General features: G+C 52.0%; 2 protein-coding genes across 3 annotated transcripts; both read right to left on the bottom strand.

The window, feature by feature from the left end:
- Positions 1-15,986: 15,986 nt before the first annotated feature.
- BCAM (basal cell adhesion molecule (Lutheran blood group)) lies at positions 15,987-29,645 on the bottom strand. The gene is made up of 15 exons (XM_024237899.3): positions 29,508-29,645; positions 27,152-27,273; positions 25,744-25,972; positions 25,587-25,657; positions 24,772-24,868; positions 24,498-24,680; positions 23,830-23,966; positions 23,358-23,514; positions 18,890-19,005; positions 18,645-18,786; positions 18,330-18,466; positions 18,035-18,179; positions 17,799-17,943; positions 16,584-16,701; positions 15,987-16,490 (listed from the first exon to the last, which is right to left on the bottom strand). The coding sequence occupies exons 1-15, from the start codon at positions 29,587-29,589 to the stop codon at positions 16,485-16,487; spliced, it is 1,887 nt and encodes a 628-aa protein (XP_024093667.3). The 5' UTR covers positions 29,590-29,645; the 3' UTR covers positions 15,987-16,484.
- A 6,233-nt stretch (positions 29,646-35,878) lies between these two features.
- CBLC (Cbl proto-oncogene C) lies at positions 35,879-67,520 on the bottom strand. Of its 2 annotated transcripts, XM_054540672.2 has the most exons (13): positions 67,489-67,520; positions 67,302-67,385; positions 64,605-64,726; positions 60,140-60,573; positions 57,466-57,612; positions 57,144-57,300; positions 56,529-56,650; positions 48,895-48,982; positions 46,404-46,535; positions 45,306-45,452; positions 44,371-44,448; positions 38,151-38,220; positions 35,879-38,060 (listed from the first exon to the last, which is right to left on the bottom strand). In XM_054540672.2, the coding sequence occupies exons 4-12, from the start codon at positions 60,490-60,492 to the stop codon at positions 38,158-38,160; spliced, it is 1,287 nt and encodes a 428-aa protein (XP_054396647.2). In that variant the 5' UTR covers positions 60,493-60,573; positions 64,605-64,726; positions 67,302-67,385; positions 67,489-67,520; the 3' UTR covers positions 35,879-38,060; positions 38,151-38,157. The 2 variants fall into 2 exon arrangements, with proteins under 2 accessions (XP_054396647.2, XP_024093666.3); XM_024237898.3 differs by lacking the exons at positions 64,605-64,726; positions 67,302-67,385; positions 67,489-67,520 and adding an exon at positions 54,591-54,728 and having other exon boundaries at positions 60,140-60,540.
- Between the last annotated feature and the right edge of the window lie 1,629 nt (positions 67,521-69,149).

The following is a 69,149-nucleotide window of genomic DNA, read 5'->3' as shown; positions in this document are numbered from 1 at the left end:
CCAGGCTGGAGTGCAGTGACTCAATCTCAGCTCACTGCAACCTCCGCCTCCCAGGTTCAAGTGATTCTCCTGCCTCAGCCTCCCGAGTAGCTGGGACTACAGGCATGCACCAGGATGCCGGGCTAATTTTTGTATTTTTAGTAGAGACGGGGTTTCGCCATGTTAGCTAGGCTGGTCTCGAACTCTTGACCTCAGGTGATCAGCCAGCCTTGGCTTCCCAAACTGATGGGATTACAGGCATGAGCCACCACGCCTGGCCGAACTTTTCTTGAAGGTATGATTGAGTGAATGGAGGAATGAATCCTCAGGTGTGTTTTGCCAGGGGCTGGCCAGGCATAGCTTTCCCAGTAGGTGCTCTACTGCATTGGAAAGGTGGAACAGGCTTGACTTCCATGTTTGTGAATATAAACTGACCTCTTAGGTCTTTCTTTCCTCCAGTCTTTCCTCCTTAGGCGTAGATGGTAAACAAAATGGCACCAACCTCACTAGCAAAGTGGTCTTTCCCTGGGGCCAGAACATGATGTACACAGACACAAATTTAGCATATTTGATATCATGATATCATGCCCACCTGGTGGGGTGAGCTGGGTGGGCTGCCCACCTGGGCCCCAAACCTCTCTCACACTCTTTCTGGGAATCTATCCTTTTGCTGAGACTGCAGGCTATGCCTTTTGGAGGTGGTAAACAGGACTTCAGGGGGCAGAGACAGGTACACGAGGCACCACACAGACCCACTGACCCAGTCTGGCTCCAGGGTTAAACAGATCTTGAGACAATGAAAATAAACTTAGCAATAATCAAAACTTTAAAGTAAAAGCTTCTATATATGTGTGTGTGTGTGCGTGTGTGCACGGGTGTGTATATACACATATATGTATATATATATTTATAAATATATAAATATATATGTGTGTATATATGTATATATAAATATATACAATTAAAGAGATGTGGGAGGCCGGGTGCGGTGGCTCACGCCTGTAATCCCAGCACTTTGGGAGGCCGAGGCAGGTGGATCACAAGGTGAGGAGATTGAGACCATCCTGGCTGACATGGTGAAACCCCGTCTCTACTAAAAATACAAAAAATTAACCAGGCATGGTGACGGGTGCCTGTAGTCCCAGCTACTTGGGAGGCTGAGGCAGGAGAATAGCGTGAACCCGGGAGGCGGAGCTTGCAGTGAGCCGAGATCGCCCCACTGCACTCCAGCCTGGGCGACAGAGAGAGACTCCGTCTCAAAAAAAAAAAAAAAAAAAAAAAAAAAGAGAGATGTGGGAGGCCGTGCATGGTGTCTCATGCCTGTAATCCTAACACTTTGGGAGGCCAAGGCAGAAGGATGGCTTGAGCTCAGGAGTTCAAGACCAGCCTGGGAAACATAGTGAGATCCCATCTCTACAAAAATAAAAAATTAGCCTGGTGTGGTGGCACATGCCTGTGGTCCCAGCTACTCGGGAGGCTGAGACAGAAGGACTGCTTAGCCCTGGGAGGTTAAGGTTGCAGTGAGCAGTGATTGCACCACTGCACTACAGCCTGGATGACAGAGCGAGACCTTGTCTCTAAATAAATAAATAAGGCTGGGCGAGGTGGCTCACGCCTGTAATCCCAGCACTTTGGGAGGCCGAGGCGGGCAGATCACTTGAGGTCAGGAGTTTGACACCAGCCTGGCCAACATGGTGAAACCTTGTCTCTACTAAAAATACAAAAATTAGCCAAGCGTGGTGGTGCACAACTGTAATCCCAGCTACTCAGGAGGCTGAGACAGGAGAATCCAGGAGGTGGAGGTTGCAGTGAGCTGAGATCGTGCCATTGCACTCCAGCCTGGGCAACAGAGCAAGACTCCAACTCAAAAAATAAATAAATGAATAAATGAATAAATGAATAAATAAATAAATAAAGATGCTGGTTGTCACTGCATTGTTTCTAGATTTTCCTCTGTCTCTCTGTCTCTGTCACTATCTTTGGGTCTCTTTGTGTTCCTAAATTTCTGTATGTCTGGGTCTTTCGTTCCTTATGCTTCAGTATCCCTCTGTGTTTCTGGTGTCTGTCACTGTTCCCTTTTCTTTTCCTTCCCTTCCTTCCCTCTGTGTCTCAGGCTGGAGAGCACTGGCCAGATCACGGCTCACTGCAGTCTCGACCTTCCTGGGACTAGGTGATCCTCCCATCTCACCCTCCGGAGTAGCTGGGACTACAGGCTCATACCACCACACCTGGCTAATTCTTTTGTATTTTTTGTAGAGATGGGGTTTTGCCACACTGCCCTGGCTGGTCTTGAACTCCTGGGCTCAGGCGATCTGCCCACCTCTGTCTCCCAAAGTGCTGGGATTACAGGCATGAGCCACTGCAGCCTCCAGTTATAATAAGTGTTTCTCAAATACTGGTTCCTATTTATTTGATGTCATTAGTAGGTTAGAAAGTATAATGTAGGCTGGGCGCTGTGGCTCACACCTCTAATTCCCTTCCTTCCCTTCCTTCCCTTCCTTCTTTCTTTCCTCCTCCCTCCCTCCCTTCCTCCTTTTTTTCCTCCTTCCTCCCTCCCTTCCTCCCTCCCTTCCTCCTTTCCTTCCCCCCTCCCTCCCTCCTTCCTTTTCTTCCTTTTCTTTCTTTTCTTTCTTCTTTTTGAGACAGAGTCTGGCTCTATCCCCCAGGCTGGAGTGCAATGGCGCGATCTTGGCTCACCGCAACCTCCGCCTCCTGGGTTCAAGTGATTCTACTGCCTCAGCCTCTCTAGTAGCTGGGATTACAGGTGTGTGCCACCACACCTGGCTAATTTTTGTATTTTTAGTAGAGATGGGGTTTCACCATGTTGGCCAGGCTGGTCTCGAACTCCCGACCTCAGGTGATCCTCCTGCCTTAGCCTCCCAAAGTGCTTGGATTACAGGTGTGAGCCATCACGCCCGACCCAATTCTTTTTGATATAAACCCAGAAGGGGAGTTGCTACATCATATGTTAAGAAATTTTTAAATAAATAGATGTTATGAAGCAGCCTATTAAAAAAATAAACAATGTAGTCAAATAGAGTTTCTCCAAGGAACATGGCAATTTTAAATATTTAATAATTTAGGCCAGGTGTGGTGGCTCATGCCTGTAATCCCAGCACTTTGGGAGGAGGCCGAGGCAGTCGCATTGCCTGAGCCCAGGAGTTCGAGACCAGCTTGGGCAACATGATGAAACCCTATCTCTACAAAAAATACAAAAATTAGCCAGGTGTGGTGGCGTGCTCCTGTAATCCCAGCTACTCAGGAGGCTGAGATGGGAGGATCACCTGAGCCCTGGGATGTTGAGGCTACAGTGAACCGTGATTGTGTCACTATACTCCAGCCTAGGTGACAGAGTGAAACCTATTTTCTTTTTTCTTTCATTTTAAGAAACCGTGTCTCAGGTGTAGTGGTTCACGCCTGTAATCTCAGCACTTTGGCAGATTGAGACAGGAGGATAACTGGAGGTCAGGAGTTCAAGATCAGCCTGGCGAACATGGTGAAACCCCATCTCTACTAAAAATGCAAAAGTTAGCTGGGCGTGGTGGTGGGCGCCTGTAGTCCTAGCTGCTTGGGAGGCTGAGGCAGGGGAATCGCTCGAACCCAAGAGGCGGAGGTTGCAGTGAGCTGAGATCATACCTCTGTACTCCAGCCTGGGTGACAGATCGAGACTCCATCCCCCCACCCCCCCAAAAAAAAACCCGAAAAAAGAAACCTTGTTGCAAAGAAAAAATTAACATTTTCTACCCACTTAATAAAGTGACACTGTATGAAAAATTTTAAAAATTCACATAACAGATTAAAAACCTGTTAAATATATTTATATATACACATGTAAACGCATATGTGACATATGTACTTTAATTTTATTTATTTATTTATTTATTTATTTATTTATTTATTTATTTATTGAGACAGAATTTTGCTCTTGTTGCCCAGGCTGGAGTGCAATGGTGCGGTCTCAGCTCACTGCAACCTCTGCCTCCCGTGTTCAAGTGATTCTCCCGCACCGTGTTCAAGTGATTCTCCCGCCTCAGCCTCCTGAGTAGCTGGGACTACAGGCGCCCGACACCATGCCCAGCTAACTTTTGTATATTTAGTAGAGATGGGGTTTCACCATGTTGGCCAGGCTTGTCTCGAACTCCTAACCTCAGGTGATTCACCTGCCTCGGCCTCCCAAAGTGCTGGGATTACAGGCATCAGCCAACATGCCTGGCCATGGACTTTATTTTAAAAGGGGATCATATTCTAGATCTGCATTACCCTGTAGAAATTTCTGTACTGGGGGCCGGGTGCGGTGGCTCATGCCTGTAATCCCAGCACTTTGGGAGGCTGAGGCGGGAGGATCACAAGGTCAGGAGATCGAGACCATCCTGGCTAAGACGGTGAAATCCCGTCTCCACTAAAAATACAAAAAATTAGCCAGGTGTGGTGGTGGGTGCCTGTAGTCCTAGCTACTTGGGAGGCTGAGGCAGGAGAATGGCGTGAACCTGGGAGGGAAGCTTGCAATGAGCCGAGATCGCCCCACTGTTCTCCAGCCTGGGCGACAGAGCAAGACTCCATGTCAAAAAAAAAAAAAAAAAAAGAAATTTCTGTACTGATGGAAATGTTTTATATCTGTGCTGGAAATGTTTTATATCTGTGCTGTCCAATATAGTAACCACAAGCCACAATTGACTGTTGAGCAGTAGAACTGTGGCTATTTTCACTGAAGAATGAGGTTCTACATTTTATTTAGTTTTAAGTAGTTTACGTTTCTATAGCCACATATGACTAAGGATACCGTATTAAATATCAAGAATCTAGAAAGTATTTTCTGAACCATTTCACTCACTCAACATTACATTGGTAGCTTCACTCCGATTTTATTTTATGTATTTGTCTATTTTTTTGAGACAGGTTCTTGCTGTCATCTGGGTTGGAGTACAGGGGTGCGATCACAGCTCTCTGCAGGCTTCATCTTCCTGCCACAGCCTCCCGAGTAACTGGGGTTACAGGCACCCACCACCACGCCTGGCTAATTTTTTGTATTTTTAGTAGAGATGGGGTTTCACCATGTTGGCCAGGCTGATCTTGAACTGCTGATCTCAGGGGATCCACCTGCCTTGGCCTCCCAAAGTGCTGGGATTACAGGCGTGAGCCACCTTGCCTGGCCGAAGTTATCTATGCTTTTTTTTGAGACAAGTTCTTGCTGTCACCTAGGTTGGAGTACAGTGGTGTGATCATAGCTCACTGCAGCCTCCCTCTTCCTGCCACAGCCTCCTGAGTAGCTAGCACTACAGGCTTACGCCACTATACTCAGCTAATTAAAAAAACTTTTTGCTGGGCGCAGTGGTTCACTCCTGTAATCCTAGCACTTTGGGAGGCCAAGGCGGGCAGATCACGAGGTCAGGAGTTTGAGACCAGCCTGACCAATATGGTGAAACTCTGTCTCTTCCAAAAAAAATACAAAAATTAGCCGGGTGTGGTGGTGTGTGCTTGTAATCCCAGCTACTCAGGAGGCTAAGGCAGGAGAATCGCTTGAACCTGGGAGGCAGAGGTTGCAGTGAGCTGAGATCGCGCCATTGCACTCCAGCCTGGGCGACAGAGCGAGACGCTGTTTCAAAAAAATAGATAAAACAAACAAACTTTTTAGAGACCGGGTCTCACTATGTTCTCCAGGCTCGTCTTGAACTCCTGGTTTCAAGTGATCCTTCTGCTTTAACCTGCCAAAGTGCTAGGATTACAGGCATGAGCCATCACGTCCGACCCTCATTCCTATTTTATTTTATTTTTGAGACAGGGTCTCACTCTGTGGTTCAGGCTGGAGTTCACTGGTGAGATCACGGCTCACTACAGCCTCGACCTCCCTGGGACTAGGTGATCCTCCCATCTCACCTTCCCGAGTACCTGGGACTACATGTTCATACCACCACACCTGGCTAATTCTTTTGTATTTTGTGTAGAGATGGGGTTTTGCCACATTGCCCAGGCTGGTCCTTAACTCCTGGGCTCAGGTGATCTGCACACCTCTGCCTCCCAAAGTGCTGGGATTACAGGCATTAGCCACTGCAGCCGGCCTCCAATTATAATATGTGCTTCTGAAATACTGGTACTTATTTATTTGCTGTCATTAGTAGGTTAGAAAGTATAGGCCAGGTGCAGTGGCTCACGCCTGTAATTCCAGTACTTTGGGAGGCTGAGGTGTGAGGATCACAAGGTCAAGAGATCGAGACCATCCTGGCCAACATGATGAAAACCTGTCTCTACTAAAAATACAAAAATTAGCTGGGTGTGATGGCATGTGCCTGTAATCCCAGCTACTCTGGAGGCTGAGGCAAGAGAATTGCTTGAACCTGGGAGGCGGAGGTTGCAGTGAGCCGAGATCTCGCCACTGTACTCCAGCCTGGCAACATAGCGAGACTCTGTCTCAAAAAAAAGAAAACATAATGTAGTCTGGGCTCAGTGGCTCACACCTATAATCCCAGCACTTTGGGAGGCTGAGGCGGGCAGATCACCTGAGGTCAGGAGTTTGAGACCAGCCTGGCCAACATGGTGAAACCCCATCTCTACCAAAAATACAAAAATTAGCTGGGCATGGTGGCAGGTGCCTGTAATCGCAGCTACTCTGGAGGCTGAGGAAGGAGAACCGCTTGAACCCGGTAGACGGAGGTTGCAGTGAGCCAAGATCACACCACTGCACTCCAGCCTGGGTGACAGAGTAAGACTCCATCTCAAAAAAAAAAAAAATGTATAATGTAAATCATATGCCAGTCACAACAGAACCAAAGTTATATGTTAGCATTAAAATTTTTTTTAGAGATGACTTCTTGCTATGTTGCCCAGGCTGATCTCAAACTCCCGGCCTCAAGTGATCCTCCTGCCTCAGCCTCCTGAGTAGCTGGGACTAGGCACGAACTACTGTGCCCAGCATTTTTTTGTTTGTTTGTTTGTTTTTGAGATGGAGTCTCACGACACAATCTTGGCTCACTACCACTTCTGCCTCCTGGGTTCAAGGGATGGGCTGGGTGCCCAGCTATTTTAGGATAAATTTTCAAAGAATGTGCATGGCTCAAATGAAGAAACCTAAAATATCTTTCTAAGGTATTTAAAAGAAAATATGACTATTAGTAAAAATGGTCTATGCATAGAACCCAGAAACTAGAAAAGAACAAAATCAAGCAAAAGTATTAATACTTAGGATGATGGAAGCAACTTGAGTGGGTTTGGGGCGAGGGCTCCTTAAAATAGGAGAGTCTGAAAGACATTTCTGGCTAGGTGCTATTTTGAGCCAAAATCTGCAGTATGAGAATGAATGAATTACGTGAGGATCCGTAGTGAAAGATTTCAGGACAAATGAAGAGTAAGTTTGAGAGTCCTGGTCAGGTGTGATGGGTCATGCCTGTAATCCCAGAGCTTTGGGAGGCTGAGGCAGGAGGATTGCTTGAAGCCAGGAGTTCAAGACCAGACTAGTCAACACAGAGAAACCCCACCTGTAAAAGTTTTTTTTTTTTTTTTTAATTAGCCACGTGTAGTGGTGCATGCCTGTAGTTGCAGCTACTGAGGAGGCCGAGGTGGGAGGACCTGCCTGAGCCCCAGGGTTTGAGGCTGCAGTGAGCTACGATCACACCACTGCACTCCAGCCTGGGTGACAGAGCGAGACCCTGTCTCAAAAAAAGAAAAAGAGAGGTAGGAAAGAAACAAAATATTCAAGGGCTGGATAGACAGACTGTCTGACAGGGTGCAGGTGAGGAAAGTGAAGCTAGGTATGGCAGAGAGAGAGGCACTATGCATGCAGCCTTTTGTAGGAGTTTGAATTTTATTCTAAGAGAAATGAGAAAACCTGAGTCACAGACGGGCTTCTAATCTGCTATTTATTTATTTATTTTTGAGACAGAATTTCACTCTTGTTGCCCAAGCCGGAGTACAATGGCGTGATCTCTGCTCACTGCAACCTCTGCCTGCTGGGTTCAAGCGATTCTCCTGCCTCAGCCTCCTGAGTAGCTGGGATTATAGGTGTGCACCACCACACTGGCTAATTTTTTGTATTTTTAGTAAAAACGGGGTTTCACCATGTTAGCCAGGCTGGTCTCAAACTCCTGACCTCAGATGATCCACCTGCTTTGGCCTCCCAAAGTGCTGGGATTACAGGCATGAGCAACCGTGCCAGGCCTGCTTTATGTTTTAAAAGAGCATTAATTTAGAGAATACTCAGTACAAGTATGCATTAGGAGGCTCCTGGAAAAGTATAAAATTATGTTTAAAAGCAATTATAGGCAGGGTGTGGTAGCTCATGTCTGTAATCCCAGCACTTTGGGAGGCTGAGGCGGGCAGATCACCTGAGGTCAGGAGTTTGAGACCAGCCTTGCCAACTTAGTGAAACCCCATCTCTACCAAAAATACAAAAATTAGCTGGGCCTGGTGGCAACGCACCTGTAGTCCCAGTTACTGGGGAATCCGAGGTGGGAGGATCACTTGAGCACAAGGTTGAGGCTGCAGTGAGTCATGATTGCACCACTGTACTCTAGCCTCGGTGACACAGCCAGGCCCTGTCTCAAAAACAAACAAACAAACAAATATACAAACAAACATACATGAGAGCAATGGGTCAGCCTGGGCAACAGAGCAAGACTACATCTTAAAAAAAAAAAAAAATTGGCCCGGCATGGTGGCTCACACCTGTAATCCCAGCACTTTGAGAGGCTGAGGTGGGCAGATCATGAGGTCAGGAGATCGAGATCATCCTGGCTAACACGGTGAAACTCTGTCTCTACTAAAAGTGCAAAAAATTAACCGGGCATGGTGGCATGCACCGGTAATCTAGCTACTCTGGAGGCTGAGGCAGGAGAATCTCTTGAACCCGGGAGGTGGAGGTTGCAGTGAGCCAAGATTGCACCACTGCACTCCAGCCTGGGCGACAGAGCGAGACTCCACCTCAAAAAAAAAAAAAAAAAAAAAAAAAAATTGGCCGGGCGCAGTGGCTCACACCTGTAATCTCAGCACTTCGGGTGGCCAAGGTGGGCCAATCACCTGAGCTCGGGAGTTTGAGACCATCCTGGCCAACATGGTGGAAGCCCGTCCCTACTAAAAATAAAAAAATTAGCTGGGTGTGATGGTATGTGCCTGTAGTCCCAGTTACTCGGGAGGCTGAGGCAGGAGAATCGCTTGAACCCGGGAGGTGGAGGTTGCAGTGAGCCGAGATCTTGCCACTGCACTCCAGCCTGGCGACAGAGCGACTCCGTCTCAAAAAAAAAAAAAAGAGAGAGAATTGACAAGTGAAAGTATTGCCCATAAGATAATTTTTTTTTTTTTTTTTTTTTTTTTTTTTTGGTGAGATGGAGTCTCGCTCTGTCGCCCAGGCTGGAGTGCAGTGGCCCGATCTCGGCTCACTGCAGGCTCTGCCTCCTGGGGCCATTCTCCTGCCTCAGCCTCCCGAGTAGCTGGGACTACAGGCACCCGCCACCACGCCTTTTGTATTTTTAGTAGAGATGGAGTTTCACCGTGTTAGCCAGGATGGTCTTGATCTCCTGATCTCGTAATCTGCCTGCCTCAGCCTCCCAAAGTGCTGGGATTACAGGCGTGAGCCACCGCGCCTGGCCCCGCCTATAAGATACATTTTAAAGTTATTCTGTATTTTATGGAGCCATATGAGCTTGGTGTTTTATTTTTTTTTTAATTTTTACCATTTTAGATTTAGGAATTCCACTTTAAAAGGATGGGAAGGGTGACTGAAAGGTAACGTTTAAATTTTTAATTGTTATGAGTATTAGAGCCATCAAAGATTGCTGTTGAGCATTTGCTTTTATAAGTGCATTGATCCAGGTGAAAGAAGATGTATGTTTTGACTGATGGCTGTGAAACCATTTGTAGAAAGAGCTAGCTGCAGCTCTATGCTGTGTGGCAGGGTATAGAGTTAAAAGGTTTATTGAATATGGGAAGCCGGGGGATAAGTGGTCAGGAAAGATAGCTGTATGCGAGGGGACCCATGGGATGTGCCTTTGGGTTATGTGAGTGGGAGGTAGAGGAAATGGAGGAATCCAGGATAAATTCTAAGTTTCGGGCTTACCCAGCTGGAGGGCAGGGATACCATTTATGCAAGAGGAAAGACTGGTGGTCGATTTGGGACATAATAGGTTTGAGGTATCTATGTGGATTATCTATCTATCTATCTATCTATCTATCTGTCTATCTATCTATCTATCTATCATCTATATCTATCTAAAGACAGGGTCTCACTCTGTCACACAGACTGGAGTACAGTGGTGCAATCAAGACTCACTGCAGCCTCGAACTCCTGGGCTCAATCAACCCTGCTGCCTCAGCCTCCTGAGTAGCTGGGATCACAGGCATGAGCCACCATGCCCGGCTAATTTTTTATATTTTTAGTAGAGATAGGGCTTCACTATGTTGGTCAGGCTGGTCTCGAACTCCTGGGCTCAAGCGATCTGTCTGCTTTGGTGTCTCAAAATGCTGGGGATTACAGGCATGCCTGGCTACATCCTGCCTGGCTATTTTTTTGTATTTTTAGTAGAGACAGGGTTTCACTATGTTGGCTAGGCTGGTCTTGAACTCCTGGACTCAAGTGATTCACCCACCTCGTCCTCCCAAAGTGGTAGGATTACAGGCGTGAGCCACCGCACCCAGCCTGAGATAAAAGCTTTATAAGATTAGAGGTTAATATTCCTGGTGTGTAGAGAGATCCTACAAATTAATAAGAAAAGGTAAAAAAAAAACAAAGAGAAAAGTTGGCGAGAGTATACCACAGTTCATAAACAAGAAAAGCAAATGGCCAATGAACATACGGAGAAACACTGTTTTCACACTAGAGGTCACAGAAATTCTAATGAAAACAAAATTAATATGCCATTGTGGTGAATTCGTATAATCGTATATTGTCTTAGCATCCATTCTGAATATAAGTTTAACTTTCTCATGCCAAAATCTGGGCTTAGTTACCCTTGACACAGTTTCCAGCTCTATACCTCCTCCCAGTCCTTCCTCCCTCCCTCCCTGCCTCTCTTCCTTCTCTCTCTCTGTTTCTTTTTTAGAGACGGGGTCTCATTATGTTGTCCAGGCTGGTCTCAAAATCCTGGCCTCAAGCAATCCTCTTGCCTTAGCCTCTCAAAGCACTGGGTTTACAGGTGTGAGCCATCATGCCCGGCTCTCCTTCCAGTTTCTTACTGGAGTTGGCCAAGGTATCAGCTTTATCTAACCTCCTCCTGTATGGAACCATCTCTATATGGGACAGCTAGATAGATACAAACTACCTGACCCACCCTACTTATCCCCACACCTCCAATGAATGGACTGTGCAGATATGACAACCTCCGTCATAGCGTGTCTCTATGGAACTCTTGCGCCTGCTTGTTCTAAACCCATCAGTTAGAACTCTCCTGGGGAAATCTGTCTCTGCCATGCCCTGGACCCCAATAAAGGCTTTGGGGGGTTTCTCTCCACCTGCTGGTTTAGCCTGCATGTCTCAGGCAGCTGCCCCCTTCCCACTGGCCCAGGGAAGTGTGCTGCTCTCTTCTCTCTGGGATCCATAAGTAATAAACTGCTTCTGTTATATCTTTCCTTCTTCTTTTTTTTATTTTTAAATAGAGACAGGGTCTCGCTATGTTGCACAGGCTGGTCTTGAACTCCTGAGTTCAACTGATCCTTCTGCCTTGGCCTCCCAGAGTGCTAGGATTACAGGTGTGAGCCACCGTGTCTGGCCTCTGCTTCTGTTATTTCTTCTTCCTTTATTTTTTTTGAGACAGAATCTTCCTCTGTCGCCCAGGCTGGAGTGCAGTGGCATGATCTTGGCTCACTGCAACCTCCACTTCCTGGGTTCAAGTGGTTCTCCTGCCTCAGCGTCCTGAGTAGCTGGGACTACAGGGGCACACCACCACGCCTGGCTAATTTTTTTATTTTTAGTAGACACAGGGTTTCGCCATGTTGGCCAGGCTGGCCTCAAACTCCTGGCATCAAGTGATCCTCCTGTCTTGGCCTCCTGAAGAGCTAGGATTATAGGTGTGATCCACTGCACCCTGCCTCTTTCTGATATTTCATGTGTTTTGTTGAGTTCCTCCTTTGTGTCTCACTTGACTGACACACCTGAACCTAATCTCTTTCCTGGTTAGGAATAAACTGGACACAGGTCAGATAAGAGCCACAAGGGTCTTGGCCAGTATAAATACATTTCCTGTGAGAGGGACACCTGTGTACAAGTCAGACATTTAGGCACTGGGCTGCCTGCCAGGATAAAGGAAAATCTGCTGAAAAGCACATTGTAAACACTTATGATCTAATCCCCTGGAGCCCAGGCAGGGTAAAGCCAGAGTCTACGGCCATGCTCATGAAAGGGACCTCAAGACCAAATTATCGGCCAGGCGCGGTGTCTCACACCTGTAATCCCAGCACTTTTGGAGGCTGAGGCGAGTGGATTACTTGAGGTCGGGAGTTTTAAGACCAGACTGACCAATATGGTGAAACCTCGTCTCTACTAAAAATACAAAAATTAGGCGGGGCACAGTGGCTCACGCCTGTAATCCCAGCACTTTGAGAGGCCGAGGTGGGTGAATCACGAAGTCAGGAGTTCAAGACCAGCCTGGCCAACATGGTGAAACCCTGTCTCAACTAAAAATACAAAAAATTAGCTGGGCATAGTGGCGGGTGCCTGTAATCCCAGCTACTCAGGAGACTGAGGCAGGAGAATTGCTTGCACCAAGGAGGCAGAGGTTGCAGTGAGCCGAAATCGCGCCACTGCACTCCAGCCCGGGCAACAGAGTGAGAGACTTCGTATAAACAAAAACAAAAACAAAAATTAGTCGGGCATGGTGGTACATGCCTGTAATCTCAGCTACTCAGGAGGCTGAGGCAGGAGAATTCCTTGAACCCAGGAGGCGGAGGTTGCGGTGAGCCAAGATTGTGCCATTGCACACTCCAGCCTGGGCAACAGGAGTGAAACTCCGTCTATAAAAAAATAAAAATAAATAAAAATAAATAAATTAATTAAGAAACAAATATGAGACCCATTTTGTTACCCATCAAGTAGGCAAAAATTTAGAGGATAATTGCAAGTGCTGGCCAAAGTATGGAGTAATGGGTACCTCACACACATTGACAGGAGTGTGAACTGCAGGTTTTTTGGAGTAAGTAAGTTGTTAATACAAAGTCTTTTAGAGGCCGGGCTCGGTGGCTCAGGCCTGTAATCCCAGCACTTTAGGACGCCAAGGCAAGCAGATCATTTTGAGCTCAAGAGTTCAAGACCAGCCTGGGCAACATGGCGAAACCCCGTCTCAACAAAAAATACAAAAATTAGCCAGGAGTTGGTGGCTTATGCCTGTAGACCCAGCTACTCAGGAGGCTGAGGCTGGAGAATCGCTTGAGCCTGGGAAGTGGAGGTTGCAGTGAGCCGAGATCTTGCCACTGAACTCCAGCCTGGGTGACAGAGTGAGACCCTGTCTCAAAAAAATTTAAAAAAAATTTTTTTTAGGCTGGGTATGGTGGCTTATATCTGTAATCCTAACACTTTGTGCAGGAGGATTGCTTGAGGCCAGGAGTTTGATACCTCGTCTCTACAAAAAATAAAAATAAAAATTTAGCTGGGTGTGATGGCATGTACCTGTGGTTCTAGCTGCAGAGCAAGCTAAGGCAGGAGGATCACTTGAGCCTAGGAGTTTGAGGTAGTGAGCTATGATTTTGCCACTGCACTCCATCAAAAAAAAAAAAAAAAAAAAAGAATGACAAAGAAAAGCCCAATTTTTGGTGAATCAGTGAGAGAAAGCTGTCATAGTAGTGGTGTGTGAAATCAAGGAGTAAATTATTGCTATGGGAAAACCCTCAGGAGCACTTCCTACCACCACACAGTTGAAAAACAAACAATAACCTTGTGTTTGTTTTAAACGAATTCAATAAACTATGGGATCTGAGCGCCTTAACGTGGCCCATGAGCTCTTCTGCTTGGGCAGGCTGCTTGGTTTACCTACCAGGAAGGAGGCTTCTGTGGCATCTGAACAATTTCCTATGGTGACAGATCCCACTCTGTCCACTTTGTGGCTGAGCCGACTGAGAGCAGAGAGTGGAGTTGCATGCCTGAGATTTGAGGAGGCAATGCTAGGAGGCCCTGGGTGGTGTGTGAGTGCAGTGCCCCCATCACCCTGCATGGCTCTAAGATCACACTGACACCTCACAGCAGCCTGAAGTGGCCAAAGCGCAATTGATCCTCCCCATTCGATGCACAAGAAAGGCTCAGAGAGGTGAGGTCGCCAGCCAGTCACCCATGCTGACCTCCTGCTACCCTCCTCCGTCCTTCTAGGCTGCTGCTTGCATTTCCTCTCTCCCCTTCTGACTGCAATGATCTCTCTGAACTCCAGTTCTTCTTTCTCTGTATTTCTCTTTACAAAAATTATGTAGAGATGTGGTCTTGCTATGTTGCCCAGGCTGGTCTTGAACTGCTGGCCTCAAGTGAACCACCTGCCTTGGTCACCCAAAGTGTAGGGACCACAGGTGTTTGCCACCATGCCCGGCTAATTTTTTATTTTTTTGTAGAGATGGGGGTCTCACTATGTTGCCCAGGCTGGTCTTGAACTGCTGGCCTCAAGTGATCCTCTTGCCCGTGCTGAGGACTGCAGTCGTGTGCCACCATACCCGGCTAATTTTTTATTTTTTGTAGAGATGGGGTCTTGGTATGTTGATCAGGCTGGTCTCAAACCCCTGGCCTCAAGAGATCCTCCTGCCTCAGCCTCCCAAAGTGCTGGGATTATAGGCATGAGCCACCAGACCTGGCCCACTACTCTTTTTGTCTCTCTGTCTCCCCAGATCTATTTTTTGTCTCTTACTCCAGGGCTCTCTCGGAGCTTCCCAACCCATCCCTCCTGCCTCCCCCTAAATCTTTCCATCCCTTTCTCACGTCCCTCTGTCTTGGCCTTGTAATGTCTCTGTGTCCTCTCTGCCCCAGGCCCCCTTTTCTCTGGATTCCTCCCAGCTCCTCCCCCATTTCCCCAGGGACTCCTCCCCAGAGGAGGTGGCTCCATCCCTAATTCTATCGACTCTACAGCTAAGAGGGAGCTTTTCCTTGCCCAGCTTCAATTCCCTCTGGGGCTCTGGCAAGACAGACTGGGAATTTTTACTTAAGGGGACAGCACCCCACCTCCAGGCAGGCGCTGGTTCTCGGGCGCCAAGCCCAGCACCCTCGGGACCCGGCGTCTTTCCGTCCACCCTTGGCCAGCTAAGTCGCCCTCTGCGCGCTCACTTGCTTTCATGCTGTCATTTCTTTTTCTTTTCTTTTCACGGAGTGTCTCCCTCTGTCACCCAGGCTGGAGTGCAGTGGCGCAATATCGGCTCACTGCAACCTCTGCCTCCTGGGTTCAAGATTTTCTCCTCCTCAGTTTCCCGTGTAGCTGGGATTACAGGCTCGCGCCACCATGCCCGGCTAATTTTTTGCATTTTTAGTAGAGACGGGGTTTCACTATGTTGGCCAGGCTGGTCTCAAACTCCTGACCTAAAGTGATCCGCCTGCCTTGGTCTCCCAAAGTGCTGGGGTTACAGGTTTGAGCCACTGAGCTTGGCCTCTTTTTCTTTTCTTCTTTTTTTTTTAGAGATGAAGTCTCACTTTGTCGCCCAGGCTGGAGTGCAATGGCATAATCATAGCTCACTGTAACCTCGTATTCCTGGGCTCAAAGAGTCCTCCCACCTTAGCCTCCTGAATAGCTGGGACTATAGGCACACCTGGCTAATTTCTGCATTATTAGTATTATTATTTGTAGCGATGGGGTCTCGATATGTTGCCCAGGCTGGTCTTGAACTCCCGGCCTGAAGCCACCCTCCAGTGTCAGCCTCTTAAAGTGCTGGGATTACAGGTGTGAGTCACCACCACTGGGATTACAGGAATGAACCACGGCGCCTAGCCCTGTCTCATTTCTTTCTCCATGACATCAGGCATCTTCCGAGGTCTTGCAAGGGGGTGGACGGGGGGGCAGCTGAGAGGGGGGAATCACCTGCATCGCCCTTCCCCTCCCTACTCCCAGAGGAAGCTCTGGCCACAGGATAGTGTCGATGTGACAAACAGCATTTATTCCAGACTCCAGTGTCCACAGATGATGGGGTGGGGCAGAGGTAGGGCGGGGGCAGGAGCGGGACCAGGGGCGGGGTGGGGGCGGGAATCCAGTGTCAGACTCTGCAGCAAGATGTCAGGTGGGGGGACCAGCAAGGGAGGCGGGAGGTAAAAATAGCTCCGGCCAGGCGACCCTCGGAGCCTTGTCCCAGGCTGGGCCCTGGGCTTAGGTCCAGGAGCTATTCTGGGGCCTGGGAGAGTCACATTCCCTGGAGGAAGGCCCCCTCCTACCCACCCACCCTCCCTCTCCTTCCCTCCCAGAGGCAGGCAGCCACTATGGGTCCCTGCCTTGCCGGCAGAGGAAGGAAGGGAGGGCTGGGCAGGGAGAGGGAAGAGGGAAGAGGGAAGGCGGGGGCGAGCATGGCGTGAGCAGGGCTGGTTCTCTGATGCCTGCAGCTCCAGGTCCAGGAACAGCCTCTAGGAGGTTCTTGGCTCAGCACTGGGGAGCGGATGGAGAGGTCAGCCTGTGCCCACGGGCGTGCTCCACTGCCCAGCAGGTCCCTCTCACCAGGGGGCCCAGGCCCTCACCCACCTCGTCTCTGAAGCCCCCGATGCCACCCCTGGCTCCTCCTGAGGCACCTCCCATGAGAAGGCCGGTCTGCTCTGGCTGCTCCGACCCTGAGTGGCTCAGCTCTGGCTCCCCTGGCGGCCTGTGGGGAGGAGGCAGCGGGCGGAGGCGTCGTGTTGGAGGTGCACACGGCAGGGGGAGGAACTGAGGATGGGGGTGGGTGGGACTAGGATGCGTCTGGGGATGGAGGTGAGGATGGGGTTGTGCTGGGCGGGGATGGCATAGAGATGGGGTAGGGGCTGGTAATGGCACTGGGGTTAGGGTTGGGCATGGGGACGCAGATGCTATTGGGGTTGGAGATGGGAATGTAGCTGGAGTTGGCTTTGGGATCAGTCTGGGATGGTTATGGATTGGAGGTGAGGACAGCCGTGTGGTTAGGGCTGGAGACAAAGTTAGATGAGGAGGGGCTTGGGGAGGCTTAGAGGTTGGATTTGGAGTCAGGAATGGGGACAAGATTGGGGATGGGGACATGGGTGAAGTTGGCTTCGGGATGGTGGAGGACTAGGGTTGGGAAATGGCTAGGTGAGGGCTGGATGGTGAGAGATGGGATTGGAGGATAAATTGGAGTTAAGGGTGAGCTCAGGGGGATGATGGGTGTTGGGGCTGGAGGTTGGGGATGTGGCCAGGGCTGGAGAGGAGCTTAGATGAGGATGGTTTGAAGGGGGTTATGGATTGGAGTTGACGGGAGATTGGGGGCAGGGATGGGATTGGAGACAGGCATGGAGTTGGGGATGAGGCTGAGCTAGGGGCAGGAGAGGAGATTAGGGAAGGGGATGGTGTTGAGTTTGGCTTGGGGATGGGTTTGGGAATGGCCCTGGGTTGGGTTTGGGGCTGTAATTGGGGATGAGGATGAGTTGGGGATGGCTGTGGATTAGTCCGGGTTGGGTTTGGGGCTGTAGTTGGGGATAAGGATGAGCTGGGGATGGCTGTGGATTAGTCTGAGGTTGGGTTTGGGGCTGTAGTTGGGGATGAGGATGGGCTGGGGATGGCTGTGGATTAGTCTGGGGTTGGGTTTGGGGCTGCAGTTGGGGATGAGGATGGGTTGGGGATGGAGGTGGATGTGGTGGGATGCGGGGTGGAGGATAAGATGTGGTTTAGGTTGGTTATGGGTTGAGCTTGGGGTTGAGGGTGGGGATGGGGTTAAGCTATAGTGGTCATTGCAGATAGCAGGCCACTCACAGAGCCCCCTTCTCCCGCCGCCGGCGGCAGCAGGGGCCCCCTTTGCGTCTCATGCAGTAGAAAACAGCAACGACAAGGAGCAGGAGGCCCACACTGACGGCCACGGCCATGACGGCCACTCCAGCCTGGGAGGTCTGGGGGCTCACTGCAGGGACAGGATGGAGAGAGGCGCGGGTCAGGCAGTGGGCTCTGTCTGCCCCACACCCGGCTCCTCTGCCACCACCTCAGTCACTCACCAGTGCCGAAGTGGAAGACATGGCGCTTGTTCCCGTGGGGGTTGGAGGCTTCACAGGAGATGCCATCGCGGCTCAGGGCACTGGTTACTTTCAGGGTCAGAGAGCTGCTCACCCAACCCTGCCGTCCGGGGATTGGCTCTGCGGGCTGTGGAGGCTCTGATCAGGCCCCGGCTGGTGGGGTCAAGGGGTGGGGGCAAGGGCAGAGGTGAAAGACGTCCAGTCTCCCAGGAAGTGGGAAGGAGGTGATACTTGGATGAGTGAGAGGGGGCTCAGGGTGGAGAGGAAGGTCCCTTACGCTGCCCCCCAGTTGGCTCCAGCTGAGTTTGGGGTCTGGATGGCCGCGGGCGGAGCAGATGAGTGTGACTTCGTCTCCTTCCCTCCAGCTGCCATCTGCTTTGGGCTCTATTTCCGCTGTCCTTAGCTCTGGCGAGCCTGTGGGTGGTGGGGATGGGAAGAAAGTGAAGGGAGAGGAGGGAGAGAGAGAAGAGAGGAATCGAGCAGAAGACGGAGTCCCCAGCCAGGGACTCAGGGACTCATCCTGTTTATCCAGGTCCCACACCCCACGCTATCCCATCCCCATCCAAGCCCACCCCCTCCCTGCCCCCTGAACCTTGGACCAGCAGCGTGAAGTTCTGGGTGCGGCTGAGGACCGGGACTGTGGGCAGGGAGGCCTCACATATGTAGGTGCCATTGGAATCGAAGGTGATAGAACTGAGCGACAGCATGGGGCCATCGCCCAGGGGAGTGGAGTCCTGGGAAGGGCAGAGGAGGAGGAGGACGCTGTGAGAGGGCGAGGATAGAGGGGAGAGAGGAGGGTGCGAGTGCAGGGCCCGAGGGGGCTCCTTTCCCTCTCACCTTGGTCCAGCGTTGGGCAGGGGTGGGCAGGCCGTGCACGGAGCAGTTCACGACTGCACTGCTGTTTAGAGGTAAGGAAAGCACCTTCCCCTCGCTGAGCTCCAGGGGGTCCAGATCTGCAGTGGGGGACAGTCTGTCACTCTTCCCAGACCGCCACTCACTCAATTAGGGGCTCTCCAGGGACGGTCGGGGGTGCAAACATGAATGGACAGTTGGAAGCTGAGAACAGCAAGTAATCCTCCTGGTTTACCCCATCTCCATGAAATCTCCATTCTCCCATCCAGGCTCTCCAACCAAAAATCTAGCAGTCTAACCCCAAAATTGACATGCCCAAGTCAATTACTTTTCTTCAGAGCTGACATCTGAGCCCAAGGTTAATGAATAACCTTAGGTGTGGGAGGTGTCCCTTCTGTGACTTTAGCACCTGAACCTTTTGCTCAAACCCCAACCTGTGGGGTAACCTCCCTGTTACCCCCAAACATCTTTTCTGCAAAGTTTTGTTTTTGAATAGAGACAAGGTGTTGCTATGTTGGCCAGGCTGGGTCTCAAACTCCTGGCCTCAAGTGATCCTCCTGTCTTGACCTCCCAAAGCGCTAGGATCACAGGCGTGAGCCCCTGCTCCTGGCCTCAGCAAGTCTTTATCTGGTCTGCTCCCAGGACAAATCCTCTGGCTTCCTTCCATCTCTGGCCCCAGGTTTGACTGTCCCGGCCACCTCTTCACTAGCCTGCTCCTCCCTCTTGTCCATCCTCCACTGAGCAGCCAGAGAGACCTCTTTAAAACATCCACCGGTCAGGCCGGGTGTGGTGGCTCATGCCTATGACCCCAGCACTTTGGGAGGCCGAGGCGGGTGCATCACCTGATGTCAGGAGTTTGAGACCAGCCTGGTCACATGGTGAAACCCCATCTCTACTAAAAATCCAAAAGTTAGCTGGGCATAGTGGTGCATGCCTATAGTCCCAGCTACTTGGGAGGCTGAGGCAGGAGAATCGCTTGAACCCGGGAGGTGGAGGTTGCAGTGAGCCGAGATCGTGCCACTGCGCTCCAGCCTGGGTGACAGAGGGAGACTCTAACTCAAAAAAAAAACAAAAAAACAAAAAACCACCCACTGGTCATCCCTCCCCTCTGCATAAAACCCTGAAGTGGCTCCCCAGTACCCTTGGCATCCAGGCCAAACTTCTTGAGGGTGCCTAAAAGATGCTGCCAGGTCTGGCCCTCACCCATCTCTTGAACCATCTCCCACTCTTCCCCATTCCTCCTGTGCTCCCAGCTACCCCGTTCTCTTGCTATTTTTCTTGAGTAGACCAAGTTGGGGCCTGCCTCAGGGCCTTTGCACTTGCTCACTCTAATTGCAGTGCTCTTTTTGTAGCATTCTGCATTTCTTGTTTTTTTTTTTTTTTTTTTTTGAGAGTTTGGCTCTGTCTCCCAGGCTAGAAATGCAGTGGCAGGATCTCAGCTCACTGCAAGCTCTGCCTCCTGGGTTCATGCATTCTCCTGCCTCAGCCTCCCGAGTACCTGGGACTACAGGTGCCCGCCACCACATCCGGCTAATTTTTTGTATTTTTAGTAGAGACAGGGTTTCACCGTGTTAGCCAGGATGGTCTCAAACTCCTGACCTCATGATCTGCCTGCCTCGGCCTCCCAAAGTGCTGGGATTACAGGCGTGAGCCACTGCACCCGGCCAATTTCTTTTTTCTTTGAGACAGAATCTTGCTCTGTCACCCAGGCTGGAGTTCAGTGGCACGATCTCAGCTCACTGCAACCTCCGCCTCCCAGGATCAAGCGATTCTCCTGCCTCAGTCTCCTGGGTAGCTGGGATTACAGGCTCCAGCCATCATGCCTGGCTAATTTTTATATTTTTACTAGAGACACGGTTTCACCATGTTGGCCAGGCTGGTCTCGAACTCCTGACCTCAGGTGACCCACCTGTCTTGGCCTCCCAGAGTGCTGGGATTACAGGCGTGAGCCACCCTGCCTGGCTGCTCTCTGCTTTTCTGAGTCTCACTTAAATGTCTCTTCTCAGAGGCTTCCCTGACCTCCCCTGTTGTGGACACCCAGATCTTTCCTATAGCACAGAAGGACTTATTCCACCAGCTGCTGAGAAGGATGACAGCTGTCAGCCCGCAGCTGTCACCCCTCTCTGGGAACTGCCTCAGCTGCTGAGAGCCCCTTGCCTAGGGCCAGCACACCTCTGAGGACTGGTTGATGTAGGGGTTATTAAGGCCCAGCCCCCTCGCCCCAACTGGGGACAACTGTGAAGGGCCATCCTGGATTCCAAGTGCCCCGTGGGGCTGACCGAGGCCCTCTTTCTTTCTTTTATTTGTTTTTGAGATGGAGTCTCACTCTGTCGCCCAGGCTAGAGTGCAATGGCACGATCTCGGTTCACTGCAACCTCCGCTTCCTGGGTTCAAGCGATTCTCCTGCCTCAGGCTCCTGAGTGGCTGGGATTACAGGTGGGTGCCACCACACCAGGCTAACTTTTAGTAGAGAGGGTGTTTCACTATGTTGGCCAGGCTGGTCTCTAACTCCTGACCTCAGGTGATCCACCCACCTTGGCCTCCCAAAGTGTTGGGATTACAGGCATGAGCCCTGGGGCCCAGCCTACTTTTTTATTTTTATTTTTCCTGAGACGGGGTCTTTCTCTGTCGCTCAGGCTGGAGTGCAGTGGTACAATCTTGGCTCACTGCAGTTTCAACCTTCCAGACTCAAGTGATCCTCCCACCTGGGCCTCCGAGTAGCTGGGACTACAGGTGTGTGCCACTATGCCTGGCTAATTTTTAATTTTTTTTTTTTTGTGCAAATGGGGTCTCCCTCTGTTGCCCAGGCTGGCCTCGAACTCCTGGGCTCAAACAATCCTCCTGCCTCGGCCTCTCAAAGTGCTGGGATTATAGGCATGAGCCACTGCACCCAGCCCGAGACCTTCCTTAGACTTCAATCCAACTTCTCCCCTTGCCAAATCTTGCTTCCTTTACCTCCGTAGACCCAAGAGGTGCGGAACCCGGGGTACTTCCCATAAACTTCTTGCCTGAAAACATCCAAGTCAGAATCTGCTTCCCAGGAAAGCAGACTGCAACACCCACCACCTAAAATAATCCCCTCTCCTGCTCTGTCTCACTGGTGCTATCACCTGTAGATACACTATTGTTATGAAAGGGCTTAGTTAGCATTTACCATCTGTCTCCCCTACTGAAATCACAGGGGTGGTCTGTCTTGTTCACAGATGTGTCCCCAGTGTCTGGCGCAGGGTCTACCCCAGGAAGGGATATGTAAGAAGTGCCAAGGGAGAATACAGCCTTTCCCCAGGGTCTGGATGCAAGTGAACTGAAAAGCGTTCTTAGAAGCCTGGGGTTCAAGGGATTGGTGAGAAATAGACGGTTGGGAGAATGGGCAGTGAAGGTAGGAACCAGAGGAGACTGGGGGGTGATGAGGAGATAGCCTTGACTGGGGAGAAGGATCAGCTAATGGTGGAGCTGGCCAGGTGGACCTTGAAGGCCGTGGTGAGACACCTGGGCTTCTCCCAAGGGTACTGGGGAGCCATGGCAGATTCTGAGCAGAGAAGGGTCAGGTTTGTGCTATGGAAAGAGCTCTCGACCAGATGTGGTGGCTCACTCCTGTAATCCCAGCACTTTGGGAGAGCAAGGCAGGAGGATAGCATGAGGAGTTCGAGACCAGCCTGGGCAACACAGCCAGGTCCTGTCCCTAGAAAAAAAAAAAAAAAAAATTTAGCCAGGTGTGGTGGCATGTGCGCCTGTGGTCTCAGCTACTTGGGAGGCTGAGGCGGGAGGATCACTGAGGCGGGAGGATCCCAAGTGATCCTCAAGAGCAGGTCAAGGCTGCAGTGAGCTGTGATTATGGCACTGCACTCGAGACTGGACAACAGAGTGAGACCCTATTTCTAAAAAAAAATAATAAAAATTAGAAAAAAAAAAGAGCTCTCTGGCTGCCTCGTGTGGGATAGATTAGAGAGGATGGTGGCGGGGGCTCAGAGAACCAGGAAAAACACAATAGAAATGCAGAGAAAGGCCAGGAGCAGTGGCTCACACCTGTAATCCCAGCACTTTGGGAGGCTGAGGGGGTGGATCACCTGAGGCCCGGAGTTCAAGACCAGCCTGACCAACATGGTGAAACCCCGTCTCTACTAAATACAAAAAATTAGCTGGGTGTGGTGACGCATGCCTGTAGTTCCAGCTACTTGGGAGGCTGAATCAGGAGAACTGCTTGAACCTGGGAGGTGGAGGTTGCAGTGAGCCAAGACTGCGCCATTGCACTCCAGCCTAGGCTGCAAAAGCAAGACTCCATCACAGAAAAACAACAACAAAAAAAAACAAAAAAAACCCCCAAGAAATGCAGAGAAAGGGTTGAAGGCAGAGTGTTTGGGATGACAGAGCAACTTCAGGGCTATAGGGAGGAGGGCACAGAGGCACTGATGCCAGGGCCCCTCCTGCCCGCCCCTTCCCCCAGGGATCTCACAGGCCACGCGCAGCTCCAGCGTCTTGGAGAGCTGCACGTCATCTGCCGCGTCGTAATCCTCCACTCTGCAGCCGTAGGTCCCGCTCTGGCCCCGGGTCACTCCCTCTAGGGTCAAGTTCCCCTCGAGATTCACATTCAGCACTTCCTCCTGCTCGTCCTGGGAGACGGGGGACGAGGAACCAGGCTCAGAAGCCACCCCGGTTCAGCAGGCTTATGCTAGGTCAGAAGCCACCAGGTTAGTGTCATGCTAAGCCAGAATCAGGGGTCAGGGGTCATCAAGTCAGGTGGCATGCTAAGTCCTGACTCTATCAAATCAGGGGTCAGAGGTCCTTTTAGTTCGTGGGCCACCAGATCAGGTGGCTGCCTAAACCATGGGGCCTCCCAGGTCCCACATTAGAAGACACGCAGGTTAGTAGGTCACAGAGGTCAGGGGCTGGGGGGTGGATCCCAGAGGGACCCTTGGGTGGGTCACCTGAAGGCGGAAAAGCGTATACTCCGGGCTGGGGCTGCCGTCCCCCCGGCAGAGCAGCTGGACAGTGTCACCCTCGCGTACCCAGCCTGCTGGAGTGGACGGGCTGCCCACCCAGAACTGCACGTGCTCCGTGGGATCTAAGGGAAGGGCAGGGAGATGGGAATTGTGATCGGGGAAGGGTCAAGGCTAGAGGACAGGCGAGAGGTCAGCCCTGCATCCCAGGTGAGGGCTATGGCGGGTCAAAGGTTAGGGGTCATAGGTTTCAAGGCTCAGGTTCACACTTATTCTGAGTGCCAGAGTTCAGAGGTTGAAATAAACTAAGAGTATAGGTCAAGAGTCAGAGGTCAGTATGGGCAACGGGTCAGTGTGAGACTTGGAGCCAGATGTCATAGGGGGACCCGATTCAGTGTGAGAAGGTGGAAAGCACCCTTTAGTCATAAACTCCATGGGGTCCAGGGTGCTAAGTGGAGGTCGGAGGTCAGAGGTCAGGATGGGGCTTGTGCGACCAATTGAGGTCAGAGGTCAGTGGCCAGCACTAGCACAATTTTTTTTTAGCATGAAGTAGGGAGGCAGAGGGTCAGAGGGGAGTGTGAGGCCACCGGGTGGAGGGTCAGGCCTCATGAGGTGTGGAGCCTGAGGTCAGAGGTCAAAGGCCAGCACAGACTCACAGTGCAGGGTGAGGTGGAAGGTGGGGCTGTCCAGGTGGCCGTGGCGGCCCTCGGGCAGGCTGTAGTGGGCAGTGCAGTGGAAGCTGGCATCTCGGTCATCCTTGTGGAGCCGCAGGTAGAGGGTGCTGGTGAGGGACAGCAGGCCAGAGGCCTCCCGGACCGTGCGACTGGTCATGTAGCCCTCTGGGAGAGATGAGGGGAGGTGGCAGTCAGCCAGGCCCTAGCCCCGCCACCCACCCCAGCCCACGTCCCGCCACGCTCCCGCGCTGCTCACCTGAGTTCATCTCTACGGGCACCTCCAGGCGCTGCCCGTTGCGATACCATGTGATCTTGGGGGCCGGGTTCCCATTCCGGCTGTTGCAGATGGCGATCTGAGGCAGACACAGGCATGGCCCTGGGCTCGAAGCTGGGACTCTGAAGTCGGGGCTCCTCTCTCAGGAGTTCTCCCCACTCAGACTCAGGAGCCGGGCTCCTAACTCCCGACTCTCCCAGGACCCAGGAGTCTGAATTCCTAGTCCCCGACTCAGACTAAAGACTCCAGGCCTCCAGCACCATGCTCCAGGGACCAAGGATTCTGGGTCCCCCAGCTCTCTCCTTCCCAGGACACAGGAGTCTTCCCCCTCTGCCCCTCCTTTTTTTTTCTTTTCTTTCTCTTTTCTTCTTCTTCTTCTTCTTCTTTTTTTTTTTTGAGACGGAGTATTGCTCTGTGGCCCAGGCTGGAGTGCAGTGGTGTGATCTTAGCTCACTGTAGCCTCTGCCTTCTGGGTTCAAGTGATTCTCCTGCCTCAGCCTCCTGAGCAGCTGGGATTACAGTTGCACACCACCACGCCCGGCTAATTTTTGTATCTTTAGTAGAGACGAGGTTTCATTATGTTGGCCAGGCTGGTCTGGAACTCCTGACCTCAGGTGATCCACCTGCCTCTGCCTCCCAAAATGCTGGGATTATAGGCATGAGCCACCTCGTCTGGCCTTACCCCTCCTCCTTTATTACCCAGGGGTCCCCAGCCGCTCCTCCCTCAGACCCAGGAGTCCAGGGCCCTGTCCCCTCCTCCTCCAGGACCCTGGGACCAAGGTCCACCTGAGAGGTACCTCCTGGGCAAAGTCCTCCATCACAGACAGTGTCCCTTTGTTGGGGGAGACCTCAGTGGCCTCTGGCTTTGCTGTGAAAAAGACGTTCATGTCAGGAGCCCCTGCCCTGCGCCCCTCCCTGCCTGCCTCCCTTCAGGGGATGCCCGTGGACACTTACCAAACACGTTGAGCCGCGCGGTGGCCTCAGCAGTGCCTGCCGCCCCTGCCCTCACCACGCACACATAGTCTCGCTCGTCGCCCACCTGGGCCTCAGCCAGCACCAGGCGCCCCTGGGAGTCCAGCTGGTATGGGGGACTGCGGCCCCGGGTGTCGTGCATTGTGACCTGGAGCTCAGAGCCCTGCATCTCGGCGGAGGCTAGGCGGGGGCGAGCTCCCGAGCGGTCGGTCTGTGGGTGCGGGGCAGGCTCTCAGCTCCGGGTGTCCCAGCACTCCTCAGTCTCTCTCTCTCTCTGGGCCCTTTCTTTCTGCAGCTCCTGGCTCTGCCTGTTTTCCTCTTGTTATGGGTCTCCCTGGTCCCTCTGTCCCTCCCCACCTTCTCTTGCCCCCATTCCCTATCAGTTCTTGATTTTTCCTGTCTCCTTTTCTCCATCTCATTCCGGTCCCATCCCTCCTCCTCTCTGTCTCTCCCTCTCCCGCTTGTCTCTCATTTTCTCTCCTTTTTTTTTTTTTTTTTTTTTGAGATGGAGTCTTGCTCTGTCGCCTGGCTGGAGAGCGGTGGCTCAATCTCGGCTCACTGCAACCTCCACCTCCCAGGTTCAAGCGATTCTCCTGCCTCAGCCTCCTGAGTAGCTGGGATTACAGGCACATGCCATCACGCCCGGCTAATTTTTGTATTTTTAGTAGAGACGGGGTTTCACCATGTTGGTCAGGACGGTCTTGATCTCTTGACCTCATGATCCACCCACCTTTGCCTCCCAAAGTGCTGGGATTACAGGCGTGAACCACCGTGCCTGGCCTTCTCTCCTCTTTAGTCCTCCCTGACCCCTCGAGTCTCCTGCTTTCTTTTTTTCTTTCTTTTTCTTTTTGAGATGGAGTTTTGCTCTTTTTGCCCAGGGTGGAGTGCAGTGGCATGATCTCGGCTCACTGAAACCTCCGCCTCCCAGGTTCAAGCGATTCTCCTACCTCAGCCTCCTGGGTAGCTGGGATTACAGATGCCCGCCACCACACCCGGCTAATTTTTGTATTTTTGTAGAGACAGGGTTTCGCCATGTTGGCCAGGCTGGTCTCGAACTCCTGACCTCAGGTGATCCACCCGCCTGGACCTCCCAAAGTGCTGGGATTACAGGCGTGAGCCACCGCGCCCGGCTTCTGCTTTCTTGGTATCTGTCTCTGTTCTCTCTCTCAAGAGCCTGCAGTCCAGAGCAGGTCAATGTCACTCTAGACTCGGCTGTGCCTAGACATGGGGCACCTTGCAGATCCCTTCTCCTTGGTGGGACTCAGTGACCCCATCTGTAACAAGGAGTGTGGCTTGGTGGATCTCTACAGGCCTTAGGCACTGATGAGAGAATGAACCTTTGCTGTCCTGCTGTGCCCTGACTCCAGGCCCCCCAGCCCCAAGCACTCACAAGGAACCATTCCAGCATATAATGGTCGTGGGTTCCCGTAGGGGTGCAGTCCAGAATGACAGACTTTCCTCGCATCACCTCCACCAGCGGGGGCACAGACAAGCGCACCTCCGCCTGGGCATCTGCAAGAGGGCAACTGAGCTATCGTTCACCACACCAAGAGGAAGAGCCCTCCAGACAGGGTCCCCTCTCCCCCAGGACACAAGCATCCAGGTCCCAGCCCCTCCTCCCTCAGACCCAGGAGTCCAGGTGCCAGCCCTTCCTCCCTCAGACCCAGGAGTCCAGGCCCCAGCCCCTCCTCCCTCAGACCCAGGAGTCCAGGCCCCAGCCCCTCCTCCCTCAGACCCAGGACTCTGGGCCCCTGTCCCCTCCTCCCTCAGACCCAGGAATCTAGGCCCCAGCCCCTCCTCCCTCAGACCCAGGAGTTTAGGCCCCACCCCTCCTCCCTCAGACCCAGGAGTCCAGGCCCCAGCCCCTCCTCCATCAGACCCAGGAATCTGGGCCCCTGTCCCCTCCTCCCTCAGACCCAGTAGTCTAGGCCCCAGCCTCTCCTCCCTCAGACCCAGGAGTTTAGGCCCCAGCCCCTCCTCCCTCAGACCCAGGAGTCCAGGCCCCAGCCCCTCCTCCCTCAGACCCAGGAGTCCAGGCCCCAGCCCCTCCTCCCTGAGATCCTTTCACCCTTCATCCCTTCTCCTGCATCTCTGGGTCTCAAATCCATCTCTCCCTGCGCTTGCAGAGCTCAGGGCTCCTCTTCTGGGCTGCACAGGGCCCTGTGGCCTCCACTGAACACTCCTGGGGTAATACTGCACCGGCCCTTGCTTCTCCCAACAGAGCACACGCCACCCCCCAGGGCAGGGCCAGGCCTGGCTCAGCCATTCGCCTCCAGCACCCTGGGCAGGGCCACCTCCGTGATGATGGATAAATGTCTCTCTCCATCCTGGTCTCCACCTTTGCGTGTGTCTCTCCTCTTGGGTCTCCATCTCTGTCCCTGTCTCTGCCTCTCTCTGCACCTGCACCACTCAGTCCCTGGGTCTCTTCCGCTCTCCCATGAGTGAGGGGCTGGGGTGTGGGCTGCGGCTGGGCCCGGAGCTTAGTCGGGATGGGTGTGTGGGGGCGGTGAGGGGGGACAGGGCTGGGCAGGTTTCAGGAATGTGGGAGGGACAGGCTGGCTGAGACCTGCCCGGCCTGGAGCCAGAGCCCCCAACCGCTTCTTGGCCCCCCTCTCCGTTTGATACAACAGCAAAAGGGATAAGTTGAGTCATCTTGCAACAGGATAAGGTTGAGGCCCAGGATCTTGGGAAGCTGGGCACCTGGACTCCTGGGATCAGAGGGAAGAGGAGGCTGGGGCCTGGTGGAGTAGTTCTTGTAGAAAAACCACCACCCTCCCTCGCCCTCTGGGCTGGCATCCTGGCATCAGCTCTCAGTGCTTCTTAGAAACTCCCTTCCCTTCTCTGCTCAATCTGGCCCAGCCCTACCCCTGGGGACCCACTGTTGACCATGAGTGTGCCAGGGGCCTGGATTCCCAAGCACTCACCTCTGGCCCCAGCCTGTCCCCAGGGAGGGGTGACGGGGTCCAGGCTGGTGCCTAAGGCTGGGTCTGAGCTGCAGACAACAAGTGGAGGCAGAGTTCCTCTCTCTTCCCCAGTCTCTCTCATCTCTCTGTCCCTCTGTCCCCAGCACCCCCACCCCCATCCCCCAGCCCCGGGCCTTCTCTCCTTCTATCCCCATGCAGGTGTGTAAATGTAGCTGAGGCCCCAGGAAGGGGGCCTGTCACTTGGAAACACTTTGTTCCACTGTCACTGCCCGGGGCTGGTGCTCCAGCCCTTTCCTGAGGGAGGCGGGTTCTTTATACTGGACTCTGGAAACTCCTAAATATGCATGGATCACTGGTGTGGGGACACATGGTCCTTGCTTCTCTAAGGGGTCCCTGGACCTCTCAAAACTTGAGGACCTTTGAGGGAGGAAGCCCTGGGGTTTTGATCCTCTGTGCCCTGGGGGAAGCTATTCTAGCCACTGGAGGCCTGGACTCCTGGGTCTGAGGAAAGAGGGGCTGGGGGCCCAGAGTCCAGGGTCTGAGGGAGGAGGCAGGTGGGACCCAGATTCCAGGGTGCTGAGTGGGAAGGGGGCTGATTTCTCTGGTTGTCTCTGATCCACCGCCTGGGTATCCCCAGCTCTCCTGCCTGGCTGTCCCCAGATCTCTCACTGGAAGGCGTACCTTCCAACACTCCCATATCCCTCCTCCTCGGGGTCCCCACATTTCGCTTCCTGGGGTCAGGGTAAAGCCCTTTCTCCTCGCTTTCCCGGGGTCCCCAGGGGCCTCCCGCCAGTCCCACCTTGCCCACAGCCCGAGCCATACCTGGGTACGCCGCCAGCAGGACTGCGAGCAACAGCAGCCGCAGGGCCCCGCGCGCCTGGGCCGGTGCGTCCGGGGGCTCCATGTTCACGGCGGCGGCGGAGACTGAGCCCTGGCTGCAGCTTGGCCGCTGCGGGGCTCGGAGCCAGAGGCCCCGCCCCCGGCAGCCCCGCCCCACCCCGCCCTCCAGGCCCCCCTCGTCCCCCCATGCCCGGGCGCTGGGCCAAGACCTCCCACTGCCCGGAGCGGACCTCCCGGTGCACGGGGCCAGGCTCGGGGCTCGTCCGCCCCCAAGCCTAGGGCTGTCCGGGCTTACTGACCAGCGCCTGCAGCGGGGGGCCTGATCGACCAGTGTAGCCAGTGACCCGAGCTGGGATCTCACCAGGCAATCGCGGACCCTCTCCTCGTTATTCTGACCAGGGGCCCTGGGGACTTGTCCCCACTGTGACCAGCAACCTGGGCTGGCATTGTCGATTTTAACCAGAGGACCCCACTGCAACCTGTGGCCTGCGATGGCCTCTCCCAGTGTAACTAATGGCCCCAAGCGTGGCGTCCGAGTGGCCTGCACTGGCCTCTCCCAGTCCAACCAGCGACCCCCGCAGCCTGACCAGTGGCCCCCAGCAGCTGCTCCCAGTATGCCCGGAGATATTTTCCCCTGTGGTCAGTACTCTGGGCTGCTTTCCTCGTCTGACCAGTAGCCTGGAATCAACCGGTTTAATCTCTTATCTTCAATGGTCTTCAAATCCAGGTCCTCCTAGGCCGCTTTGATGATGGGGCTGGGGGTGGGGTACGGGGTGCCCTCTCTGCTTGCTCACCCATGGAAGGCCCTCCCACTCTTCCCCCTATCCAGGGAATCCCAGGAATGCCACCCTCCCTTCCTCCTTCCCGCTCTCTCCTTCATTCCCTCCCAACCTTGTGGGGAGGGGAGGAGTCAGGCTGACCAGAGCAGGTGCCGGTGCCGAGGGCAGGGGAAGAGGCCAGGGCACCTGCGGGGAAGTGGGAGGAGTCCAGCCACTGCTAGGAAGGGTGGGTCACAGGTCCGACTGCCCAAGGCCCCTACAGGCCAGGTCAGACTGGGACAAAATCCCCCACTAGATGTCACTAGTTGCCCAGGACAGTGGTCAGAACGTGGGAGCGTGGGGGGTCGCTGGCCACACTGGAGAGGTTCCCCAGGATTCTGATCAGCCTGGGGGTTGAGGTAGCCCTGGAGCTGGGCTTTGCCTGCTCAGACACACAGAGAAGGCTTGGATTACAGGTCAGCCTGGGAGTTATTAGACTGGTCAAGGTTACTTTATCCATTGGTCACACAGGAGAGCAACTTTTTTTGTTTTTGTTTTTGTATTTGTTTTTGTATTTGTTTTTGTTTTTGTTTTTGACAGAGTCTCGCTCTGTTGCCCAGCCTGGAGTGCAGTGGGCGCAATCATAGCTCACTGAAACCTCAACCGCCTGGGCTCAAGCAATCCTTCCACTTCAGCCTCCCAAGTAGCTGTGACTATAGGCTTGTGCTACCATGCCCAGCTAATTTTTGTATTTTTTTGGTAATAGAAACAGGGTATTACTATGTTGCCCAGGCTGGTCTCCAACTCTTGGGCTCAAGTGATCCTCCCGCCTTCCAAAGTGCTGGGATTACAGGCATGAGCCACTGCATCCATCCTAGAGAGCAACTGTTACATTGGGAAAGATGACCTTTTAGGATTAGCTGTACCATCCCCTCCTCCAGGAAGTCCCCTCTGCCTTCCCTGGCTGGGTCAGGTTCCCCCTCTGGGCTCCCCCACCTGAACCCTGCACACTCTGGGGGTCCCTGGCTGGGGATGGGTCTGTCCCGCTCAGTGGACTGTGAGCCTGTGAGGGCAGGGCCAGGGATGTCTTGATCACTGTGGTGAGCTAAGGGCTCCTCCCCTGGGCACCCCGCCCAGCACAAGACCAGACACAGTGCAGGTGCTCAGGGAAGGTTTGCAAGGCACACAAGCTCACGTGCAGATTCCACCCAGACTGGAGCATCCCAGGATACACAATACGAACTCACTCATGGGGAATGCGGCGGCACTCCAAGACAGTCCCAGGTGCTGTCAAGCTCACACACTGTGAGCGCCGACACCCACACCCTAGCTCTTCTGTCCCCGGCCTGTGCACCTTCTGTTTGGGCTGGACCCTGGTACATGCCCTCTCAGCAGCCATCCCCCGCTTCCACCTCCCTCAAGAACCCAGCCAGCTGAGGCTGGGCGCAGTGGCTTACGCCTGTAATCCCAGCACTTTGGGAGGCTGAGGTGGGTGGATCACCTGAGGTCAGGAGTTCGAGACCAGCCTGACCAACATGGTGAAACCGCATCTCTACTAAAAATACAAAATTAGCTGGCCGTGGTGGCACATGCCTGTAATCTCAGCTACTCAGGAGGCTAAGAAAGGAGAATCGCTTGAATCTGGGAGGTGGAGGTTGCAGTGAGCTGAGATCGTGCCACTGCACTCCAGCCTGGGCAACAAGAGTGAAATTCTGTCTCAAAAAAAAAAAAAAAAAAAAAAAAAGAAGAACCTAGCCATCTGAGGTTCTGGGTGAGGGAGGAGAACTCTATGGCACGTGTATGAAGGAGAAAAGTCAGAAACACCAAAACAGCAGCCGTGGCCCCTTGCAGACTTGCAGAAACTAGTCTTGTAACATCATCTGCCTTTGTCCCCTGTAATTTATTCTCACAAAACAGCCTGAAGAATTCCTTTTAAATGTGAATCAACTCATGACACTCTTCTTCCCCAGGGTCCTCCCGTGACTTCTGTCTCACTTAGGGTAAAAGCTGAGGTCCAGGTCAGCCGCAGGGACTCACGTCTGTAATCCCAGCAATTTAGAAGCCTGAGGCGGGAGGACTGCTTGAGCCCGGGAGTTTGAGACCAGCCTGGGCAACATAGTGAAACCCCGTCTCTACAAAAAAAAATATAAAAATGGCCGGGCATGGTGGCCCATGCCTGCAATCCCAGCACTTTGGGAGGCCGAGGTGGGCGGATCACCCGAGGTCAGGAGTTCGAGACCAGCCTGGCCAACATGGTGAAACCCCGTCTGTACTTAAAATAAAAAAATTAGCCGGGGGTTGTGGCAGGTGCCTGTAATCCCAGCTACTCGGGAGGCTGAGGCAGGAGAATTGCTTAAACCCAGGAGATGGAGGTTGCAGTGAGCCGAGATCGCACCATTGTACTCCAGCCTGGGGTACAAGAGTGAGACTTCGTCTCAAAAAAAAAAAAAAAAAAAAAAAAAAAAAATTAACTGGGCGTGGTGGTGCATGCGTGTAGTCCCAGCTAAACAGGAGGCTGAGGTGTGAGGATTGCTTGAGCCTGGGAGGTCAGAGTTGCAGTGAGCCATGATCGCACCACTGAACTCCAGCTTAGGTGACAGAGTGAGACCCTGTCTCAAATAAAATAAAATAAAATAAAATAAAATAAATAAAATGGCAACTCCTTTTATCCCAGCCACTCCTTATTTCTCTTATCTTACATTTTCCTTGGTAGCACTTATTGCTGTCAGATAAATTACATTTAGTTATTTGTTATTGTTATTCTTATCCAGAATTTAAGGTGCAAGAGAACAGTAACTTGCTTTTGTTCATCACTCTATCTCCAGTGTCTAGAACAGTGCTTGGCATAAGGAGGAGATGATGAGTAAATATTTGTGGACTGAATTAAATAACGTTCTAAGGCCAGGCGTGGTGGCTCATGCCTGTAATCCCAGCACTTTGGGAGGCCGAGATGGGCGGATCACGAGATCAGGAGTTTGAGACCAGCCTGGCTAACATGGTGAAACCCCATCTCTACTAAAAATATAAAAATTATCCAGACATGGTGGCACGTGCCTGTAATCCCAGCTACTCAGGAGGCTGAGGCAGGAGAATTGCTTGAACCTAGGAGGTGGAGGTTGCAGTGAGCTGAGATCATGCCACTGCACCCCAGCCTGGGTGACAGAGTGAGACTCAGTCTCAAAAAAAAAAAAAAAAAGTTCTAATTCCATCCATGCTGCTGCAGGTGTATATCCTCATATATTTTAACTAACAAGGCTTATCTTTTCTGAAACTCTGGGCTCAAGCGATCCTCCTAACTCAGCCTCCCAAAGTGCTGGGATTACAGGTGTGGGCCACCACGGTTGGCCAGACTTACCTTTTCATTGTTTTTGAGACGGAGTTTCACTCTTGTTGCCCAGGCTGGAATGCAATGGCGCGATCCTGGCTCACTGCAACCTCTGCCTCCCAGGTTCAAGTGATTCTCCTGCCTCAGCCTCCCAAGTAGCTGGGATTACAGGCATGCGCCACCATGCCCGGCTAATTTTGCATTTTTAGTAGAGACAGGGTTTCATCGTGTTGGCCAGGCTGGTTTCGAAACCCTAACCTCAGGTGATCCACCAGCCTCAGCCTCCCAAAATGTTGGGATTACAGGTGGGAGCCACAGCGCCCGGCTGACTTATCTTTTCTTGACCTTTTTTCCCATTATTTTTCACACAGTGTGTGACGATTAACTTTACAACTAGCTCACAGCTTGTGGAATATGGGGAGAATGACACATTTGGAGGGGAATGGTTCTTCCCTGATTCCAGTCTCAGATCTGGAACTATTGAAATTTTTTGTCTTGGGTGGCAGTGTGAATGCATTTTTGATTGTATGAGAGAGATGGTTGTGCAGGGAAAGTTTCGATAAGAACTTCTGCAAAGGGTCTATTGATATTGAACATTCAAAGCCAGCTGTGGTGGCTCATACCTACAATCCCAGCACTTTGGGAGGCTGAGGCAGGCGGATCACTTGAGCCCAGGAATTTGGGACCAGCCTGGACAACATGGCAAAACCCTATGTCTACAAAAAATACGTATTAACGGGGTGTGCTGGTGGTTTGTGCTTGTAGTCCCAGCTACTCGGGAGGCTGAGGTGGGAGGATCACTTGAACTGGGGAGATCAAAGCTGCAATGAGCCAAGATCGTGCTACTGCACTCCAGCCTGGGTGAAAGAGTTAGACCTTGTCTCAAAAACAAAACACAACAACAACAACAACAACAAAAAACAAAGGAGCGGGCTATAGTAGATATTTTGCCAGAAGGATTACCTATCATCTGCAGCCCCTTCCCACATTTAAGGAAATTCCTACTGTCTGAAAGCCTCTGTTGCCCACTGTTGAAGCCAAAAAGAATGGATATTTGCTTTCCTGCATCTGTTGGAGCTAAGGTGACTTAAGCTTGGCAAATCCTTCCACACTTTGAATATCAGGAATTGGCCATCTCTTCCAGCCATGCAAGGCAGCTGGGACAGATTCTGTTTTCCAAAGACGACTACAACAATCTCTTTCTTTTTTCTTTTTGAGACAGGGTCTTGCTCTGTCACCCAGGTTGGAGTGCAATGGCATGATCATGGCTCACTGCAGCCTCGTCCTCCAGGGCTCAAGCAATCCTCTCACCTCAGCCTCCTGGGTAGCTGTGAGTACAGGTGTGCACCACCACTCCTAGTTAAATCTTTTTTTTTTTTTTGTAGGAATGGGGTTTTGTCATGTCGCGACAGTGTCTTTCATCCCACATGTGTTTCCACAATCAGAGCCTGATACTCTTTCTATCAAGAGCTGGGGTCTATGGCACCCTCCTCTCTAATCTGTGCAGTTTGGTGACTTGCATGCAACCAACAGAATTCAGCTGAAGTGAAGTTGCAGAACTCCCAAAATGAGCTAGAAAAGGCCATGCAGCTTCTGCCTGGGTCTTCAGCGGCCATATAAAGTCTGACTACCTTGAGGCAGCCATGCTGTGGGGAAGCCCAAGCTGGCCAGTGCAGAGACCACATAGTGGGGGAGGCCCTGAGACCACAAAGAGACGCCCACTTGTCCAGCACCCCCAGCCGCCCTGTGGTAAGCATCACTGATTGCACCGTTTGTTTGCATTCTGAGCCGAAACAAACCAGCCACGCCTTTCTTCAAATCCCAGCCCACAGCAACCATGAGACTTAATGCAATGATTGCTGTCATTTGCGGCTAAGTTGTGAAGTGATTTATTACCAGCAACAGCTAATGAGAAGAGCAGCCATATCCTATTTCTGGGGCAGCAGAGGCAGCGAGACAACTACAGTGTCCAGTGGCCATCGCCAGCATGGCCTCATCAGACCGGTTCTGTGGTGTCACTGTGGCTGGGTTACCATTGCTGGCCAGTTGCCAGGATTCTTCCTGCTCACTTTCCAATCCTGATTCCCCAGTTCACTCCTGGGATTCTGTGAGTGACCCCAAATCCTCTCAATAAATTCCCTTTCTGCCCCTGAGGTAGCGTCTGTTGCTTGGAACTAAATCTGTGATAATTCTTTCTTTCTTTCTTTTTTCTTTCCTTCCTTCCTTTCCCTCTCTCTCCCTCCCTCCCTCCCTTCCTTTCCTTCCCTTCCTTCCCTTCCTTCCTTTTTTTTTTTTCAGAGTTTCGCTCTTGTTGCCCAGGCTGGAGTGCAATGATGTAATCTCAGCTCACTGCAACCTCCATCTCCTGGGTTTCAGTGATTCTCTTGCCTCAGTCTCCTGACTAGCTGGGATTACAGGTGCCCGCCACCATGCTTGGCTAATTTTTGTATTTTTAGTACAGACAGGGTTTCACCATGTTGGCCAGGCTGGTCTCGAACTCCTGACCTCAGATGATCCGCCTGCCTCGGCCTCCCAAAGTGCTGGGATTACAGGTGTGAGCCACTGCGCCCGGTCCTGATACATTCTTTCAAGCCTCCTGTCCATTGGAATACTTTTTCATCATTTAAAAATCTGTCTTTTCTTTTTTGAGACAGGGTCTTGCCCTGTTGCCCAGGCTGGAGTGCAGTGATGCAGTCTTGGCTCACTGAAGCCTTGACCTCCCAGGCTCAAACCATCCTCCCACCTCAGCCTCCTGAGTAGCTAGGACTTACAGGCATGTGCCACCATGCCCGGCTAATTTTTCCAAAATTTTTTGTGGAGATGGAGTTTCATCACGTTGCTTAGGCTGGTCTCAAACTTCTAAGCTCAAGCATCCCGCCTGCCTCAGCCTCCCAAAGTGCTAGGATTACAGGCATGAGCCACCACGTCTGGCCTCATCATGTTTTAAGTCTCAGCTCAGACATCGCCTCCTCCTGGAAGCACTCCCTGACCTCCCAGGCTGTCAGGTGCCCACTCTGGGTTCCTGTAGTCCCCTGGGATTCCCTACCCCAGCCATGCCCTCTCTGGGTCATCACTATCTAGGGACAGGTCTCTTTCCTCTAGTGGAAGGTGAGCCCTAGTGGGGCAGTGATCACTGCTTCCTGGTCAGCATTGCTCAGCCCAGGGCTGGGCACAGGGCAAGTCTCCAGGAATGGGGCATTTTAAACAAGGTGGAGGGAAGCTTGGGCCACTCCAAGATGAATCATGAGGTGGTATCTCTTCTTCCTCAGCGAGATTTAGACTGGAAGTTAGCAGTTACTCTGGGAGAAAGATGTCAGAGAGGAATGAAGGACAGAGAGAGGGATGAGCACAGACCGTGGCAAGGCAAGGTGGATAACCATCAGGGAAATGTGTGGTCCTTTTGACCAGGGACTTAACCTGGATATCTGGGTCTGGGTCCAGGGATTTTTTTTGCCATGATGAAGGAGGAGGGTTGGATGCCTTATTCTCAGAGAACTTGGGATTCTGGACTTCTAAATCCTGAGAGCAGGACTCCTGGGTATCACAGAGAAGGCTGGGGGCCCAGTTTCTTTCTTTTTCTTTTTTTTTTTTTTTTTAAGACAGGATCTTGGTCTGTCACCCAGGCTGGATTGCTGTGGCACAATCACAGCTCCCTGCAACCTCAGCTTCCTAGGCTCAATCTTTCCCACTTGGCCTCCCAAAGCCTTGGAATTACAAGCGCGCACCACCGTGCCTGGCCCCAGATTCCATTTGAAGATCTGAGGATGGACGGGGCTGGGGGCCTGGACTCCTGTGTCTGAGGGAGGAGGGGCTGGGGTCTGGGCTCCTGGGTCTGAGGGAGGAGGGGCTGGGCAGTCTGAACTCTTGGGTCTGAGGGAGGAGGGTCTAGGGTCTGGATTCCTGAGTCCAAGGAAGGAGGGACTGGGGGTCTGAACTCCTGGGTCTGAGGGAGGAGGGACTAGGGTCTGGACTCCTGGGTCTGAGGGAGGAGGGACTGGGGGTCTGTACTCCTGGGTCTGAGGGAGGAGGGACTGGGGGTCTGTACTCCTGGGTCTGAGGGAGGAGGGGCTGGGGCCTGGATTCCTGGGTCTGAGGGAGGAGGGGCTGGGGGTCTGAACTCCTGGGTCTGAGGGAGGAGGGGCTGGAGTATGAACTCCTGGGTCTGAGGGAGGAGGGGCTGGAGTATGGACTCCTGGGTCTGAGGGAGGAGGGGCTGGAGTATGGACTCCTGGGTCTGAGGGAGGAGGGGCGGGGGCCTGGACTCCTGTTGTTCAGGTAGGGACCAGGCCTGGGGACGGCCCTTTCCCAGCGCCCGCTGCCCTCTGCTGCCCCCTGCTGGCCACTGCACTCTTCCTTCGCACCCTGGAGGACAGACCAGGCTTGGCAGTTTATTTCAGTTTCACAACCCCCTTCCAGCCCTTGGGGCTCCCTTTAGCAGCACATCTCGGTGCCCTGTAGGCGGAGAGAGGGGTGGGTTAGATGAGGTCACCTCCAGGTGGAGTGGGGTGGAGTGGGCCAGGGAGGGTTAGGGAGTGGACTCACCTGGCCTTCAGGCCGGGGCAGGGTCCTGGGGTCCCAGGGCAGCTGGAGGGGAGTTCCCCTTTAGGAGTCTCTGCAGTGGAGATATTTTGAGAGGGTGGTTGATTCCCGGCATCCAACTTTCCCTCTGCCCCTCTTCCCTGTCCCCTTTGTCTTAGACCTGGGAGTCCCAGACCACCTGGGGGCTGGAGGTGGCTTCCTGCGCGGCTGAGGCCACAGCCTTAATTCTTGGCAAGAGAAGAGGGGCCTGAAGTCTGGGGAGGGCCAGAAGTGCCTTGAGGGAGAGGAGATTAAGAAATGTCTCTGCTAGGCTGAAGCCTGGGTGGACGTCCTTTCACAGGCCCTGGACAGGGGTGACACAGTGGTGGCGGCCACCGTCTGACAGGACCTTTGGCCTTGTCCCTAGTCCATGCTGCCTTTTCTCTCTCACCTCTAACTCGTGTAGGATGAAGTTTCAGTTTGTCCGCCTATCCATCCATGTGTCCACCCTTTTGCTCACTCGTGTGCCCCATAGACAGTTCCCAAGCCTCTCCAGTGGGTCAGGCCCTTTCTTTCTTTTATTTTCTTTTCCTTTTCTCTTTCTCTTTTCTTCTTTTTCTTTCTTTTCTTTTTTTCTTTTCTTTCTTTCTTTCTTCTTTCTTTCTTTTTTCTTTCTCTCTCGCTCTCTCCTTCCTTCCTTTTCTTTTTCTCTTTCCCTCCCTCCCTGTCTTTTTTCTATTTCGCTCTTTCCTTTCTCTCTCTCTCCCTCCTTCTTTCTCTCTCTCCCTTTCTTTCTCTCTCTCTTTCTTTCCTTTTTTCTTTTTTTTAGAAACAACAACAACAACAACAACCCGAAAAAACAGGGGCCATGCGTGGTGGCTCACGCCTGTAATCCCAGCACTTTGGGAGGCCAAGGTGGGTGGATCACCTGAGGTCAGGAGTTTGAGACCAGCCTGGCCAATATGGTGAAACCCTGTCTCTATGAAAAATACAAAATTAGCCAGGGGTGGTGGCACATTCCTGTAATTCCAGCTACTTGGGAGGCTGAGGCAGGAGAATTGTTTGAACCCAGGAAGTGGGGATTGCCATAAGCCAAGATTGCACCACTGCACTCCAGCCTGGGCCACAAGAGCGAAACTGTCTCAAAACAAAACAAAGCAAAACAGGGTCTCACTCTGTTGCCTAGTCTGGAGTGCAGTGATGTGACCATAGCTCACAGCAGCCTTGACCTCCTGGGCTCAAACCAACCTCCTGCCTCAGCCTCTCAAAGTGCTGGGATTACAGGCATGAGCCACCGCGCCAGGCCAAGGCCCCGTTTTTCGCTCTGAGAAGACAGCTGTGAACAAGACAGAAAGCTATCTTTGTCCTGGTGGAGCTGATGCTCCACTGAACCCGAGGCTTGCAGTGACTGATCAGCTCCTGAACAAGGAAATGTCCCAGAGCATGTTCCATGTCCTTCAAAGGGCCTGGGAGAGGGAAGATGCCGGGGAGGCCTCTTGGAGATGGGAATGACCCAGCCGATGCCTGAGTGCAAGAAGGATCCAGACAGAGGCTCCAAGTGAGTGGGGGCTTGCTGGCAAGTTAGAAGAGCAGCAAGGGTCCAATGTTGCTGGAAAGGAGGTGGAGTGGGGAAGATCAGAGAGGTGGGGAAGGGTCAGATCCCCAGCCCCAGGTCTTTGGGCAGTGGAGAGGACTTTGGCTTGAGTTCTTAGAGCCCTGGGGAGCCAGTGGGGATTTCTTTCTTTCTTTCTTTTTTGAGACGGAGTTTTTGCACTGTCGCCCAGGCTGGAGTGCAGTGGCACAATCTCGGCTCACTGCAACTTCCGCCTCCTGGTGGAAGCGATAATCAAGGGAGAATCAAGCAATTCTCCTACTTCAGCCTCCCGAGTAGCTGGGATTACGGGTGCCCGTCACCATGCTTGGCTAATTTTTGTATTTTTTAGTAGAGACGGGGTTTCACCATGTTGGCCAGGCTGGTCTCGAACTCCTGACCTCAAGCAAATGATTTGCCCACCTCGGCCTCCCAAAGTGCTGAGATTACAGGTGTGAGCCACCGCGCTTGGCTGCCAGTGGAGATTTCTGAGAGGTGAGGGAGGGGATATGACTCAGGGTAGAGATGACTGAGCGTGCTGGCTTCATCAGAACTCATGGGGAGGCTAGACAAAGTGGCTAATGCCAGTAATCCCAGCAATTTGGGAGGCCGAGACAGGAGGATCACTTGAGTCCAGGAGTTAGAGACCAACTTCGGCAACACGGTGAGACTCTGTCTCTAATTAAATTAAAACATTAAAAAAACAAAAACAAAAACAAAAAAAAAAACCCAGCCTGTGGAGCTTGTGTCAGGCTGGTCCCCATTTTCCCCATGAAAACACCGAGAGTCAGAGAGATCCCCAGTGGTCAGTGGGGTGATGAGATCCAGCTCAATGGCAGTGTCGTCCCCTAAAGGGAGGTTTCTCAGATGGAGAACAGCAGTGTGCAGACAGCAACCCCAGGGGCCACAGCACAATACACAGATCACAACCACAGTGACACTGACCACTGACACAGTCCCATCACATCCAGTGTCCACAGCAGCCCCAGCCTCACTGCTGCAAAAAAATTTTAAAATGAGCTGGGTGTGGAGCTAAGGAGGGAGGATCACTTGAGCCCAGGAGATTGAGGCTATATTGAGCTGTGATTACACCACTGCACTCCAGCCTGGCTGACAGAGACCCTATTTTTTTTTTTTTGAGACAGAGTCTCGCTCTGTCGCCCAGGCTGGAGTGCAATGGCGCTATCTCGGCTCACTGCAACCTCTGCCTCCCGGGTTCAAGTGATTCTCCTGCCTCAGCCTCCTGAGTAGCTGGGATTACAGGTGCCCACCACCACACTCCACTAGACAGAGACCCCATCTTAAAAAAAAAAAAAAAAAAAAAGAAGCAATGCCAGGCACACAGCAAAAGTTATGACAGGCGGGGCCCACACCTGTAGTCCCAGCACTTTAGAAGGCCGAGGCAGGCAGATGACCGGAGGTAAGGAGTTCAAGACCAGCCTGGCCAACATGATGAAACCCCGTCTCTACTAAGAATACAAAAATTAGCCGGGCATGGTGGTGAGCACCTGTGACCCCATCTACTCGGGAGGCTGAGGCAAGAGAATCGCTTGAACCTGGGAGGCGGAGGTTGCAATCAGCTGGGATCGTGCCACTGCACTCCAGCCTGGGTGACAAAGCAAGACTCTGTCTCAAAAAAAAAAAACAAAAAAAACCACCACCACCACCAACAACAAAAGTTATGACAGTGCCTTGCTGAGAAGTAGCAAACCCAAGGCTGTCTCTTCTGTGGTATGTTTTGAAGAATGAAAGAGTAGGTGGGAGTGGACTGGAATTTTAATCAGGCAGGGTTTGGGGAGAGGAGGAAAGGGCGGGGGAGGCGGAAGGTACGGCCTAGGCAAAGGTGTCACCATCAGGCCCGAGGTCCCTGTCAGCCTGCTGTCCTGGCTGTGTCCCCCATCACTGTCCTCTGGGAGCCGGCTGAGTGCCTCCTAATGTTTCCATTTGCTTTTGGCCGCAGATTGGATCTGTTTTTAGCTTCCCTGGCTGGTTTCACCGCCACCCCCCCCACCAGCTTCCTGCTGGCTCTCTTGTTTGCTGTGGTCGAATAATGTTCCCAGACTTCCTGAGCTGTTTGTTTGAAGACAGCTCAGTATTGATCGAAGCCTGTGTGTACTCAGCCGGAGATACTAAGAGATCTGCTTCTCCCCAGCAATCCAGGGTCCCAAAAATCCTGGGGTGGCAGCGTGGGGAGAAAAGAAAGCCAGGACAGGGGTCATTAAAAAATAAGTAGGCTGGGCGCGGTGGCTCACAACTGTAATCCCAGCACTTTGGGAGGCCGAGGCAGGCGGATCACCTGAGGTTGGGAGTTCGAGACCAGCCTGACCAACATGGAGAAACCCCATCTCTACTAAAAAATACGAAATTTGCAAGGCGTGGTGGCACATGTCTGTAATCCCAGCTACTCAGGAGGCCGAGGCAGGAGAATTCGTTTGAACCCCAGAGGCGGAGGTTGCAGTGAGCCGAGATCATAATATTTCACTCCAGCCTGGGCAACAAGAGTGAAACTCCATCTCAAAAGAAAAACAAACAAACAAAGAAACAAAAAAAAATAAGTAGATGGTTTGGGGGCCTTAAAGACTCCAACACTGGCTTCTCCTCTTTCAGGCTGTGTGGTTTTGGGAAGGTACTGTCACCTCTCTGAACTTTTTTCCTCTGGAAAATGGGGAGAGGAACATTCGTTTGTTTGTTTGTTTTTTGAGACAGGGTCTCACACTCTGTCATCCAGGCTGGAGTGCAGTGGCGCAATCTTGGCTCACTGCAACCTCCACCTCCTGGATTCAAGCGATTCTCCTGCCACAGTCTTCCAAGTAGCTGGGATTACAGGCATGCGCCACCATGCCCAGCTAATTTTTGTATTTTTAGTAGAGACAGGGTTTCACCATGTTGGTTAGGCTGGTCTCGAACTCCTGAACTCAGTGATCCACCTGCCTCAGCTTCCCAAAATGTTGGGATTACAGGCATAAGCCACCGCACCCAGCCAGGAGGGGAACATTTTTGACTTCATAGGGCTGTTGGGAAGACTCACTTCAGTGTATTCATTTGGCATCTATTTATTGAGCACCTATGATGTGTGTGTGTGCTAGGCACTGTTCTGCATTCTGGAGATATGATGGAGAAGACAACAAAGGCCTGACCTGCAGGAAGGTTACAACCTGACAGTGATAAAAGTCGACAAAACCAACCCTAAGCTCTGCCAGGTGGCGAAAGATCTTTGAACATACAGCAGAGCAGGGCCTGAGGGACAGCGGTGCTATTTTCATCTTTTCTTTTTTTTTTAGAGAACGGGGTCCCGCTATATTGCCCAGAAAGATCTCGAAATCCTGGGCTCAAGCTTTCCTCCTGCCTCTGCCTCCCTAACAGCTGGGATTACAGACTCTTTTTTTTTCTTTATTGGTTTAGAGACAGGGTCTCATTCTGTTGCCCAGGCTGGAGTGCAGTGGTGTGATCACGCCTCACTGGAGCTACCAACTCCTGGGATCAAGGGACCCTCCCACCTCAGCCTCCTGAGCAGCTGGGACTACGGGTGTGCGCCACCACTTTGGGCTAATTTTTAATTTTTTTTGTAGTGTTGGGGTCTTGTGATGTTGCCCAGGCTGGTCTCAAATGCCTGGGCTCAAGCCGTCCTCCTGCCTTGGCCTCTCAAAGTGTTGGGATTGCAGGCTGGGCATGGTGGCTCATGCCTGTAATCCTAGCACTTTGGGAAGCCAAGGCGGGTGGATCAACTGAGGGCAGGGGTTCGAGACCAGCCTGGCCAACGTGGCAAAACCTCATCTCTACTAAAAATCCAAAAATTAGTTGGGCATGGTGGCAGATGCCTGTAGTCCCAGCTACTTAGGAGGCTAAGGCAGGAGCATTGCTTGAATCTGGGAGGCAGAGGTTGCTGTGAGCCGAGATTATGTCACTGCACTGCAGCCTGGGCTACAGAGTGAGACTCCTTTCAAAAAAAAAAAGTATTGGGATTGCAGCCGTGAGCCACCACCCTAGCTGGGGGTGCTATCTTGAACAGAGTGGTCAGGGAAGGCCTCCCTGAAAAGGGATGGGAAAGCGAGCCTCAGGAAAGGCTGTGCAGGCCAAGGGAACAGCTTGTGCAAAGGCCCTGAGGTAGGACACATCTGGGATGCTGGAAGGAGAGCTAGAAAGTCCTTGAGGCCAGGCGCGGTGGCTCACTCCTGTAATCCCAGCACTTTGGGAGGCCGGTGGGGGGGTGGTGGTGGGGGGGGGCAGATCATGAAGTCAGGATTTCGAGACCAGCCTGACCAACATGGTGAAATTCTGTCTCTACTAAAAATACAAAAATTAGCGGGGCGTGGTGGTGGATGCCTGTAATCCCAGCTACTCAGGAGGCTGAGGCAGGAGAATTGCTTGAACTCGGAAGGTGGAGGTTGCAGTGAGCCGAGATTGTGCCACTGCACTCCAGCCTGGGCGACAGAGTGAGATTCCGTCTCAAAAAAAAAAAGGAAAAAAGAAAGTCCTTGAGGGGGAATGAACCAGGAAGAAAACAAGGGAAGAGGTCACAAAGGGGATGGGTGCCTTGGAAATGGGTGCCAAGGATGAGTCCCTGCCCTGGCACCCCTGAGTGCACAGGTGAACCAGGGACCCTGGAGGTGAGTGAGACCCCAGCCCCCAATCTCAGACTAGCACCTGACTCACCACCTTCGGCTGGGAATTTCTAGGCTTCCTGGGGGGCAGATCTGGCCGTGGGGGCAATGGAGGAGCCGAAAGGGGCACCTGGAGGGGACAGAGGAAGGAGAAGGGGCTTGTGAGCTGCCATTTTCTTCTCGTCTCCATGTTCTCCTGCCTGGGACTCAGCATTCAGGCACTGTTCTAGACTCAGAATATAACGGAGACCAAGACAACGTACGAACACTTAGGAGGGTTACAGCCAGGAAAAGCCACAGCCCCAGCCCTTGGGGAAGCAAAAGACCAGTTCCCTAGGACCTGAGAATCTTGTTATCAGCCCCCTCCTCTCCTAGAACCCAGGAGTGTAGGCCCTCAGCAATTCCTCCCTCAGACCCAGGAGTCCAGGCCCCCATATTCTCCTCCCTCAGACCCAGGAGTCCAGGCCCCCATCTCTCCTCCCTCAGACCCAGGAGACCAGGTCCCCATACCCACCTCCATCAGACCCAGGAGTCCAGGCCCCTAGCCCCTCCTCCCTCAGATCCAGGAGTCCAGGACCCCCAGCCCTCCTCCCTTAGACTCAGGAGTATAGGCTCCAACCCCTCTTCCCTCAGACCCAGGAGTCCAGGCCCCCAGTCTCTCCTCCCTCAGACCCAGGAGTCCAGACCCCAGCCCTTCCTCCCTCAGACCCAGGAGTCCAGGCCCCCAGTCTCTCCTCCCTCAGACCCAGGAGTCCAGACCCCAGCCCTTCCTCCCTCAGACCCAGGAGTCCAGGATCTAGTCCCTCCTCCCTCAGGCCCAGGAGTCCAGACCCCAGCCCTTCCTCCCTGAGACCCAGGAGTCCAGACCCCAGCCCTTCTTCCCTGAGACCCAGGAGTCCAGACCCCAGCCCTTCCTCCCTCAGACCCAGGAGTCCAGACCCCAGCCCTTCCTCCCTCAGGCCTCAGCTTCTGGCTGGCCCTGCTCACCTGCCCCAGCTCCAACTCCCTGCCTTCCTGGTCACTGCTGTCCCCCGAGTCCTCAGCAGTAGCCTCACCATGGAACTGGTAGATACTCACGGCCTCCCAGCCCTTGATCTCACAGCGGCAGAAGGGGCAGGTCTGGCTGTCCGAGTGCTGGGGGAGGTCGGGAGGGAAAGGGTCAGTGCCCCCCTGCTCTCCATCCTGTCCCTTGGGCCAATGAGGAGCTCCCTGCCCAAAAGATTGATGTGGGGAAGACAGACAGAGGAAGGGAGACGGAAGGAGAGAAGAGGAGTCGCGGAGAGCAGGGGAATGTGGAGGGAAATGCTGGGAGGGAAGGTGAGAGAGGAATGGAACCAGAGCCGAGGTCAGGAGGGGGCACACAGGCCAGGGATCCCCCCCCATGGAGCCGTGGCCACAGCTTCCAGGCTCAGATCCTCACTGTGGCCCTTGTTGTTGTTGTTTTAAAAAATGGAGTCGTGCTCTGTCACCCAGGCTGGAGTGCAGTGGCACGATCTCTGCTCACTGCAACCTCTGCCTCCCAGGTTCAAGTGATTCTCATGCCTCAGCCTCCCGAGCAGCTGGGATTACAGGCACCTACCACCACACCCGTCTAATTTTTGTATTTTTTTTTTAGTAGACATGGGTTTTCACCATGTTGGCCAGGCTGGTCTCGAACTCCTGACCTCAAGTGATCCACCCACCCCGGCCTCCCAAAGTGCTGAGATTACAGGTGTGAGCCACTGTGCCCAGCCTCACTGTGGCCTTTGGGAGGTCACTATTCTCAGCCCCGTTCTCCAGGGAACGAGGCTAAGGCTCAGAGAGGTGAAGCCACTGGCTGGGGATCACCCAGGCAGAGAAGGAAGGAGAGCTTTCCACTGATAACATTGCCGGAGAGGAAGAAACAGAGACAGCGTGTGCAGAGTGGGATGGAACCAGAGGCCCAGGGAAAGACAGCCGGGCTCCTGAGTGGTCGCCATCAGCTCTCTGCCCTCTCTGGACTTCGGTTTCCCCATATGATCAATGAGGCATGGAGGAGATCCTTTTGGGGCTTTCCCTGTAGAGAGGGGGAGACCAGAGGAGAAGGCACGCAGGGGTCAGACCCACCTGCCAAGCAGCCAGGCAGCAGCTGCAGAGCAGGTGCCCGCATGGCTTGATCTTCACATCCTTGTTGCTCTCAGCACAGATCTTGCAGAGCTCAAATGTGGAGTCCATGGCCCAGTAGAGCTGCAGCTGCTCCTGGCAGGTGAGAGGATAGAGAAGACAGCGAGGGGCATGCGTCAGCCACGGGGACACAGCTTGGGCCACAGGAAGAAAATCCCAAACCTCGGCTGGTGGTGGTGGCTCACGCCTGTAATCCCAGCACTTTGGAGGCCGAGGCAGGGGGATCACCTGAGGTTGGGAGTTCGAGACCAACCTGGTTAACATGGTGAAACCCCGTCTCTACTAAAAATACAAAAATTAGCTGGGCATGGTGGTGCATGCCTGTAGTCCCAGCTACTCGGGAGGCTGAGGCAGGAGAATCGCTTGAACCCGGGAGATGTAGGTTGCAGTGAGCTGAGATTGCACCATTGCACTCCAGCCTGGGTAACAAGAGCAAAACTCCGTCTCAAAAAAAAAAAAAAAAAAAAAAGAAAGAAACAAAATCCCAAACCTCTGTCTTGGCGCTGTGGCTCATGCCTGTAATCCCAGCACTTCTGGCGGCCAAGGCAGGTGGAATGCTTGAGCCCAGGAGTTCTGGACCAGCGTCGGCAGCATAGTAAGACCCCGTCTCTATTTACAAAAATAATAATAAACCAAACCTCTGTGCCAGGCCTGAACCCTCTCCGAAGTCCAAGGTTGGCATGTCCAACGGCCTCCTACATGTCTACGCTCATTTTTTTTTTTTTTGGAGACGCAGTCTTGCTCTGTTGCCCAGGCTGGAGTGCAGTGGTGCGATCTTGGCCCACTGCAACCTTTGCCTCCAGGTTCAAGCGATTCTCGTGCCTCAGCCTCCTGAGTAGCTGGGACTACAGGCATGAGCCACCACACCTGGCTAATTTTTGTATTTTTAGTAGAGATGGGGTTTCACCATGTTGGCCAGGCTAGTCTCGAACTCCTGACCTCAAGTGATCTGCCAGCCTTGGCCTCCCAAAGTGCTGGAATTACAGGTGTGAGCCACCTCGCCTGGCCATGTCTTCACTCCTTGTTATGAGACTTCTCCCCAGTTGTCTACACCCAGTGGTGCCAGATTTAGCAAATAAAAGTACTGGACGCTGCTAAATTCGAATTTCATTCTTTTTTTTTTGCGGGACGGAGCCCCACTCTGTTACCCAGGTTGGAGTGCAGGGTCGCGATCTTGGTCTATTGCAACCTCCAACTCCCAGGCTCAAGTGATCCTCCCACCTCAGCCTCCCAAGTAGGTGGGCTAATTTTTTGCATTTTTTGTAGAGATGGGGTTTCGTCATGTTGCCCAGGTTCATCTTGAACTCCTGAGCTCAAGTGATCCACCCGCCTCAGCCTCCCAAAGTACTAGGATTACAGGCATGAACCACCGTGCCTAACCTAAATTTGAATTTCTTTCTTTCTTTCTTTTCTTTTCTTGAGACCAAGTCTTACTCTGTTGCCCAGGCTGGAGTGCAGTGGTGTGATCTCAGCTCACTGCAACCTCCGCCTCCTGGGTTCAAGTGATTCTCGTGCCTCAGCCTCCCAACTCAAGTGCCTCAGCTGGGACTACAGGTGTGAGCCACCACACCCAGCTAATTTTTGTATTTTGGTAGAGATGGGTTTCACTATGTTGGCCAGGCTGGTCTTGAACTCCTGACCTCAAGTGATCTGCCCGCCTCGGCCTACCAAAGTGCTGGGATTACGGGCGCGGTGGCACCCGGCCTCCAAATTTGAATTTCATGTAAACAGTGAATACAATTTGAAGTATAAGGATGTCCCAAATATTGCACGGGATATATTTATACTAAAAAAAATTTAAGGCCAGATACGTGGCTCATGCCTATAATCCCAGCACTTTGGGAGGTGGAGGCGGGAGGATCGCTGGAGCCCAGGAGCTCAAAACCAGCGTGGGCAACATGGCAAAACCCCATCTCTACAGAGAAATACAAAAATTAGCTGGGTGCAGTGGCTCCCAGCTGCTCGGGAGGCTGAGGTGGGAGGATTGCTGGAGCCCGGAGGTCGAGGTTGCAGTGAGCCATGATCGCACCACTGCACTCCAGCCTGGGCGACAGAAGATATCCTGTCTCTAAAAATAAAAATAAATAAAAAGTAAATAATTTATTTATTATTGTTGTGTTTCTCTCACTCGTGGGGTGGCTGTGAAGATTAGGAGCTGGCACGGGGCTATCGCTGGCAAATGCTCAAATGCATTAGCTGTCCTGATGATCTCAGCAGCATCAGTTCCTTATTTAATCCCCGTGATCACCCCTGGGAAAGAGGCAGGAGGAGCCGTATTTTCCGGAAGAATAACTGAGCCTCAGAGAGGTCAAGTGGTTTAACCAAGGTCACATAGCCACCAAGCCAACACTCCAACCCCAGGCCTCTGAGCCAAGGCAATGTGGGAGTGGCAGGGTCAGGGAATGGGGACTGCGGGTGCAGGCGTGGGTCTCACCTCTGACACGTGGATGCGCTGCTGGGGTTCTGCCTGGCCGAGCTCAGTCAGGTCTGGGTTGTGGTTCTTTCCATCTGGGTAGAGGTAGCTGGGGGAAGGGAAGAGAGGGGGACTGGGGGCCATCCAGTATCTGCCATCCCCAGATGAGCAAGGACCTTTACCCCCTACAGGGCCCCATATTTCCCTGAGATGAAGATCTGCCCCAGATCCATTGCTGGCCTGGGGTTATTTTCCCTCTGCCTGCCTCTAATTGGGACTGTGTCTTCTCAGATACCCCAGGGCAGGGCTATGTCCCCTCAGACTCCCAAGGTAGGGCATACAAAACCTCAGTGACTCAAGCTCCAGAAACAAGGATGAGATAGAATAAGAACTAGAAAACAATATGAAAATTTCTGGCTTAGGGCAGGTGTGGTGGCTCACGCCTGTAATCCCAGCACTTTGGGAGGCCGAGGTGGGTGGATCATCTGAGGTCAGGAGTTCAAGACCAGCTTGGCTAACATGGTGGAACCCCGTCTCTACTGAAAATATAAAAATTAGCTGGGCATGGTGGTGCATGCCTGTAATCCTAGCTACTCAGGAGGCTGAGTCAGGAGAATTGCTTGAATCCAGGAGGCAGAGGTTGCAGTGAGCCGAGATCATGCCATTGCACTGTAGCCTGGGCAACAGAGTGAGACTCTGTCTCAAAAAAAAAAAAAAAAAAAAGGAAAATCTCTGGCTTAGCTCTTCTAGAACCTCACCCTTCTCCAAGCCCAAGCATAACAGATTTTAGCGTCACAGATCATGAAAGTGATCAAATCCTAGAATCTGATAGTATCAGGATGGAAAGATCCTCTGAGAACACCTGTACCACTTCTTCCCTCACAGACAGTGACCCAAGGCTCAGGGTGGGAAAGGCGCCTGCCCAAGGTCACACAGCAAGGACCAGAGAGACTCAGAACCAGGGTCGTAGGCCAGATCTCAGCACTGGGCTCCAGGACACTGGAGAAGCAAGCTCTGGGCTCCCTGGGTCTCCCCCTGGATCATCCCCTCGGCCTATCTGGCATGCCTCAATGCTACTCCAATTATCCAGACATGTATACCACATGAAATATTGGACCCTCAGACCCGCAGGGGGTCATGAGTCCCTGAGGCTAGTGGCCCTGCCTGGCCTGTCATGTGGAGCAGTGCAGGATCCCTGACCTGGGCCCCACAGTGGCCCTCCCACTAACACACTGTGTGACCTGGCTGGGGCCACTCTACCTTTCTGGCCTCAGTTTCCCTTCTGTAACATGGACATGATCAAGCCTGAGGCAAAGATTTGTGATGAGGATTAAATAAGACAGTGCTGGCCGGGCATGGTGGCTCACACCTATAATCCCAGAACTTTGGGAGGCCAAGGCAGGCAGATCATTTGAGGCCAGGAGTTTGAGACCAGCCTGGCCAACGTGGTGAAACCCCGTTTCTACTAAAAATAGCAAAATAAATAAACAAATAAAATAATAATTAGCCAGGCATGGAGGTGCGTGTCTGTAATCACAGCTACTCGGGGGGCTGAGGCAGGAGAATTTCATGAACCCAGAAGGCAGAGATTGTAGTGAATGGATATCACACCACCGCACTCCAGCCTGGGCAACACAGCAAGACTCTGTCTCAAAAAAAAAAAAATTTTTTTTAAATAAATAAATAAGAAAGACAGTGCTTATAAAACATGCGGCCATGGCTGGGAGCAGTGGCTCATGCCTGAATCCCAGCACTCTGAGAGGCTGAGGCGGGAGGATTGCTTGAGCCCAGGGGTTCGAGACCAGCCTGGGCAACACAGAAAGACACTATGTCTAAAAAAAAAAAAAAAAAATTAAAAAAATTAGCTGGGCATGGTGGCATGTGCCTGTGGTCTCAGCTACTCAGGAGAGGCTGAAGTGGGAGAATCACCTGAGCCTGGGAGGTTGAGGCTGCAGCAGTGAGCTGTGGTCATGTCACTGCACTCCAGCCTGGGTGACAATGAGACCCTGTCACACACACACAAAAAAAAACACCAAAAAAAAAAAAAAAAATGCAGCACTGGCCAGGTGCAGTGGTTTACACCTGTAACCCCAGCACTTTGGGAGGCCGAAGAGGGAGGGTCGCTTGAGCCCAGCAGTTTGAGACCAGCCTGCACAACATAGTGATATCTTGTCTCTAACTAATATTTTTTTCTTTTTTTTTTTTTATTGAGATGGGGGCTCACTATGTTGTCCAGGTTGGTCTCAAACTCTTGGGCTCAAGTCATCCTCCCACAAAGTTCTAGGATTTCAGGCATGAGCCACACCATGCCTGGCGAATAAATTTTTTTTTTTTTTTTTTTTGAGATGAAGTCTCACTCTTGTGCCCTAGGCTGGAGTGCAATGGCGTGATCTCGGCTCACTGCAACCTCTGCCTCTTGGGTTCAAGCGATTCTCTTGCCTCAGCCTTCCAAGTAGCTGGAATTACAGGCGCCTGCCACCAAGCCTGGTTAATTTTTGTATTTTTAGTAGAGACGGGGTTTCACCATGTCGGCCAGGCTGGTCTTCAACTCCTGACCTCAGGTGATCTGCCCGCCTCGGCCTCCCAAAGTGCTGGGATTACAGGTGTGAGCCACCGTGCCCGGTGCAAATAAATTTTTTAAATAAAAAAAAAATTTTTAAATGCAGCATTCTTCTCTGTGCATAAACACCCAATAAGAAGGGACTTCTATGATTGACTTTATTTTATTTTTATTTTTATTTTTTGAGACAGAGTCTGGCTCTGTCACCCAGGCTGGAGTGCAGTGGCACGATCTCGGCTCACTGCAAGCTCCACTTCCCGAGTTCATGCCATTCTCCTTCCTCAGCCTCCCGAGTAGCTGGGACTACAGACGCCCGCCACTGCGCCTGGCTAATTTTTTGTATTTTTAGTAGAGACGGGATTTCACCGTGTTAGCCAAGATGGTCTCGATCTCCTGGCCTCGTGATCCACCCACCTCAGCCTCCCAAAATGCTGGGATTACAGGCGTGAGCCACTGCGCCTGGCTTATGATTGACTTTATTTTTGTTTTTGAGATGGAATCTCACTCTGTCACCCAAGCTGGAATGCAGAGGCGTGATCTTGGCTCACTGCAGCCTCAACCTCCCGGGCTCAAGCGATTCTCCTGTGTCAGCCTCCTGAGTAGCTGGGATTATAGGCACATACCACGACGCCTGGCTAGAGACCGGGTTTCACCATGTTGGCCAGGCTGGTCTCGAACTCCTGACCTCAAGTGATCTGCCTGCCTCAGTCTCCCAAAGTGCTGGGATTACAGGCATGAGCCACCAGGCCTGGCCTCTGATTTTTCTGTTTTAAATGGTCCCCAAGAGTAGCTAAAGTGTTGTCTCCTGTTCCTAAGTGAAAGAAGGCTGTAATGTGTCTTATGGAGAAAACGTGTGTGTTGTATAAGCTTTGCTGAGACACAAGTTATACTGCTGTTGGTTGTGAGTTCAATGTTAATGAACCAACAATAGGTACTGAATAAAGTGTCAATTTTCTTTTTCTTTTTTTCTTTCTTTCTTTTTTTTTTTTTCTGAGATGGAGTCTCGCTCTGTTGCCCAGGATGGAGTGCAGTGGCACGATCTCGGCTCACTGCAACCTCCGCCTCCCGGGTTCATGCTATTCTCCTGCCTCAGCCTCCCAAGTAGCTGGAACTACAGGTGCCTGCCACCACGCCCGGCTAATTTTTTTTTTGTGTTTTTAGTAGAGACAGGGTTTCACCGTGTTAGGCAGGATGGTCTCGATCTCCTAACCTCATGTTCCGCTTGCCTTGGCGTTCCAAAGTGCTGGGATTACAGGCGTGAGCCACCAGGCCTGGTCTTGAATAAAGAGTCTTTAAACGAAAACATACATAAAGGTTACTATGTTGTGATTGGTTGACAAAAATGTGGTGACCCAGCCGGGCACGGTGGTGTGCACCTGTAGTCCTAGCTACTCAGGACCCAAGAATGTATTTCCCCTGGGAGCAACGGCTTGGTATTCAATAATTCAGGGTGTATGGTGATTTTATAGAAGATAATTACTGCAAATTGGCCAGGCATGTGGCTCACACCTGTAATCTGAGCACTGTGGGAGGCTAAGGCGGGCAGATTGCTTGAGTTCAGGAGTTCGAGACCAGCCTAGGCAACATGGTGAGACACACCCCGCCCCCATCTCTACCAAATATACAATAAAATGTTTTTGTTTTGTTTTTTTCAGATGGAGTCTCGCTCTGTCACCCAGGCTGGAGTGCAGTGGTGTGATCTCAGCTCACCGAAACCTCCACCTGCCAGGTTCAAGCAATTCTGCCTCAGCCTCTGGAGTAGTTGGGATTACAGGTGAGCGCCACTGCGCCCAGCTAATTTTTTTTAATTTTTAGTAGAGACGGGGTTTCACCATGTTGACCAGGCTGGTCTTGAACTCCTGATCTCAGGTGATCTGCCTGCCTTGGCCTCCCAAAGTGCTGGGATTACAGGCGTGAACCACTGTGCCCCACCAAAAATGTTAAAAAAATTATATATTAAAAAATTAATAATAATTATTGCAAATAATCAACAGCATGTCTATCTATCTGTCTATCTATCTATCTATCTGGCTATCTAGCTAGCTAGCTAGCTAGCTACCTACCTTCCTATCTCATCTCTTGTATGTCAGTAGTCATATAGATATGACTGATAAGAAAGTTCTGGCTAAAGGTGAAACTCTGAAAAGAAACTTGCCTTCTTGGCCGGGCATGGTGGCTCACACCTGTAATCCCAGCACTTTGGGAGTCCGAGGAGGGAAGATCACTGGAGGTCAGGAGTTTGAGACCAGCCTGGCATGGCAAAACCCCATCTCTACTAAAAATCCAAAACTTAGGACCGAGCGTGGTGGCTCATGCCTGTAATCAGCACTTTGGGAGGCCAAGGTGGGTGGATCACGAGGTCAGGAGTTCGAGACCAGCCTGACCAACATGGTGAAACCCTGTCTCTACTAAAAACACACAAAAAAATTAGCCGGGCGTAGTGGTGGGAGCCTGTAATCCCAGCTACTCAGGAGGCTGAGGCAGGAGAATCGCTTGAATCTGGGAGGCAGAGGTTGCAATGAGCCGAGATCATGCCATTGCACTCCAGCCAGGGCGACAGAGAGAGACTCCGTCTCAAAAAAAACAAAACAAAACAAAAAAAACACCTGTCTAGCAAGTTCTCCAGTTCTGTTTCTGCCCCATGAATCTAGATTCTAGAGCAGGATCTGATATCTAGAAACAAAAGCTGGCCGGGCACGGTGGCTCACGCCTGTCATTTCAACAATTTGGGAGGCTGAGGCGGGCAGATCGCTTGAGCCCAGGAGTTCCAGACCAGCCTGGGCAGCATGGCGAAACCCCATCTCATTTTTTAAAAATTAACTAAAATAAAAGAGAAAGAAAATAGAAGCAAACGCTCTTGAGCTCAGCTCCAAGGAATGGAGCCCTTGCGGTTGTGCCCCAATGCCCCATACACTTCTCCTCGGAGCTGTGGCTGGGCCGGATCTATGGCCACTTCGTGCGAACCTCAGAGGGGCCCCTTCCTCAAGACCTTTGACTGCCACCTGCTGGAATCTTGTAGTACTGCAGATTTGAGATGTCCCCTATGTGAATGGTTGGTTGCACCCTCAAACGTGGTGGCCGCCGGCAGTGCTCAACATGCAAGATCTTTCCAACCAGATTTTGCTGACACCCTCCTCCTACCAGAATGGAGACTCACAAGCCGTCCTTCTGTCCCTCCAGGAGCACCTGGGACAGGGGTTTGTTGGCAGGGATGGTCTGCAGGATGCTGCCATCTGAGCTCACATAGCCGATGGCCCACTGCCCCAGGCGAGTACAGCTGGGCCGGAAGATGTAGCTGGAGGGAGAGGTAGGTAGGATGGGGTGAGGGAGTGGTCACCGCCATCACTTTTGCGAACTCCCAGTCCCCTACCCTGTTGGGAATCCAGGTATCTAGGTCCTCACCCCCAGCTTCCCATCCTTTAGGCAATGGCATGTGCTAGGCCCCTGCCTGCCTCTCTAGAGGATATATGCTGTTTTTGCCTGCTTGGCTGTTTTATGATAAAAACAGTCCTGTTTCCATTTGGAGATCTCTCCCCGCTTCACTGGAGTTTAAACAAGGCTAGGGTGGCCAATCAGTGCATTTCAGGACCCCTGACCACAGTGATGGGAGTCTGTTCTGGGACTTTTGCTGGAAGTGTCAGAGCAAGGTGCCCCCTTTCTTACAGAGGTTGCTAAGGAGGTAGGGTACGCAGCTGGGACTTCTAGAAGTCATTTGCCACCATGAGGAGAAACCATGTTTGAGAATGAAGCAAACAGAGGAAAGCAGAGAAAGGGGATGAACAGGATCCTGACAGTAGCCATTGAGCACCTGGATCTAGCTGTGCCTGAAACCCACAGCCTAGCCTTCTTTTCTTTCTTTTCTTTTCTTCCTTTTTGTTTTTGAGACAGAGTCTTGCTCTGTTGCCCAGGCTGGAGTGCAGTGGTGGGATCCTGGCTCACTGCAACCTCCACCTTTCGAGTTCAAGTGATTCCTGTGCCTCAACCTCCCAAGTAGCTGGGACTACAGGCATGCATCACCATGCCAGGCTAATTTTTCTATTTTTTTCTTTTTTTTGAGATGGAGTTTCACTCTTGTTGCCCCGGCTGGAGTGCAATGGCGTGATCTTGGCTCACTGCAACCTCCACCTCCTGGGTTCAAGTGATTCTCCTGCCTCAGTCTCCGAAGTAGCTGGGATTACAGGCGCATGCCACCACACTTGGCTAAATTTTTTGTATTTTTAGTAGAGATGGGGTTTCACCATGTTGGCCAGGCTGGTCTTGAACTCCTGATCTTAGGTGATCCACCCACCTCGGCCTCCCAAAATGCTGGGATTACAGGTGTGAGCCACCGCGCCAGGCCTAATTTTTGTATTTTTAGTAGAGATGAAGTTTCACCATGTTGGCCAGGCTGGTCTCGAACTCCTGACTTCAAGTGATTTGCCCGCCTTGGCCTCCCAAAGTACTGGGATTACAGGTGTGAGCCACTGTGCGGGGCCTGGCCTTTTCAATTATAGGAATTTATTCTTTCGTTTTTCTTTTCCCTTGAATCAGTTTGAAGTGTAACTGGAAGAATGCTAATGCACTCACCGTCCTACCCCTGCACCTCAGCCCCGCAGAGACTCACAAACCTGACCTTCTATTCTCTTCGTATCTAGACAGCTCAATTCTCAGCCCTCTAGGGGGACCCAACAGCTCAAAACTCCTGGTTGAAATAATTTAAGGACTCACATGTCTTGTTTTTCAGTCTCCTATGCCAATAGGTGGAAAATTCATACTCAAAATACTGAACAGATGGTGCAACATGGCTCTGACCTACCAGAAACGGACCTTACCCTCAAGCGGGTCTTTGGGCTCCTTGCTAGAGCGGGCACTGTCCCTTAGCTGCAGGATTATGGGACAGTACAGGAGGCCTCGAGAGAAGAGGCGGGCTGGGAGGGGCACTCAGTGTCCTGCCTCTGAGTTATCAACTCTCTGGGGTCCTGGGTATCTCTGTTCCCACTCTTGGAAGGACATCTGGGCTCCACCACGCACCAGCCCAGAGCCCAGATCCCTGAGCCCTGCAGCCTTGTTCTGCTGAGCCCTGCAGCCTTGTTCTGCTGAGCCCTGCACCCTTTACCTGCCTGGCTTGTCCCTGCAGGCCTGCAGACGCTCTTGGACCTCATCATAGGTGAGGAAGGCCATGTAGCCTGGGTGGTTGACTGCCAGGAGCTGCCAGTTCTTGAGGAGTGTTGGCCATGGCTGGGGTGGGGCAGGGCTTGCGTCAGGGAGAGACCGGGGAAGCAGCTCACATCCCTAAGTAGTCCCTAGGGCCCGAGGATCCAACCACCTCCTTCACACCCATGGTGGGCCTCAGGCATATCCCTTTTACAAGACCCCAAGCTCTTCTTTCTCCAGAACTTAGGAGTTTGGGACCCTAGCTTCCTCCTCCCTCAGACCCAAGAGTCCAGGCCCCCAGCCCTCTCCTCCCTCAAACCCTGGAGTCCAGGCCCTCACCCCCTCCTCCCTCAGACCCTGGAGTCCAGGTCTCCAGCCCCCTCCTCCTTCAGACCCTGGAGTCCAGGCCTCCAGCCCCCTACTCCCTCAGACCCAGAAGTCCAGGCCCCAGGCCCTCCTCCCTCAGACCCAGGAGTCCAGGCTCCAGCCCCTCCTCCCTCAGACCCAGGAATCCAGGATTCAGCCCTCTTCTTCCTCCTGGACCCAGGTCTAGCTCCCAGCCTTTGCCTTCCCTGACCTGAAAGAGCCTGGTGAAGACGTCGAACTCGAAGATGGACACGTGCCCGCTGCAGGTGAGGTCGATGGTGGTGCGCAAGGCCAGGGCTGTGCAGCCTGGTTCCACAGGGTGGCAGGTGCCCAGGAGGGACTCAAACTCAGCCCAGGGCAGCACACACCTGGGTGGGAGAGGGGTGGGGGAGACACCGCTGAGGCCTCCCGGAGCCTATGATGGGAGGGTCTCCAGGAAAGAAGCAGCCGTGGGCCTGGACTCCTGGGTCCCTGGGCCAGGGCAGGATGGGGCTCCGGGAGTTGAGGGTCCCTGAGGACAAGGGCTTACTCACCGGGCTCCGCAACGCTCCCTCCAGAAGATGTGGGCTGGGGCCTTGGTGAGCTGGTACATGTGTCCACAGTACTTTCCCCCGGGGAAGAGTGCGTGCAGCTCTGCATGCATGTGGCTGAAGATGATGGCCAGCTTGGCCAGCTGTCGCCTGTGGGGATGGGCAAGGACTCCGGCTATCCTTGGGGCTCCCACTGACACCCTCTTCCTCCCCTCATGGGGAACAACCTGCAGGGATAAGGCTCTGGACTCTTATCTCATCAGTGTAAGGTAAGAGTCCATTCCTGCTAGGGCGTGGTGGCTCACGCCTGTAATCCCAGCACTTTGGGAGGCTGAGGTGGGTGGATCACTTGAAGTCAGGAGTTTGGGACCAGCCTGGCCAACATGGTGAAACCCTGTCTCTACTGAAAATACAAAAATTAGCCTGGTGTGGTGGCGCCCGCCTATAATCCCAGCTACTCAGGAGGCTGAGGCAGGAGAATCGCTGGAACCCAGGAGGCAGAGGTAGCAGTGAGCTGAGATCACGCCACTGCACTCCAGCCTGGGTGACAGAGTGAGACTCTATCTCAAAAAAAAAAAAAAAAAAAAAAAAAAGATTAAAAACGATATACAAGGCTTTTATTAGATTTTGGCCAGAAGCAGTGGCTCATGCCTGTAATCCCAGCACTTTGGGAGGCTGAGGCGGGTGGATCACTTGAGGTCAGGAGTTTGAGAACAGCCTAGCCAACATGGTGAAACCCTGTCTCTAATAAAAACTATAAAAATTATCGCTGCGTGGTGGCGGGTGCCTGTAATCCCAGCTACTTGGGAGGCTGAGGCAGGAGAATTGCTTGAACGCGGGAGGCGGAGGCTGCAGTGAGTCAAAATTGCGCCACTGCACTCCAGCCTGGGTAACAGAGTGAGACCATGTCTTTAAAAAAAAAAAAAAAAAAATTTTGCTGAATTTTGCAGAAATCCAGCTCTCCTATATAATAAGGGAAGACTATTTGATTCTGTATGACGGTGGTTCTACCTACAGGTACAAGTGTCTGACTAGTCAGCTCTGCCTTCCAAGAATAATTGTGCCTTGGCATTTTCATTTAAAACATAATGTTTATGAAAGAAATTCCTTTTATCACTCTCTTATAATTTGGGCATTATAGTGATTAAAAAACTATAGGTGGGTAGGTTGTTAAACCTCTGCATGTCATTTCAGGATGAATTAAGGAAACACTTGGCTGGACATGGTGGCTCTTACCTGTAATCTCAGCACTTTGGGAGGCTGAGGTAGGAAGATCGCATGAGGCCAGGCGTTTGAGACCAGCCTAGCCAACATAGCAAGACCTCCTCTCTACCAAAAAATAAAAAGATTAGCCTGGCATGGTGGTGCACGCCTGTGGTCCCAGCTACATGGGAGGCTGAGGTGGGAGGATCACTTGAGCCCAGGAGTTGGAGGCTGCAGTGAGTCATGCTGGTGCCACTGCCCTCCAGCCTGGGCGACAGGGCCAGACCTTGTGTCCAAAAAAAAAAAAAAAAAAAGAGACACTACAAAATATTTAATATAAAGAAGTGGCATGGGTCACTGAACTAGACCTTGTTCTGCGCTCTGGGCCCCAAACCTCATCTGCCCTGTCACTCTGAGATTCCTTCCTCAGTGCAGAACAGCAGAGGGGTGGCCTCCAGGCAGGTCCTGGGTCTGGAGCCAGCTGTTCCTCAGGAACTAAAGACCAAGTGGGTAGTCCAGGCAGAAACCGAGACAGGGGCCTAATGATCAGTTTCTTTGGGTGTGTCCATCTACCTCTCCTCCACCTAGGAGCCCACGGGGTCTCCACATTCTGAGGCCTGATCCTCCCAGCTGGGCCTCCCAAAGAGCTGGGATTACAGGTGTGAGCCACCGTGCCCAGCCAGACCAGGCCAAGTTCTGACCACAAATGTGCACACATCTAGAGAACTTTGAATCAGAGAATAAAGTAATAGCTAACTTTTATTTTATCCTCAACGTAGGAAGCCCCATGGGGTCCCTGAATTCTGAGATAGTGGGATAGTGGGAACCAGAATTGGGCTGCTGGGTGACCAAGGAAATGGCACAATGGGGCTGAGGGCATGGGCGCTCAAGGAAAGAGAAAACTGGGTGGCCCATTTTCCAGGTTCCCTTAGGAAGGAGGGGCTGGGGCCTGGACCCCTGGGCGTGAGGGAGGAGGGGCTGGGGCCTGGACCCCTGGGTCTGAGGGAGGAGGGGCTGGGGCCTGGACCCCTGGGTGTGAGGGAGGAGGGGCTGGGGCCTGGACTCCTGGGTCTGAGAGAGGAGGGGCTGGGGGCTGGACCCCTGGGTCTGAGGGAGGAGGGGCTGGGGGCCTGGACCCCCTGAGTCTGAGGGAGGAGGGGATGGGGGCCTGAGTTCCTGAGTCTGAGGGAGGAGGGGGTGGGGCCTGGACCCCTGGGTGTGAAGGAGGAGGGGCTGGGGCCTGGACTCCTGGGTCTGAGAGAGGAGGGGCTGGGGGCTGGACCCCTGGGTCTGAGGGAGGAGGGGCTGGGGGCCTGGACCCCCTGAGTCTGAGGGAGGAGGGGATGGGGGCCTGAGTTCCCGGGTTTGAGGGAGGAGCGGGTGGGGGCCTGAGTTCCTGGGTCTGAGGGAGGAGGGGCTGGGAGCAAGACCTGGGCCTCACCCCTGAGGACTTTGATCTGGGGCGAAGGCTCACCTGAGTCTGGAGCCCGCCCGGAAGAGCTCGTCGTTGGCACTCCTTCGGCCCCGGGGGGGCAGCAGCGCGGCCACCTGCCTGCCCTTGGCCTCCAGATTGGCCAGGTAGATGAGTAGAAAGTCCCCGCAGCCGCCGGGACCCCCGGGGCCGCCTCCGCCGGCCGCCCGCCGAGAATGGGCCACCTCTCGAAGCAGCTGCGCTGTGCGGGGCAGCAGGTCCCGCAGCGAAGGGGGACTTATGGACAGCCGGGGGTCGCCGCATTGCTCTTCTAGGCGCTGCAGCATCCTGACTGCCCGGCCCAGGGCGCGGGCCTCTTCCCACTGTCGCCCCCACGGGGCCACCGCCAGAGCCATGAGAGCCTCGCGTGTGCCAGGAAGGACCGGTGCGGCTGGGATAGGCGCGGCCTCGCCCAGAGTGAAAGGAGAGGGCGGGTCCTAGAGAACCGGGGAGGGGCCTGCAGGTACCAGTGTCTCCAAAGGGGGCGGGGGCTGGAGAACCTGGCACGTGGGTCTTCAAGAGGTGGGATTTGGAGGCCGGGAGCGGTGGCTCATGCTTGTAATCCCAGCACTTTGGGTGGCCGAGGTGGAAGGATCACGTGAGCCCAGGAGTTCAAAACCAGCCTGGGCAACATAGTGAGGCCCTATCTCTAAAAAATTTTTTAAAATAAAATAAAATGTGGCTGGGCGCGATGACTCACAACTGTAATCCCAGCACTTTGGGAGGCAGAGGCAGGCGGATCATCTGAGGTCAGGAGTTCGAGACTAGCCTGGCCAACATGGTGAAACCGTGTCTCTACTAAAAATACAAAAAAGAAAAAAAAATTGGCCGGTGCGGTTTGAGTTTGATTCTCAAAAAGGAGCAGGGTGGGGTGGCTTTGGTGGGTAGCGGTAGGAGGGGGCTTCTCAGTGTGTGGGTAGGAAGTGCAGGTAGGATATCTGGGTCCCTTCAGAGGGGGGCAAGGGGCTAGGGGAGGCCTGGGACTTTTTTTTTTGAGACAAGGTCTTGCTTTGTCACCCAGGCTGGAGTGCAGTGGTGAGATCTTAGCTCACTGCAACCTCTGTCTCCCAGGCTCAAGTGATCCTCCCACCTCACCCTCCTGAGTAGCTGGGGCCACAGGTGCGCATCAGCAGTCCTGGCTATTTTATTTTATTTTTTGTATTTTTAGTAGAGACGGGGTCTCACCATGTTGCCCAGGCTGGTCTTGAACTTCTGAGCTCAAGCGATGCGTCTGCCTCGGCCTCCTAAAGTGCTGGGATTACAGGCGTGAGCCATTTTGCCCTGCCGTGGGACTCTTCTTGGAGAGGGGAGGGGAAGGGCTGGGAGCTACTGAGAGGTGGGACTTGGACACAGCACCTTGTCGAAGCTATGGGTCTTTGGTCATGGCATGGGGTTAAAGGTCAGATAACTGAGATTTCAAGGAGGAACTGGTCAGGGAGGCATTGCTATCTCTCTGTCCCGTGGGTTCCCTAGAAGCAAGGGTTGGAAAGTGGGTGTCTGAGGGGGCAGGAATTTGGCAACAAGATTTCTGGGTCCCCATAATGGTGTGGCATGGGAGAAATCAGGCCAGAGTTAAGATACTCCTGAGTCCCGAAGCAGCCAGGTGAGAGGATGGGGTTCAAGACTGTGGGGGCGGGGAGCAACTCGTTTGTGTAGGGGTGGCCGGGCGTGGCTTTCACCCAACCTGTAGAACCTGTAACATCAGCCTGGTTGCTCAGTTGCTCGCTGGGCAGCCATCGGGGCGCTGTGGGCCTCGCCCCTAAGCAAGGCACTACGGCCACGCCCCATCCCAGGCCAAGCCAAGTTCTTTTTTTTTTTTTTTTTTTTCCTGTGATACAGGGTCTTGCTCGGTCTTGCTCTGTTGCTCAGGCTGGAGTGCAGTGGCCTGATCATAGCTCACTGCAGCCTGGATCTCCTGGGCTCAATCAATCCTGCCCGCTCGGCCTCCTAAAGAGCTGGGATTACAGGCGTGAGCCACCGTGCCTGGTCAGACCAGGTCAAGTTCTGATTGCAAATGTGCACATATCTAGAGAACTTTGAATCAGAGAATAATAGTAATAACTGACTTTTATTTTATTTTATTTTTTTGAGACAGGGTCTTGCTCTGTCTCCTAGGCTGGAGTGCAGTGGTTGGATCACCACTCATTGCAGCCTTGACCTCCGGGGCTCAAGTGATCCTCCTGTCTCAGTCTCCCTAGTAACTAGGACTACAGGCATGCACTGCCACGTTGGCTATTTTTTTTTTTTTTAATTTTAAGTAGAGACAATGTCTCAGTGTGTTGCACAGGCTGGTCTTGAACTCCTGAGCTCAGGTGATTCTCCAGCCTGGGCCTCCCACAATGCTGGGATTACAGGCATGAGCCACTACACCTGGCCATAGCTAGCATTTATTGAATGCTTGCTGTCTATCAGGTAATGCTTTGCAAACATTTGCACGCTGAACTCTCAAAAGTCCTTTGAGGTTGGAGGCTAGGGGGCATAGGATGAGAGTCGAATCTACCAATGCACCCTGAGCCCCTCCTTAGCCCCACCCCCATCTTGTAGGAAATGAAAATCTTAAAATTTTTTCTTTAAATTAAAAAGCAACCAAAAAAAAAAAAAAAAAAAAAAAGAAAAAAATTGGGCCGGGTGCGGTGGCTCATGCCTGTAGCCTGTAATCCCAGCACTTTAGGAGGCCAAGGCGGGCAGATCACTTGAGTTCAGGAGTTTGAGACCAGCCTGGCCAACATGGTGAAACCCCATCTCTGCTAAAAATACAAAAATTAGGCTGGGCACAGTTGCTCATGCCTGTAATCCCAGCACTTTTGGAGGCCAAGGTGGGTGGATCACTTGAGGTTAGGAGTTTGAGACTAGCCTGGCCAACGTGGCAAAAACCCCTCTCTATTAAAATACAAAAATCAGCTGGCCATGGTGTTGTGTGCCTGCAGTCCCAGCTACTCAGGAGGCTGAGGCAGGAGAATTGCTTGAATCCAGGAGGCAGAGGTTGCAGTGAGCCAAGACTGTGGCACTGCGCTCCAGCCTGGGTGACAGTGAGTAGAGTGAGACTCTGCCTCAAAAATAAATAAATAGATAAATAAAAATAAATAAATAATAAAAATAATACAAAAATTAGCTGGGCATGGTGGTGTGCCTGTAATCCCAGTTACTTGTGAGGCGGAGGCAGGAGAATCGCTTGAACCCGGCGGGGAAAGAGGTTGCAGTGAGCTGAGATCATGCTACTGCACTCCAGCCTGGGCGACAGAGTGAGACTCTGTCTCAAAAAACAAAACAAAACAAAACAGGATGAAAACCCATTAGCCTGAAAAATTTCAAAGTGTTGACTGTGCAAGTATTGGCAAGGAGCTGCTGTGAGTGCAAATGGACAAACTACATTGGAGAGCAATTTAGCAGCATCCACGAGACCTTTGGACAAATGGACAGGTCATTTGTCCAGCTACCTCTTTCAGAGCTGTGGCTTGTAAACACTTTTGCTGGACATTAATACAGCTATAGGCACCTGAAGCAAAAGTTTCACAGAAGAGCTCTCACTCCGACTATGAGCATGCACTCTTAATAGTTTCTGTTTAATTCCATTTCATTAAAGGAAAAATTGTTTATAACCCACTAAATTGATTTCACAACCCACTAATGGATCTTGTTTGGCCGTTTGAAAAATACTGCCCTAAGAGACATGTTCAGGGATGTTAATTGCATTCTTGTTGGAAGTGGAGGAAAGTGGCAACAAAGGTGGGTGTTCACCACCAGCAGCCTGACATAAATTGTGGTGTACTCTCACAATAAACTCTTGTGCAGTAATTAAGGTGAATGAACTGGACACAAATACCAAGAGTGTGTGTCATAAACACATAATAATGAGTGGCCTGGGTTGAATCATTCCCCTCCCCGCCAAGTTCACGTTCACTGGAATTTATGAATGTGACCCTATATAGAAATAAGGTCTTTGTAAATGTAATCAGATCAGGATAAGGTACTATTGGATTAGGGTGGGTCCTAAATCTGACTGATGTCCTTATGAAAAGGAAATTTGGATACGGTTACAGGTGCACACACACACACACACACACACACATGATGATGGCGGCAGAGATATTGGAATGATGCATCTATAAGCCAAACAACACCAAAGATTACCAGTGAACACCACAAGCTGGAAGAGGTGTGGTGCTCACGCCTGTAGTCCTGTCACTTTGGGAGGCTGATGTGGGAGGATCGGTTGAAGCCAGGAGTTTGAGACCAACCTGGCAACATAGCAAGGCCCTGTCTCTACAAACAAAAACAAAAACAAAACAAAGCAAAACCAAAAAACCAAAAATGGTTGGGCGCAGTGGCTCACACCTGTAATCCCAGCACCCTGGGAGGCCAAGGCAGGCGGATCACGAGCTCAGGAGTTCGAGACCAGCCTGACCAACATGGTGAAACCCTGTCTCTACTAAAAATACAAAAATTAGCCGGGTGTGGTGGCACGCACCTGTAATCGCAGCTACTCAGGAAGCCGAGGCAGGAGAATTGCTTGAACCCAGGAGTCGGAGGCTGCAGTGAGCCAAGATCATGCCACTGCATTCCAGCCTGGGCGACAGGGCGAGACTTCATCTGAAAAAGACAAAAATAAACAACAACAACAACAACAACAAACTGGGCGTGCTGGGATGCTGCTTGTGGTCCCAGCTACTCGGGAGGCTGAGGTGGGAGGACTGCTGGAGCCCAGGAGTTTGAGGCTTCATTGAGCTATGATTGTGTTGCTGTACTCCAGCCTGGATGACCCAGTGAGATCTTGTCTAAAAAAGAAAAAAAAATCTGCAACTATATGAACTCTTTTCCCAGATTTGACAGGTTTTTTTTTGTATCCACTTTGCAACTATAAGAACTCTTTTTCCAGATTTGACTCAAAGTAGATGCAAATGAAGTGAATGACATGAAAAGATGCTCCACAATGTGATCCATTAAGGAAATGAACATCAAAACCACAGTGAATGCTGCTTCGCACCCACTACGATGACTGTCATAAACAAGACAGACAATCACAAGTGTTGGCAAGGATATGGAGAAATAATTGGAACCCTCTACGCTGTTGGTGGGAATGTAAAATGGTGCAGCTGCTTTGGAAAACAGTTTGGCAGCTCCCCAAAATGTTAAACATAGGGCTAGAGCATTCCTACGTGTATATATATCCCAGAGAATTGGAAGCATATATCTACCCAAAGACTTGTGGAAACAACCTAAATGTCCATCAGTTGAAGAATGGGTAAACAAAATGTGGTCTGCTCATACAACGGAAAATTCTTTGGCCATTAAAAGGATTGATTTTTTGTTTGTTTGTTTGTTTTGAGATAGGGTCTTGTGCTATCTCCCAGAGTGGAGCGCAGTGGCACAATCTCAGCTCACTGCATCCTCGATCTTCCGGGCTCAAGCAATCCTCCTGCCTCAGCCTCCCGAGTAGCTGGGACCACAGGTGCATGTCACTTCCTGCTAATAAGAATGAAATATTGATACCTACTGCAATGTGGATGAACCTTGAAAACATAATACTAAGTGAAAGAAGCCAGTCACTGGCCAGCCTGGGCAGATCACAGCTGTAATCCCAGCACTTTGGGAGGCCAGAGCAGGCAGATCACCTGAGGTCAGGAGTTCGAGACCAGCCTGGGCAACATGGTGAAACCCCCTCTCTACTAAAAAACAAAAATTAGCCAGCTGTGGTGAGATGTGCCTGTAATCCCAGCTACTCGGGAGGCTAAGGCAGGAGAATCTCTTGAACTCGGGAGGTGGAGGTTTCAGTGAGCTGAGATAGTGCCGTTGCACTCCAACTTGGGTGACAGAGCAAGATTCCAACTTAAAAAAAAAAAAAAAAAAAGGTCTGGGCGCAGTAGCTCACGCCTGTAATCCCAGCACTTTGGGAGGCCGAGGCGGGTGGATCACGAGGTCAGGAGATCGAGACCATCCTGGCTAACACGGTGAAACCCCATCTCTACTAAATATACAAAAAATTAGCCAGACATGGTGGCGGGCTCCTGTAGTCCTAGCTACTCAGGAGGCTGAGGCACAGAATGGCGTGAACCTGGGAGGCGGAGCTTGCAGTGAGCTGAGATCGCACCACTGCACTCCAGCCTGGGCGACAGTGCGAGACTCCGTCTCAAAAAAAAAAAAAAAAAAAAAGCTAGAAGAGAATAATTGTGATGTTCTAAACACAAAGAAAAGGTAAATGAGGTGATGGATATCCCAGTTACCCTGATTTCATCATTGCACATTGCATACGTGTATCAAAACATCACATGTATCCCCACAATATGTACAACTATGTTATGTCAAAAAATACAAAAAAGGGAGAGTATGTTATGGGTTGTCTAGAGCTGGAAGGATGTTGAGGAGAAATAGGGAGTGACTACTAATGGGTATGAGGTTTCTTTTTGAGGTGAACAAATGTTTTAAAATAGAATCTGGTGAGGCAGGCATGGTGGCTCACGCCTGTAATCCCAGCACTTTGGGATGCTGAGGCGGGTGGATTGCTTGAGCTCAGGAGTTCAAGACTAGCCTGGGTAACACAGTGAAACCCTATCTCTACTAAAGTACAAAAAATTAGCCGGGCATGGCGGCATGCACCTGTAATCCTAGCTACTCGGGAGGCTGAGACAGGAGAATGGTGTGAACCTGGGAGGCAGAGGTTGCAGTGAGCTGAGATTGAACCATTGCACTCCAGCCTGGGCGACAGAGCGAGACTCCATCTCAAAAAAAAAAAAAAAAAAAAAGAGTCTGGTGATAATTGCACTATTCTGTGAATATACTAAAGTCACTGAATTGTACACTTTTTAAAATTTTATTTTTATAGAGACAATGTCTCACTGTGTTGCCCAGGCTGGTCTTGAACTCCTGAGTTCAAGTAATTCTCCCACCTCGGCCTCCCAAAGTGGTGGGATTACAGGCATTAGCCACCGCTCCCGGCCAGAATTGTACACTTTGAAGAGGTAAATTGTATGGTATACACATTATATCTCAATAAAACAGGCTGGATCAAAAAGCCAAATACCGCTCATTCTCACTTGTAAGTGGGAGCTAAACGTTGAGTACTCAGGGACATAAAGATGGCAACAATAGAAACTGGGGACTTCTAAAGAGGGGAGGGAAGACGGGAGAGGGCAAGGGTTGAAAAATTGTTGGGTACTATGCTCAGTACCTGGGTGACGGGATCAGTCGTACCCCAAACCTCAGCATCATGCAATATACCCAGGTAACAAGCCTGCACATGTACCCCCTGAATCTAAAATGAAAGTTGAAAAAGATAAAATGAAATAAACCTATTAAATAAAAAGTGGAGACCTGAGGATAGCCACAAGAGGGCGCTCTGAGCACAGGGTTACCACCTCCCTTGGGAACGGAGTTTCTCGGCCACGCCTCAAACTATGGCCTCACCTTCGAGGCCCTGGCCACGCCTCTGGGACTGTGGTCACACCCCCAAGGCCCTAGCCCCACCCCTACACCTTAACCACACCCTCAGGTCCTGGTCACACCCTCAAAGCAGTGTCTGAAGCAGCCCATTCACGCCCCCAACTCCCCAGACTCTGACCACAAATGCATACACAGACTTAGAGATCCTCGGAAACATAGAACCTTAAACCATAGACTTTTCTTTTTTCTTTTTCTTTTTTTTTTTCAGACGGAGTCTCGCTCTGTCGCTCAGGCTGGAGTGCAGTGGCGCGAACTCTACTCACTGCAACCTCCGCCTCCCGGGTTCAAGCGATTCTCGTGCCTCACGCTCCCGAGTAGCTGGTATTACAGGCGCATCTCACCACACCCAGCTAATTTTTTGTATTTTTAGTAGAGACAGAGTTTCACCATGCTGGCCAGGCTGGTCTCGAACTCCTGACCTCAAGTGATCTGCCCGCCTCGGCCTCCCAAAGTGCTGGGATTACAGGCGAGAGCCACCGCGCCTGGCCAAAATCACAGACTCTTAAACCATGACTTTTACTTTGAAATCATTTGTTTTTCTTTTGAAATTATTTTAAAGTTACAGAGAAGTTGCAAGAATAGTTTCAGACATTATGTCCCTTTGCCTCTAAATGCTTCAGTTGCATTCCAAGTGTAAGGACGTTCTCTTACACCACCACAGTACAGAGGAGCAGTGTACATTTCTCAGTGACACTAGTATCCAACAGTGCAGCCTGTATGCAAATTGCCAGCTGTCCCCAAACTATCTGTCATAGCAAAAAGTTTTCATCTCTTCAGTTTCCTTCAGTCTGGTACAGTTCCTTGGCCTTTCTTTGTTTTTCATGGAATTGACATTTTTGAAGATTGTAGGCTAGTTCTTTTGGAGAAGGTCTCCTTGATTTGGGTTTGTGTGATGTTTCCTTGTGATTAGATTCTGGTGGCAGGAGTGTTACAGAAGTGATGCTGTGTCCTTCTCTGTACATGGTATCAGGAGGCACACGATGCTGGTTGTCCCATGAATGCTGACAGATTTGGTCGGTTGGTTATGGTGAATCATGGAATTCCAGACCTATTGATTCACCAAGTCAGTCTCTTCCATCCCTGGGCCACAGTTTCCCTTTCTATAAAATAAAATTCTGGCTTATGTGAAGGTCTGCAAACACACTTAAAGAACAGATGTGTTCGGCTGGGTGCGGTGGCTCATGCCTGTAATCCCAGCACTTTGGGAGGCCGAGGTGGGCGGATCATGAAGTCAGGAGATCGAGACCATCCTGGCTAACACGGTGAAACCCCATCTCTACTAAAAATACAAAAAATTATCTGGGCATGGTGGCGGGCGCCTGTAGTCCCAGCTACTTGGGAGGCTGAGGCAGGAGAATGGCATGAACCCAGGAGGCAGAGCTTGCAGTGAGCTGAGATCGCGCCACTGCACTCCAGCCTGGATGACAGAGCGAGACTCCGTCTCCAAAAACAAACAAACAAACAAACAATGAAAAAAAAAAGATGTGTTCTGTTTACCTCTCACACTCTTTTTTTTCTTTTTCTTTTTTGAGACAGAGTCTCCCTCTGTCGCCCAGGCTGGAGTGCAGTGGCTGAA

Source organism: Pongo abelii, chromosome 20 (genome assembly GCF_028885655.2).
Source record: "Pongo abelii isolate AG06213 chromosome 20, NHGRI_mPonAbe1-v2.0_pri, whole genome shotgun sequence".
Lineage (NCBI taxonomy): Eukaryota > Metazoa > Chordata > Mammalia > Primates > Hominidae > Pongo > Pongo abelii.
The sequence above is the reverse complement of the archived record's forward strand: the minus strand, read 5'-3'. Positions and strand labels throughout refer to the sequence as shown.

Bases quoted from the DNA above. Each gene is read 5' to 3' on its own strand.
- BCAM (XM_024237899.3), bottom strand. From the start codon at position 29,589: ATGGAGCCCCCGGACGCACCGGCCCAGGCGCGCGGGGCCCTGCGGCTG. The intron at 27,274-29,507 runs GTATGGCTCGGG...GCCCTCTTGCAG, and splicing joins CCTGCTGGCGGCGTACCCAG to ATGCCCAGGCGGAGGTGCGC. The intron at 24,681-24,771 runs GTGAGCAGCGCG...CATCTCTCCCAG, and splicing joins GCCCGTAGAGATGAACTCAG to AGGGCTACATGACCAGTCGC.
- CBLC (XM_024237898.3), bottom strand. From the start codon at position 60,492: ATGGCTCTGGCGGTGGCCCCGTGGGGGCGACAGTGGGAAGAGGCCCGC. The intron at 57,613-60,139 runs GTGAGCCTTCGC...CCATCCCCACAG, and splicing joins CGGGCGGGCTCCAGACTCAG to GCGACAGCTGGCCAAGCTGG. The intron at 44,449-45,305 runs GTGAGCAGGGCC...TGTCCCCTCCAG, and splicing joins GGGAGTTGGAGCTGGGGCAG to GTGCCCCTTTCGGCTCCTCC.